The sequence below is a fragment of the Trifolium pratense genome, linkage group LG4 (genome assembly GCF_020283565.1).
Source record: "Trifolium pratense cultivar HEN17-A07 linkage group LG4, ARS_RC_1.1, whole genome shotgun sequence".
Lineage (NCBI taxonomy): Eukaryota > Viridiplantae > Streptophyta > Magnoliopsida > Fabales > Fabaceae > Trifolium > Trifolium pratense.
This window is the reverse complement of record NC_060062.1, coordinates 38,027,397-38,078,578: the sequence shown is the minus strand read 5'-3', so window position 1 is coordinate 38,078,578 and position 51,182 is coordinate 38,027,397. Positions and strand designations below refer to the sequence as shown.

Here is a 51,182-nt window from a genome sequence, read left to right as displayed (position 1 = left end):
GTCATTTTCTCTAATAACTCAGATTAATTCCTAAGTTGTAAAAATATCCTAAATAATTTTCTTGAGAGTTTGATCTAGATATTTTCATCTTCACAACAAAGCAAATATAATATTTGAGATTGTTGGTCTATTATAGTGTTGATGCGGTCCGATGTGATTTTGTGCAATCATCGTCACTGATTTCACTTCACACTGTAATTGCAGTCTAATGCAATTGTGGTGTTATCCACAATTTGGAAAGCAATTTTTTTCATATTTATTCTTTTAATCAACCAATATTGATAATTAGTTGTTAGGTTTGCATTTTTTTCCTTATGTCCGAGTTTGAAACCAGAACCTTCAACTCATTTTAGCTTTTAAGCTCAAACTATTTAAGCTACTCAACCTCCCAATAAAAGACAAAATTTAGGATCAATATATGTAAATAAGAAAAAACCATATATATGTAAACAAGAAAAAACCATTTAAGTATTTTTTTTTCTTTCTTTTTTTGTAATTTTAACACATTTAGGAACTATTGCCACAACACCTAGACTCTTTGCTGGATTATATTTAAATGTGGACAAGGACAGCCCTTAAATCATTTAAATTCACTTCACTCTCTCTAACTTTTTTCAAACATATATTACATCTTATTTCCACATTACATATAGTCCTATACTTGCTCTTAAATAATATTCTCTCTTCTCAACTTTAGCTAAATTTAATATTTTTCTTTGCATGGAGGGATTTCACTCTAATCAATACTGGTTATGGATGAAGAGAAGACAAGTTGAAACACCAATAGAATCTTGGGAAGAAAAAGCTTTTGCGGAAGATGCAGCTAGGAATATACTTAATGGTAGCATATGGCCACCAAGATTTTATTCATGTAACTTTTGTAAAAGAGAGTTTAGGTCTGCTCAAGCTCTTGGTGGTCACATGAATATCCATAGGAGAGATAGAGCTAGACTCAAACAAAATCTTAGCCCTCATAATGAAATTCAAAAGAATGATGATTTCAAGTTTTCAACAAACTCATCACTAGGTAATAATTATTTTTCTGCAAAAGTGTCATCTCAATTTAAACCTTGTTCTAGAAGAAGATCACTTTCACCTTCTAGAATGATTTCAACTATAGTTAATGGAAGAGAAGAAAATTTTAAGGATTGTGTTGAAACAAGTTTGTCTTTGGGTTTGGGATTGACTTCGATGTTTGGACAAAAATCATCGACCATTCTGTTGGGGAGTCTGGGGGAGCGTCAGAAGCAACATCATATTTCTTGTGAGGAAAAAGGTATGATTAGTTGTAAGAGATTGAAGACTAATAATATTTCTTCATTGCCTTCTGTTTTTCTCAAGACATGTTCAAATGATCATCATAGGTTCATGGATTTTCAACCTACAGAAATTGTTCTTGGAGTTAATCATGGAATGGAAGATTTAGATCTTGAACTTAGGTTAGGGAAACAACAAAAGGTTATTAAGTAGTTTATTTATTATATTTTGTACACAAATTGTGATGATTTGTGAAGTTGTATTAATTAATGGAGTTGCTTCTCCTTGCTCCTTTTTTTTTTTTTTTAATTAGGTTGATTAAAAATGGTAAGAAAACCTTTTCTTTGCCTAAGTAAACATTTGAATATAATGATTATCTTCAAAATGTTTTAATACTAATTGTAATTTTATATCTCCTTGCAAGTTAATTAAAATAATTAATATTTGTCCTCACCATATATATTATGGAATTGTGTGTTTTCATTTTTCTGTTTTATTTTAGATATTAGCATAGCAAAGGTTAATGCAGTTCAGTGAAAGAAAAATATTGATAAAGGAAAAGATACAATTTAATGAATTTTTTTAAAGATTTTTTAGGGTTTCTTTGAAGAGTGTCTACATTCAAAATTAATATATATATATTTTTTTATAAAGAATTAAGCTAGTATTTTATTGAAATGATAGATTAATTAATCTGATGCACAAGTTGTTCAGAAAGGATTAGAAGAAACAATACATATTGGAATTTTCCTGCAGAATATATAAACAGCCGCCTTAACAACCAAAAATAGATCCAAAAATTGCAAAAATAAAATAAGAGTGCAAGTAGAAGCCAAAACATATATAAAACTGAAAGCAAAATTACAAGAACAAAAAATTACTTGTTAAGGGAAAATGAAACATATGAACTAGGGTTTCTTTGAAGGGTGAGGCAAAAAAAATGATCAAGTGGAATAGCTCCAGAATAAACTAAAACTTGGATTTTTCATTTTTTTTGAAAAAAAAAAAGAAAATTTAGTGGTGATGAATCGTCTTAAATTCGGTCATCAACTTCATTCGAAAAAATTAAGTGAAAATATAGCCTATATTTAATATCATGATGGATACGTCAAAATCACAATAGTCTATCGTAATTTTTCAAAAACTGCACTTTGTAGTTTCTTTGAAATCACGTTGGGTCAACGTGATCCCAAAGATAGTCTAATGATTATGTTTTTTTTATTATTATATTTAGAGATAGAAAAGATGATGCATCCTAGTAAACTGAAAGTTTAGATAGGAAGCAGAGAGATGAGAGAATGTAAAGTTAAAACTGGAAGGTACATTGAAGTGGTGAAAGAGACTGACGACAGTGTGTAACTGACATTATAAGTCACTTCTCAGCTACATACATTCCACAGAACTAACAGTACAAGTCCCCCACATGGCCACATCCACATGTAACCTCGATAAAATATTCAATAATCTTCTTACTACCTGATTATCTTTAACTAGGTAGGGAAATATTTTTGTATAAATCTATTAACTAATTCTATTATACTTAACAAACTTATAAAATATTAATTGTAAAATATAAAATAAAATTCACCATATTAATATATACGTTGATATTTTATGAAATATCTCTCTGTTCCATACTATGATGTACGAGTATTTCAGGTATGTACAGTACCGAATACATACCCGTACTTTAATTTATGTTTATACACATACGTTAGTTTTTTTTAAATGTCGTACTCCGTACCGATACCCCTATCGGGTACCGGTATCGTAGCAATGCATGTTCCATATAATACATGTCATTCTAGCTTAAGTTATTTGTCTCCTTTTATAGGTTTTTTTTTTTATAATATTAATAAAACATTTATATTTTTTACTAATTATTTTTTTTAATTATTTTAAGGGCCATGCATTGTCCTTCAGACATTTGTTAAGCATGTTCAAAATGAAAATCAATGATAAAAATTGATGATACAAAGTTAATTTTTTACATTTTTAAAATATTAAATACGTAAGTTTTAAAATATTTTTTTTATTAATACTATTAATTTGAAGGTTGGGACCACTTTAACATTTTCCTTATTTTAATTTCCCCTTTCCATACATTAATAAAAAGTAAATTTATAACTAAATCGTGTAATTTCTCTTTATCATAAAATATTTGGGTGGTCTATCCGGTACCATATTTCTAAGTAGTCAGGGAACGAGTTCATGTCACCTATCTAATTAATAGAATTATGCAACTTTTTGAGAGGGGCTGAAGCGTCGGGGGCAGTTAGGACTATCTTGTACAAAAATTTTGTGTATTTTTTATATTATATTTGTCATTAAAAAAAAAAAACAAAATTAATCATATTTTTTAATTTCTATGAAATTGACAAAGTAACTTAGGATGGAGATAGTTTATTAAAATCATATATCTACATTATACGTTATTATAAAATATTTATTAAAATTATATAATTTTTTTTTGAAGAAGCTTAATCAACTCACTTAAATTGACACAAAAAATAATCGAATCTGAAAGACTGAAACCTTAAGGAGGAGCACACTCTCAAGTCTCAAGTCAATATGACCAAACCAACCCAAGTGGGTTTATAATTTTAATTATATTCTAAAATTGATATAACAAAAATGTTTGCATTGTTAATCATTTTATGTTAGGGTGAAGTTTGAATTCTCGACCAAACAATCTTTTGTGTATGTCTCTCATCTTATACACAAAGAAAATAAGAGAAAAGGTATACACACAAATGATGATTCCTTTAACTCCCTTATTTCCACTTTCAACTACCGAACCATCCTTTGTGTATGTATGTCTCAACCCTTATCACTGTATAACTTTTTGTGTTGCAAAGGCTGTTAATAATTTAATTTATCTCATTGGAGTCAAGTGTACTTATCCAATATGCGACAAGTATGAAATCACGTATTCAGTGTTCTTAATTTCTTGCATTAAAATTGTTCTAAGAAGTTTTAAAGAAGAAATCATGGTCATAACCTCTTCATGTTAAATTATAATATGAAAAGATCCAAATTCATTGTTGGAGACTCGAAAAACAAAATCCATTTTCGGACTTTGATCGCACTTTGAAAAAATCACACAGACCAAGAAAACATATTGTAAATAGTTATTTTCATTTAATACTCCTATAACTTTAAACTTATTCCATATTATACTTTTATTTAATTGTTTTTGATTCAACTAACTTACTTAATTTTAATATTATCTCTCATAATGAATAAGGGCATAATGAAATTACACATTTAAAATATTTGAAAATTGGTCAAAATTTCTTATAAAAATGACTAATTTTTTTTTCCCAAAGTATTCCTTATAAAAAGGACCAGAGAGAGAATATATGATCAAATTCGCTAGTGCATAGTTATCAATTAATAGTGAAGTGAACATCAAGATAAATCACACTAATTCTAAAAAAACCTACATTTTACTGATTTTAGAGTTTCATAAAATCACGGTAATTTTATCAAACACTTCATGTATAGTTTCACCTATATATTCACCTCATTTCATCCTTAATAAATTCCAAACCCTTGAGTTTCTACAAAACATTTCCTCCTAACACATCCAAAACCCAACTAACCACAAGGAATCAAATTAAATTGAATATTATTATAGGCAAAAAAAATACAGTACAATGAGTTAATATATTATTTGACAAAGAAAGAGAAATGACAAAAAAACATCACATCAATTAGCCTATTGTAAATTAAACGCGTCATTTTGTTTTTAGTCTTGGAAAGGAAATATATTACATTAACATTATTCATAGCTGTTACACTTAAAAAACCAACCACCTAGGAACCTAAAAATGTTCAAATTTTTCCTTATGTTTCGAATCCCAAGATTGTTATTCTTATAGTAAAGCAAAATAAAAACAGTGATAGCCACCTTAATGTACATAATATTGTGACATAGACCGTTCCTCCATAATATAAGGTGACATCACACCCTTTGATTTTTCAATGTAAGGAAAGTAATTTAATTGATGAAATATCACAATTTGACTTGTTTTATGTTGTTTACAATGTAGATAGAATGCTATAGTGGTAGATAGTAGATGGATGCATTGGAGTATATGAGGGGAATTCAGGTAAACTTTCACAATAATTTTTCTATTTTTAGGATGTACTTATATTTGATTCATTTGTTTCTATATGTTTTCACATAGTAACAGGAAATTGATTGGTATAGAGAATGTGGGGGGAGGAGGAGGCTTAGTTACTTTGGTTGCGAGGAAGCATCTAACTTTATGCATCTCATTAAATGTTGGATATCAAAGAGGTAAAGTAAATTACTATTACACGTAAATAAATTATTAAATATTCACAAGTCCTTAAGTAAAAAATATATATATATATATATATAGGGGTTTTCTAACTTAGACCCTAGTTAGGTCTAAGTTAGCAAGGTGCACCTTTTCAATTGGACCAAAATACCCATTCTTTTTAATTAATTAACCAAAATACCCATTAATAGACGCGGGTCCAGTGTCGCGCGCGTACCGAAGGACCATGGTTACAGACCGTTGATTTCCATCAGACAGCCAAGATCTGATCTCATCAAGACTGTCTGATCAATCAGACAGCCCAGATCATCCTGATCCATCAGATTCCAGCGCGTGCGCCACACTGGATTACAACCTGGAGAGAGAAAAATTTGCTTTTTAAAAGTAGGACACGTGTCACACAATGGTTGGCTGGACGTGATTTTTGTTCATTTAATACTTTGAACTCAATTATTTCGTTGTAAATTAATTTTTTATTTTTTTATTTTTATACCAAAATTCATAATTTTTTTTTTCTACAAATAGAGACTTGGTTCGTTTGATTTGGACACCGAAAAAAAAATGCAATTTTTCACTACCTTAATCTCATTTTTTGTCTACTAAATACGTTACTTGTGTGTTGTAATTTAACACGCACCACTCAACCAACTCACTGAAACCATTATACCAGGAAAATAGTAGATAATATTCTGGAACTTTTGGTATATTTTATGAAATTTTTGGAGACCTGAAACTATTTTTAGTTAATTAAATGAGATAAAACGGTAATTAAAAACTAATGTTTGCTTCTGAAACCATTTTACTGGTAGAAATGGTTTCAATGAGTAATTTATTAATTGTGTTTGCTTCTGAAACCATTTATCTGGTACAATGGTTTCAGAGAGTTGTAATCTGAAACCATTTTGCTGGTAGAATGGTTTCAGTAAGTTGATTATTAGTTATTTGCTTCTGAAACCATTTAGCTTGTAGAATGGTTGCACATAGTTGTACTCTGAAACTATTTTACTGGTAGAATGGTTTCAGTGAGTAATTTATTAATTGTGTTTGCTTCTGAAACCATTTTGCTGGTAGAATGGTTTCAGTAAGTTGATTCTTAGTTATTTGCTTCTGAAACCATTTAGCTGGTAGAATGGTTTCAGAGATTTGTACTCTGAAATCATTTTCCTGGTAGAATGGTTTCAGTGAGTTGATGTAAGATAGTGAAAAATGAGATTAAGGTAGTGAAAAATTGGGTTTTTTTTTCTGTGTCCAAATCAAATGAACCAAGTCTCTATTTGTAGAGAAAAAAAAATTATGAATTTTGGTATAAAAATAAAAAATTAATTTACAACGAAATAATTGAGTTCAAAGTATTAAATGGAAAAAAATCACGCCCAGCCAATCAGACAGCGACACGTGTCCTGCTTTTAAAAAGTAGATTCTTCTCTCTCCAGGGTGTAATCCAGTGTGGTGCACTCGCTGGAATCTGATGGATTCGGATGATCTGGGCTGTCTGATTGATCAGACAGTCTTGATGAGATCAGAGCTTGGCTGTCTGATGGAAATCAACGGCCTGTTACCATGGTCCTGCGGTACGCGCGCGACACTGGATCCGCGTCCATTGATGGTAATTTGGTTAATTAATTAAAAAGAATGGGTATTTTGGTCCAATTGAAAAGGTGCACTTTGCTAATTTAGACCCAACTGGGTCTAAGTTAGCAGCCCCCATATATATATATATATATATATATATATATATATATATATATATATATATATATATATATATATATATATATATATATATATATATATATATATATTCACAAGTCCTAATTCAACTGACAAAAAATGTCAAAATTGTTAGATCGAACGTTATGATTGATGTTCGAACTCTGATTCCCTCACAATTAGGTACGAGTTTTATGATATGGTAATTGTAACTAGAGGTGGGAACAGGCCAGGCCGGCCTACCGGGCCTTAAGGCCCAGCCTACACAGGCTCATGCCAGGCCAGCCTATTTCTTTAAATAGAGCAGGCCAAGGCTTTTTTATAAGCCTATTTAGCTAAAAAGGCCAGGCCGCAGGCCATTAAAAAAGCCTTTGAGGCCTATTAGGCCGGCCTATTTAACTTAATATGAATGATATTTTTACTAAGATTATAATTTATATATTAAAATTTGTACTTTGGTTAAATTATAAATCTATTAACTTTTTAAGTAGTTTAAATTTATTAATCTACATTCGTTTTTAACATATATAAATGTATTATTATAAACTAGAATTAAAATATGATGACATATATAGTCAAAATTTCTAAAATATCATGTTAAATATCAAAAGGAACATTGGTTTATTCGTTCATAAGTATATTTAAAAAAAATATAATTATTTATTTAAATATGTTCATATGAAATAGGCTTTTAAACAGGCCAACGGGCCACATCAGGCTTTCAAAAGACCAGGCTCAGGCCTAAAAATTAGGCCTATGATAGGCCACAGGCCAGGCTCAGGCCTTAGATTTTTTGACAGGCCAGGCCCAGGCTTGGCAAAGCCTAGCTCGGCCTAGCCTATTCCCACCTCTAATTGTAACTTCATCTAACTTAGACCCTAGTTAGGTCTAAGTTAGCAAGGTGCACCTTTTCAATTGGACCAAAATACCCATTCTTTTTAATTAATTAACCAAAATACCCATTAATAGACGCGGATCCAGTGTCGCGCGCGTACCGAAGGACCATGGTTACAGACCGTTGATTTCCATCAGACAGCCAATATCTGATCTCATCAAGACTGTCTGATCAATCCGACAGCCCAGATCATTCTGATCCATCAGATTCCAGCGCGTGCGCCACACTGGATTACACCCTGGAGAGAGAAAAATTTGCTTTTTAAAAGTAGGACACGTGTCACACAATGGTTGGCTGGACGTGATTTTTGTTCATTTAATACTTTGAACTCAATTATTTCGTTGTAAATTAATTTTTTTTTTTTTTTTATACCAAAATTCATAATTTTTTTTTCTACAAATAGAGACTTGGTTCGTTTGATTTGGACACCGAAAAAAAAATGCAATTTTTCACTACCTTAATCTCATTTTTTGTCTACTAAATACGTTACTTGTGTGTTGTAATTTAACACGCACCACTCAACCAACTCACTGAAACCATTATACCAGGAAAATAGTAGATAATATTCTGGAACTTTTGGTATATTTTATGAAATTTTTGGAGACCTGAAACTATTTTTAGTTAATTAAATGAGATAAAACGGTAATTAAAAACTAATGTTTGCTTCTGAAACCATTTTACTGGTAGAATGGTTGCACATAGTTGTATTCTGAAACCATTTTACTGGTAGAATGGTTTCAATGAGTAATTTATTAATTGTGTTTGCTTCTGAAACCATTTATCTGGTACAATGGTTTCAGAGAGTTGTAATCTGAAACCATTTTGCTGGTAGAATGGTTTCAGTAAGTTGATTATTAGTTATTTGCTTCTGAAACCATTTAGCTTGTAGAATGGTTGCACATAGTTGTACTCTGAAATTATTTTACTGGTAGAATGGTTTCAGTGAATAATTTATTAATTGTGTTTGCTTCTGAAACCATTTATCTGGTACAATGGTTTCAGAGAGTTGTAATCTGAAACCATTTTCCTGGTAGAATGGTTTCAGTGAGTTGATGTAAGGTAGTGGAAAATGAGATTAAGGTAGTGAAAAATTGGGTTTTTTTTTCTGTGTCCAAATCAAACGAACCAAGTCTCTATTTGTAGAGAAAAAAAAATTATGAATTTTGGTATAAAAAAAAAATAAAAAATTAATTTACAACGAAATAATTGAGTTCAAAGTATTAAATGGAAAAAAATCACGCCCAGCCAATCAGACAGCGACACGTGTCCTGCTTTTAAAAAGTAGATTCTTCTCTCCAGGGTGTAATCCAGTGTGGTGCACGCGCTGGAATCTGATGGATTCGGATGATCTGGGATGTCTGATTGATCAGACAGTCTTGATGAGATCAGATCTTGGCTGTCTGATGGAAATCAACGGCCTGTAACCGTGGTCCTGCGGTACGCGCGCGACACTGGATCCGCGTCCATTGATGGTAATTTGGTTAATTAATTAAAAAGAATGGGTATTTTGGTCCAATTGAAAAGGTGCACTTTGCTAATTTAGACCCAACTGGGTCTAAGTTAGCAGCCCCCATATATATATATATATATATATATATATATATATATATATATATATATATATATATATATATATATATTCACAAGTCCTAATTCAACTGACAAAAAATGTCAAAATTGTTAGATCGAACGTTATGATTGATGTTCGAACTCTGATTCCCTCACAATTAGGTACGAGTTTTATGATATGGTAATTGTAACTTCATCTACAAACAACAAAATTGAGAAGTTGAAAATTTGGAATTACAACTCCCTCCAACAATTACCCTAGAATAGACCACCGGCTGAACTACCTTACGGGATCCTCTTATATTTGATTTCAATAGAAGAGGATTATGTTGCCTATCTCTCAACCCAAAAACTATGCAAGTGCAACCTAATAAATCATCGATATAACTCTAATTTTGAAAGCGAAGAATTCAAAATTGTTTATAGTTGACAGTCTCCCCCGCCTTCACCCAATTAATATATTAATAATCATTTGATTGAGATCAAACAGTTTAAATAATACAAAGATATTTAGATTGTATGATCTTTATTCAACGATTACTGATGTGTCGACTTCACAAATGCAGGATTAGTCGTAAACCATCCGAATTCGAAATCCAACATGAGAGATCAAATATTCAGAATGTCCTAATAGATTTATTGTTAGATATTCATATACAGTACTAGTATGTTTTTAGCAATATGACAACTCTTTTAGTATATTTATTACATGAAGAATGTGAAGAAGTTTAATGCATTTCAGATCATGAGAGTACTTGATCAGAAACTAGAGGTTAATCTGACAATAGAAGGTACCTAGCACGTGTGTACATGTCTATATACTAGGAGCTATTTGTCATTGAAAACAACTTAACAGACATTTCATCCTATAATTAATCTACTCATTTGTTGTGATAGAAACTTTTGATAAATGACACTTCACAAGCTTATTCTTCTTCCCTCTTTCCTAGATAGAAACACTAGTACTCAAATAAGCTGCTATACAACGTTCCAAACAGAGTAATTTTGGATGGATCTCTTTATTATTTTGCAATTCTTTCAAACCAAGGTAGATGCACTTACATGCACGTGATGCAATTTTTTAATACTATATAATATAGGAAATATGTATAATAAACTAACAAGTGATTATTTGATACAAAAAAAAAAAAAAAGTGATTTTGTAGAAAATTTAATATGTTAATTTTGGGAGTGTATTATAACAATATCAATGCACAAATTCTTTAGTATTAATTCCTTTTTAAAAGTAATTTTTTTGTCTTGTTAATTTTGTTAACGAGAAAAAAAAAGTAATTCTTTGAAAACTTTGTTCATGGTTAACTCTAAAAAATCTAAATGGAAGGTAGGGAAAGCAGGTCCATCCAATCCAACGAAAGAAACAAAAAAATTTGCTTAGATCGTTCACACGTGTGAGTTCTCAAAATAGTTTTCAGAACTTGGTGTTTCATATATAAAATATTCAGTGATTGTGTGTACAAACAAATCTCTTAGTAATAGTACAAATCATGTAGACTCTTCTTGGCACTAAGTTCTTGTTAGTATTTTATTTTAGTGTGGATGGACTTTAATTTCTTGGAAGGAATATTATTGCAAACAAATTAAGTGTTTAGTTAATAATATCACTTCAATATATTAGTTTAGTTTGACTAAATCAGTTTGACTTGATGAGTCAATTATATTATTCCTCTCAATCTTTGTACTTAAATAGCAAGAACAAGTGACAAAGAGATAAATGATATGGCTCTAATTTGTCATTTGTGTTGACATCAAGTGATATTGGAGCAACCTAATGTATTTATGTTCATGACTTCATGTGCCTACACATTTGGAACAAGAAGCCATTTACAATAGGACAAAGTGTGGCTTAACATTAATATTAGCTTAAACTAGGGTGAGCAATGAACTGATTAAGACAAATTATAATCAACCCTGAATTTGTCTCAAATTTTGATCGGATCTTTTTGAAGACATTAACTCGTCCATAAATTCAAACAAATTCAATAACCTACGATTTTGAGAAAATAAATAAATTTAGTGTATATTTATATCACGGTGAATATATTTGAATCACAATACGATTTTGCAGAAGTTACAACTTTGTTATGCATATTAAATTTCCAACAATTGGACAATTAAATCACATAAGCATAAATTATTGCAAAGTAAAATTGTATAGGCACGTCTCTATGAGCATAGCTCAATCAGTAGGGATCAACCATAACCTGATGTCGGGTTATTATTTAAGGGTGGAGATCTTCCACTACATAAACATGAGAAAAAAAAATCCACTGAAGACAATCCTAATCCTTCAGCCTGGATCAGCCATAACCTGGTGTCGGGTTATTATTTGAACAATTCTTTTGTCAAAAATAATTGCATAGGACAAAGTTGGGACCAACTTGAAATCATCGAATTGAAACGAGTCATCGGGTTGGATTGAATCAAGCTCAAAAAATGTTTTTTGGGATGCACAAAGTATGAAAATGGTTTTTGAGAAAGACCCTATTGTAAAGGTTTCATTAGCTTTCTTATGGACTACGGTTAGCTTAGCTACAACTACAACTACGGTTATTTTGTCTCATTCTTTTGAGTTTGATTTTGTTTATATATTGGGTTGAAGTACCTCTTGTACTCTTTTTGGTGTTCAAAAATCAATGAACTTATCTAAATCCCTGCTACTAAAGATTTCCCAGAGGTGTATGTATGCTAGGGGTGGCAAAACGAGCTGGGCCCGCCGGGCCAACCCATTTGACCCACCATTTTTGGCAGACCGGGCGGAGGTTTTCGGCTCGCTACCTTAAGGTGGCCCGTTCCCGCCTAAAAAACGGGGCGGGGTGGGGCAGGGCGGGTTAGCCCGCGAGCTTTTAAATTTTTTATATTTTTTTACTTTTACTGAAAATTGGGCTTGGAATGAGGAGCTCAAATCTCAATCCAGTAATATTTTTCTCTCATATAAAACTTCACGTTTCTTTTTTTGCCAAAATTAGGGTTGTTTGTTTCATTCATTCATTTCATCTGTCGTCGTGCTCCCTTTATGCTAGTATTTATCCTTTTATCTTATATTGTAATGAATTACTTATTAACTTAGTTGATGTTTCTGTTAGTTTAATTAAGGGTAATTGTAAGTGTTAGTTTAATTAAGGGTAATTGTAAGGAATTACTTATTAACTTAATCAATGTTTCTGTTAGTTTAATTATCTTTATTCTCTGCTGCAATCTTCTCTCAACTCTTAATTATCCCTATTTTCTGTTAGTTTAAAAATAGGAGGTAAGAATTTTTAAAAATTGTGAAGTTATAATTCAACCTGCTTAACTTCACAATTTTCTCTCAATGCAATCTGCTAGTATTTTTTTTAACATCAACTAGGAGGTAAGAATTGTGAAGTTATAATTCAAACTATTAAAAAAAAAAGAAAAGTATTTGGCGGGCCGGCCCGCCAACCCGCCAACTCGCCAATAAACGGACGGGCTTGAGTTGTTGAACCCGGACACCTAAGTTGCCCCGTCCCGCCCCGCTTTTGGGCGGGCTTAAACGGGGCGGGCCTAAACAGGGCGGGCATGCCCACTTTGCCACCCTTAAATGTATGCATATATGCTCCAAGTACTAATAAATCACATGACCAAACCAACCAAACAACTTTTCCTCAGGTATATCAAATGAATGCATAACCATGGACATTCAGATACACATTTATGACAATTCCAAAAAATTTGTTGTTTGCATCATACCTCACATCTCACAGCTAAGAGATAACAATATCAAGTTCTGTACAATTTAGTATGAAAAAACCTCCGAATAAATTTGCAGTTAATCGGCTGAAGCCTAAACTCAACTCAAGGAGATGGAAGAATCTCTATGACTATAAGGACCATCAATACTACAAAGTGAAGCATTCTAAATGTTTCTCAAGCTATAACATATCTTCAACCAAAAATCTTACCAGCATCAAGCAAGCATCCCATTGAAGATGTGAATGACATCTCTGGTATACATTCTGCATAATCAGTTTCTGAGAACCCAGACAACCTCCAAAGTGAAAAAACCATTGAAGGACTGAGAATATGGGTTCATAGGGACGCACCAAAACTGAATCAGGTAGCCGGAGCAGCACTACAAGTATATATATGATTAACCAATACCATTACCAGTACCATCTTCGCCTGCTGTTTCATTTGAAGGCACAGAAACATTCTCAGCAGGCCCTCTATCTCCAACTTGTTCAGTCTGTTTCTGCTCCAATTGCTTAGAATCTTGCTCAGGGAAAACCTCAGATTGTAACGATGGGGCGATATTATTTATATGCAGCCATGTCTGTTCCCATAAACTGTTTTCATCTCCACTACTACTGCTTCGTTCCAGTACACGACCTGCTTTCATAACAAGCAAAGTGTTCTTGAGAAGCTCAGGTACAAGCTCTTGAAACTTCTCACTTTTCCTTCCCCTAATTTTCACCTTCATAAATATTTCGAAACGACTTAACACCCCCAACCATAATTTGCTGAAGTCTGTAGATTGTGATAAGTCTTGGAGTAACAACAGGAAAACTTTGGACAAGAGCTTCACGGCAAGAACAAGTGTTCCTTCCATGTTTCGGTAGTCCTTTGGAGAGTGTGTCTGAGAAATTTCAAGTAGGTCATCAAGCACGGTGAAGATCACTTGATCAAAACATTGTAACCACAACTCATGTGGGATATGAATTCCAACTGATCCTGTTAAGCAATTCTGCAACAATAACAACGCATGGTTTCGAACCTCTTCTCTTTGGTCCAAACATAGTTTTTTTAGTCCCTGTACAAGCCTCAACCACATGTCCCCAATATCCTGCAACATCTTTGCCACTTCCTCTTCTTCCATTACTTGCTTAGCATCATTAGTCCACTTCTCAAGACAATTGACAGACCCTGCCAATAGATCAAGTGCCACTACAGACCGCTCGACCTGTCCAACACGAGACTCGGCAAATTGCTTTGCAGCATCTACACAAAGAACAAAATTAGCTGGAAGTATGTGGGCTCCATCTGACATAATGAAAAACAAAGCATCAAATCCAGCCTCGGATGATTCCAAGTGTCTAGCAGTGATGGAAAGCAGTGATGTTATCGTCCGCCATCCTAACTGAGATCTAATGTGAGAAGCATTTGCCTTCACAAGGTTACTAACTTCCTGTGTAATCTGTTCATAGTATGTATCAGCAACCCTTGCATCAAGCTTCAGGACAAGTTGAAGTGACTTCAAAAGCTCATCGGTAATGTTCTCTTTGTAGGGAAGTAAGCGATGGCAAATCCTTAAGAGTCCAAAAACAGCCTTCTCTACCTGTGCACAAGGCATCACAGTTGATTGCACAATATTGGAAATATGCTCATAAACATCTGGCCAAAGAAGTTCAATTCTATCTCTGTTATTCAGAGTGATTGCTACCAGCAACTCCAGGCAGAAAACTGAAGTATCTTCATCCTCAGACCCTTTCTTAGGCTTCACTCCTGCGCTTTTGAGTGCTTTAGCAAGGTGCAATAGAGAATCAGCTTGCAAAAACTTACTCTCAGTAAATATGCTCCCAATGTGACACTTCTGAATTGTTTGAAGAGAACTCTGCTGAGCAGCAAGTTGTTCTTCAGTTGGTTCTGATTTTGTCTCTTCGGCGCCAAGATATAAGAGTTGACTAAACCTGCTGATCAATCCTGAGGATCTCTTTGGAGTATTAACAGAGACAAGCTGAGATGAAGCTAAAGAATTAGCATAACGTTTCCCATTCTCTGTTTCTGTAGAAGGCTCTGACTCTTCGGCTGCATCATTGGCCATTTGAGAAGGAAGAAGACCTAACTTGTGAAATTTCAAGATACAATCGAGAATATCCCTCCACCCTGTGCGGATGTAATCACCATACCGATTCGCAATGGTGAAAACAGTCTCAGTTGCCATTCTTGCTTTTATGTCCTCTCCAAAGGCTAAAATTGACTCCTCGGGAGATAACGGATCCAAAATAGTAACAAACTTACAAAGTGACACAACCAAATCATCTAGTATACTGTCAAGATGATAATAAGCTGATACCTTTGCAACAGCTAAGAATCCATCCATACATGTTTGGTACACCACTTCAGTTTCAGCATTGTCAAATACAACAGAAACGGCAGCAACTGTCGGACCAGACAATATGGCAAACATATCATAATCAAGGTGTGCTTTGCAATCAGAAACAATGAAGGGAGCTGTGCTTTTTGACTTGTGTATGAGATATATCCACCGACTTGGGGTCATTTCAGGAAAAGTAGAACCTTGCTCAGGAGTTGTCCGGATCTCATTTTTACAAATCGAATGAAATAGTCCAGACAGGACTTCTCGGGGTAGATCATTGCCACCATTTATTCGCCTATTATTTCGGACAAAATCTTCTTCTGTCATCTTCTTTTTGACCTGTGAGTTGTGCTGATCTGTATTAAGCATTATAATTGAATATGATAACAAGAGAGCCGCATCCTTGTTAGCTAGGATATGTGGTGACTGCTCATAATATCTCTCTGAGAAAGCTTCAAGCACCCTCTGGATCTTCTGTGATTCTCCGGGCAATCTGAAAGTTTCCAAAAAAATACGCAGGGCTGTATCCAATGCCATGTCATTGAAATCAAATGTTCTAGCAAATTCATGAAGAACCTCAACACAGAATTCATCATGGTTTCCAAGGTAATCACCAATGAGATTCTTATCCAACCCAGTAGTGTATCTGAAAAAGAAGGCAACACTTTGGGGATCAAGTTTCTCGGGCAAAAGATGTGTTCCTTGGAGAAACTGAAGACCTTTCTTAGTATCACGATTAAAATGATCGGCTCCAATCATCAATCTTTTCTTGAATTGCTTTCTTCGACCAACAAAAGGAACCCAATTATTTGGCTCGGTGAAATTTTCACACTTTTCAAGCCAGAATGGAGTATACTCTTCAAGATTCACAATAGAATGTTCTGAACTCAAAGATCCGTTACCTATCCTTTCGGCCATTCCTTGTATGACAGCAATAAGACCGTCCAAAGCAAGAATATTCATGGTAGATAATGGACTGTTCACAGGAAATGCACTCTTGGACAACAAATTAACAATGTCTTCAAAGATATTACTGCAAGTTATGTCACAGTCAAAGTTAGCATACATCTCCACCACAAATGCTTTTTGCCTGCAGAAGTCAACAAGTGCCTCCATGGCTACTTCCTGTTGTTGATATGAAGCCCCGTATTTGCTTTGTGCAAGCCTCAAAATTACACAAGAAAAAAATGCTTCTAGTTGTAACTTGAGTTCTGTACGAAGATGGTGATACAAATTTAAAACAATGCTACTTACCATGGAAAGTACAAGGGGACTCATTGACAAACCAAATTGCATAAGATTGCCGAATAATTCATCCTGAATTAAGCTCAACAACTTAGGGTGTCGGTGAAAGGAAGACCCTCCCAACTCTATGGCCGAATTAATCAAAGTTAAGGCAAAAAGAGGAACGTCTTCATCAAATGCAATTGTGTTTAATCGAGGACTCATTCCCATATGCTCAACAACATTCAAAAGTGAACACATGAAATGAAATATTTCCACCATGCAAGGAATTCCATACGGTTCATTCATGAGCTGTTCATTCGGATCAGTCTCCTTGCCACTGCTTGCAGCAGCGTTTACATCCACTATTATTGCTGCCACATCACTCAAAGTACTGGAAGCAACGCCTGTGGATACAGATTGACTGTCACTTGCAGAAATCAGACTACCATTTTCCAATTGACTGTTTGCAGAATTATGCTCATTTTTTTGCCCATCAATCTGTTCCCAAATTAAAAAACTATCAGTTATTAGATACATATGTTTATGCATATTCTCAGTTGTCAAATTTTGCACATTAGATCAGTTTGCTTCATATATGAAAATTAAAAGATTCCCTTTCAAAATTTGCAGCATTGACTGTAAAAATATCAGTATTTGCATACATCAAGATAACTCTACCTCTAAAAATTACTCTTTAATTTTTTTTTTCCTGTTTATGGAGGTGCAACAGCCAACAAGAAAGTGATGCAGTAAAGGACGGAGTCAATTATATTTATATACAAGTCTCTTAGCATTTTCATGAAATTTCCCTAGATATTTAGGGATTTAATTGAGTGGTTTAGATAGTTTTGGGGTAATTGCAATGAAGTTTAAGTCCTACAGCATACTACATGCAAGGGTGGCACTACCTTATAGGTGAGGAGGCTTTAGCCCCATTGATTTTGCTAAAGAAATTCTTTTTCCTTTCTGCAAGAATGAAGAAATATTAATTTAGCCCTCCTCATCATTAAATCTTTCACAACAGTCCCCCTTGCTAATTTACTCAAAATGTGTCCGACTATGTAAACTAGGGAAGTTGTAGAAATTTCCTCATTTAGGTTTAATATGATGCCTTTAAAAGGGGTTTGATAATTCTAAAAACATGCCCAATAATAAGGGTTGTATTTATTTATTAAAAACGATGCCATAATACCCTCCTTTCATGTTGTAGAATGTCCAAAATAGACCATTTACTTCTAAATATCTTTTAATGATTTGTTTACAGTATTTTGGGTCTACTTTTCCCACTAACTATTGGATTATACTTCATCTAATCAACCCTGCTGATGATTCTACCAGTCTTCTACACACTGTAGTTATCAATCTCAGATAGCAGTCAAACTTGAAAATACTATAGCAGGAATGGTGGATTGCAGGATGACTGTTTTGAATTTTTTAAGGTGTGTATTAAATAATCGATACTATACCCATACAAATTCCGAAGAATAAAAAAAATTACTCAAATCTCATGAAATATTCATAGTTTGACGATAAAGGGTTTTACGTCTTAAGGAAAACATAGAAGTAGTAAATGCCAACATAAGTCAAGGAAACAAACAAGTTTAAGACTGTAATGCGTTTGATCTGCTAAAAAACAGGAGACTGGACTGGACAACTTTTGTTGTACCCTGTTTGATTTGAAACTGGTTATGGGACTTGACAAATTAGGTAGCAAGGGACAGGACAAAAACAAGATTTTTTGTCCCCCCTAAACCACAGGACAACTTTTTGTCCACAGTACAACTATAAAAAATACGAAAATTCGCATTTTATTTTCAAATATAAAAATATTGTCGCCCTATATCTCTCCGGTACAGTTTTGTCCTGTCCCGTATTATCTTGTTCTGTCCTGTGTTGTTCTGTCCAGTTCTTGCTGTTTTACGAATCAAACGCAAGGCTTAAATTAAAATAACTAAACATTAAAAATTAAAATACAAATTTTACTTAAAGAGCATAAAAACACAGCTAATTGAACTTTGAAAAGCAGCTTTTACAACAAAAAATAAATATAAGTAGAAAAACATCGGAGAGGAGGTTTGGGCTGCTGGAAAGGAGGCTAGGATAACCTGGGACATGGCTGCTACAGAGACTTAAGAAATAACAAAGGTTGTTTACACATACTATATACTTTCAAGCCCTTATACTACCATATAGCCCACCTCTAAACCACTCTACTAAACCACCTAGGACAAGACTCCTCTTTAACGATGGAAGCTACCACAATATGCTCTCTGATTATTGCATTTCTGATTCTATTTTGGCCAGTGCAGCCACTAATCCATCATACCTTGCTATCTCTACATCACTGAGGTTACTTTCATGAAACCCTTTACTGCCAAACATCTACTCTCGTATAACAATGCAGGTGTTCTAGTTGTGTGATAAAAATTCTCTGAGCTAGAGCCGTACGCTTCAATCACACATCACACCTAAAGCAATTTTTTTATTTTAGCCATCTTTGGCATGATCCTATGGTTTGGTATCTCCCTCTATCATGATGGACCCAAGGGACTTGATGATAGTATTATATGTTCCCCGATATTTTTCCTCCAAGCGAGTAACGAGTCCCCTGCTAAACTTGCATTTAAAATACTCTGAGTTACCCGGAATCATGTTTTCCAAGGCTTGTCTCCACATCTTTAACTTCTCATTTACTTTTTCTCTTGATTTCCAACTAAAACTATATTATCTGCAGAAAGAAGGCATCATGACACCATCTTTTTTATGTGTTCAGTAATCAAATCTAAAACTATCTTAAATAAGATACAACTTATGTTTACACTTATTAATATACTCCAAAAAAATTCCTTGTTTCCTGGTACATTCTAGAGGATCTACCTAAAAGATTTCTAGGTCTTGATCTAAAACTATAAGTCAATAATTAGCCCCATTCCTACATTTGAAGGGAAATCAGTAAGGCAGGTCTTAGTTCATTTTAGGTCAAACTAAAGACTTAGAAGCTATGCTTTAATCAGCTGATCGAACATTGCATGATATTCTAAACTCCAAAAATATCACCATACAATTTGCAGGGGAATAATAAATTAATGGAAATTAGACAGTTGAATGTCATTAACAATAATGTAAGAAGAGAAAATAAGTTAAGTATAAATGATTTCAGATTTGAAAGCTGAGAATAAGTGAATCAAAACATCATCGAAACAAAACAAAAATATTAGCATAAATTTGAATTGTACACCTAAGGTCCCTATATTTTCTTACAATCATGTTCCTCGCTAACAAGTAGAAACTGATGGAATAGTCACATAAAATTAAAAGACGATTGCAAGCAACAAGACAAAGGTATCACAATATTTATACCTCTTCTTTTAAAGCAGCGCTCCCATTTTCCAATGCATGCTCTGTGACATCTATGTCTTGAAGGTGAGAGAAAATAGACCGAACAAGTTCATGCATTGTGTACCGAGCTATTCTCTGAAGCAACTCACTTTTGGTTCCTGCTTGATGAACTATACGGAAACAAGTGTTTACTATGGTGCAAATATGTTGGTTACTCAGCATTACGGATGCTTTACTTTTCACACATGCCAGAAGAACTTGTAATATTTTCATTAATACCACTTCTTCGGATCCTGGATCGGTCACCTCGAATCTGCAACTTGTGACAGCATCAACTACCAAGTGCATGGCATCCCCAATATTGACAGTGTTTTGATCAATTACATCGAGAGTTAAGATCTTGTAAACAGACGACAGAGCAACACCAGTAATTGGTGCACCAGTTTCATCTGATTGAATCACATCCAGAAAAGGCTGGAGATACAAGACAGGGTTTATGACATGCCACTGACTGTGCCATGAAAAAATTTGCCGCCTTAATGCCTTTAAAGACTGAACAAGGGAGTGCTCCAATTGATCATCATCTGACATATAATGAACACCCCATCTAACATTTCTTCGCATGACTGCCAAAACAGCACCGATTTCTGCATTAATCATGCATGCCACAGTAGTCCTGCTAGGATATCCAGCACCACTCTGCCCAGCTTCCTCTTCCATTGCATTGATACCAGTTTGCATTTGCAATTTCACATTTCCCATTTTGCTAAGCAAACCTGCTTGACAATCACCAATAGAATTTCCCGAAATGAAACACAGCCCAAAGGAAAAAAGCAATTTTGAAACAGACAATCAATACACAGCGATATGGATATCCACATGTCAGAGTAAAGCATACGGAACACACAAAAAATCCAATCTCAACAAAGTTCAAATATGAAACATAGCTTGAGGGTCAACCAAAACTCCAGAGAAATTTGTCAAGGCAGCATATATAAGTTCAAATATGCATACATACGTAGAGATGAAGCAGTGTTGTCAAATAGCAGCTATAGCATAGTGGAGTTTTAACAAACCGCCATTGTTATGCGATATGCGATTTAGAACAAAATACTGTCAAATAGCAGCGAAGAAGTGTAGTGGAATTTGAAAAAAAAGATGTTATTTTCCACAATCTGGCAAAGCTGTTCAAAATTTTAATATGCACAAATAAATCCAACTTCATAATCCATTGAAAACGCGCAAAGATAAACAATCAAAATGAAACCAACACTTCATCCTCTTTCCCAATTGCCATACCATTATTTGACTAACCCAAAATTCACCTTAAATAAGCTACTCTAACCAGCAACTATAACTCACTGATTCCTCCTCCAAAATTCAACCTCAGGTTAAAATTTCTCAAATTAACTTCAACCCCAAAATTAAAATTGCATACAAAAACCCTTAGATCTAGAATAAAAAAGACCACTTTTTGATTAAATCATTTTCATTGCACAGTAACAACCAATCTAATGATCCATTTGAACACGACCCAATTGAAATCAAACTCAAAATTCAATATAAATGGGTCCTAAACAGTATCTTAAACCTTTGATTTCGACACTAACACGAAAAAAAAAAAACGAATATTAAAATTGAAAAATTAAATCTTTATTAAAAAAAAATGGAAATGAAAACAGTAGCAGATGAAGAAGAAGAAGAGGGAAGATTACCGAGATCGTGAGAGTTAGGTCAGAAATCGGAGCTGGTATGTTACATTGAAATCGTGATTTCTGCTACTTCAAATCTAAATCTTCACAACAATGAGTTCTTTTTTCTCACTCTTTTCTAAACACACGACAAATTATGATAAAAATGTCACAAATTTTTTTTCATTGAATTTTGGTTTTTTTTTCCATTTTTTATTAATTATTGTGATCATCACTCCAATAGTCCAATGACATACGATTAGTTTATTTTTGATATTTTCGATAAAAAGTTTATTATTACTTTTTTAACGAAAAAAAGTTTATTATAATTAGGGTAAATAGGGTTTTACGCCCTGCAAAATAAGCCAATTTTGCATTACCCCTGCAAAAAAAACTTGGGATTACCCCTGCAATATGAAAATTCTCTCTTTTTACCCCCTGCTTGACAACTTGACATAGAATCTTTATTTTTTATGAGGTGGCATGCATATGTGGCATTTATTTCATTTTTATTTTTTTAATTTGCACATGTCATTTTTATTATTAAATAAATTGGCGACAAATATTTAAAAAATTTCACTTAATTAGTTTTTAAAAAAATAAAAAATATTGTGTCAAAAAAAAATTATTAAAAATAAAATATGTTAATTCAAAAAGATATGTTAATCCATTGTTTCTAACGCAAAAAAAAAAAAAAAAAAAAACTCACAATCTTTTCCTGTAACATAACACAAATCTTTCTCCTTCTCATTCTTCTCTCAAAACCCAAAATTATTTTTTCTCTAACACAAACTCAGAATCTCAGAATCCTTTTTCTCTAAAATAAAACCTAGAAATCCGCCGAATCACTCCGCCGAATTCGTCGAAACAAATGATTGATGAAGAACAAAGGCAGGAACTAGGAACCGGATTTCCTATAAAGGCAGAAACTGAGTTTTTTAATTTATGGGTTAGGGATTGAATTGATGGGATGAAGAATTGGGAAGAAGAATTATGTTTTTGGGTTAGGAAGAAATTAGGTTGTTGCAAAGGGATGAAGAATAGAAGAACAAAAGAAATTTATGATTATGTTTCTGGGTTTACCGAGATTGATTTTTGGAAGAAAAAAAATTGGGTTCTTTTTGGATTGTTGTTCTTGGTGGTGTTGATGATTTTGTTGATGTTGTTGTTGTTCTTGGTGGTGTTGATGTTGTTGTTCTTGTTGAATGATGAAAGTTATCGTGGTAGGGATGAAGGAGAAATTAGAAAAGAATTTATTATTTTTTTTTTAATTTTTAGTTTATTTAATAATAAAAATGACATGTGCAAATTTAAAAAAAATAAAAAATAAATAAATGCCACATATGCATGCCACCTCATAAAAAATAAAGATTCTATGCCAAGTTGTTAAGCAGGGGGGTAAAAAGAGAGAATCTTCATATTGCAGGGGGTAATCCCAAGTTTTTTTTGCAAGCGGTAATGCAAAATTGGCTTATTTTGCAGGGGGTAAAACCCTATTTACCCTTATTATTATTAGGTGGCGTCTAGGGTGAGGGTTCAATTAAATCTCACATCGGTGCACCACTCCATGAAGGTGGCGTCTAAGGTGAGGGTTCAATTAAATCCCTCACCAGTGTACCACTCCATGAAGGTGTACCACTTCTATCCTCTCTATTTCTCTTTCCACTTTGCCGACCCATCTCAAAAATTCATTCTTTCTCAAAAATTCATCCATTCTCACAAATTTATTCATTCATTTCAAATTCAATGACTTATTTCACTAACAATCCATCCTTCCTGGTTGGTCTCAAAGTTCTTGCAGTTGATCACGACATCGGTGCTCTCTGCACTATACGGGACATATGCAATGGCTTGTGCTATCAAGGTTAATTATTTATCCACACTTTATTGATTCAATTTCTAGTCTAAAGTTTCCATTTTTATTATTTTTTGGTTAAAAGTTTTCAACTTTTTGTTATTATAAAATAAAATTTCTAACTTTACATATTTCTTTCAGTGATCACTTGTTGCACTATTTCTGATGCAAGGAATTACTTGTTCAACCAAAACTTTGATATCATTCTTATTGAAGCTAATATGCCAAGCAATGATACTTTTGATTTTGTTGGACAAATTACTTCACATTTTCCTGTCATCAGTAAGTATTTCTTCTTCATATTTACATTCATTAATTCATTCCTATACATGTGCTTAACAAAGAATGATTCTTTTTCGCAGTGATGTCTCTTGATCCCACGCCTTCTTCCGTTATGGATTCTATTACCCAAGGGGCTTGCGCATTCTGGTCCAAGCCCTTGGATGAGAACCAATTTAAGATCATGTGGCAACATCTTGTACGGAAGGCTTTGAGCGAAACTCCTGAACTTCCTCAAACCTTGGAGGTTAAAGGTGGAAAAAAACGAGGAAGAGAAGATGTTGATTTACCAAAACAACCGCTTCCAAAGAAAAGCCGTTTGTCATGGACACCCGACTTGGACAAACAATTCTTATCGGCTGTGAATCAACTCGGGGTTAATAGTATTAGTATGAATCTTTCCTCAGTCTTTTCTTTTTCATCGCTATTTGTTTGTATTCTCCAAAAACTCAATAATGATAATCAACTTATGTGAATGTTTCTCTCTGTTATTTTTCAGATGCAACACCCAAAAAAATTCTTAAGCTGATGAACTTTCCAGATTTGACAGCAGGGCAAGTAGCTAGCCATTTACAGGTTTGCCTTAGTTTTAATTTCTTTGTTTTTCCTTAAGTGGATGAACTTATGTGTTTTAATGTTTGTTAGTGTTTTGCTTGACTTGAAATTAACATTGTTATTCCCAAGGTTGTCAGAACCGGACCGGTCATCGAACCGGTAAGCTTACCGGTTCAAGGTTCAATTGGTTGGACCGGGGTTCAACCGGGTCGGACCGTTTTTAATTAAATATATATTTTATATTTTTAAATAATATATAAATATGTGATAAATAAAAATTACACAATATTTATATTTTCACACTATTAAAATATCATATACTAAACATTATAAATAATATATAATAATTAAAGTTAAATATCTTTTTAGTCTTACAAAATCATAAATATTCAAGTTTAATTCCTCAATTAGTCAAAAAACAAAAAGTTTAGTCCCTAAAAAAATTTTATGCACTTTTAGTCCTTAAATAATTATATATGAATTAATATTGGTTAGTATGAAAATTTAAAATGTGGGAGCAATATTCTTATATAGATCTTATTAATTAAATTAAAAAACTAAAGATCTTGTAGAACATATAAGTTTTTTTCTATATATATATATATATATATATATATATATATATATATATATATATATACGGAGGCCCAAGCCCATTTATAGTACCGTAACCCTAATATCATTGCAAATGATGAAACCAAGAGGCAGAAACTAAACAAACAGCCGCCATTGCATATTCATCTTCTTTTTTATTAACAATCCTCTAATTTCTCTCATCAATTTGTATATATTCTTATTCTTCTTGAATCAAAAAATTTTCCCTTCATCTTCTTGAAGTCCTACCTAAATAATGTGACTGTTTCTCTATTCCTGTATATGAAAAAACGCAGATATGGATGAAACTGCAGATCTGGTTTTTTTTTTTTATTTTTTACTTTTGTGAAGAAATCATCTTGTTATTATGAATTGATGGATTTTATCTTTCCTTCATTCTTCTTTCTTCTGATTTTTTTTTTCTTCCATATATCTGGTAGTTTGAAACTTATAATCTGGAAACCAAAGGAACGAATTTTGTTGTTAAATGTTGCTGTTGTTTTCAGATTTTTTTTAAAAAAATTAAAAAAAAAATTAAAAAATTAAGAACCGCTAAACCGCCCTGGCCGGTTCACTGGTTTGGCCCGGTTCAGATCCGGTTCGAACGTTTTTTTACCGGTTCTTTTGCTGTCCGTTTTTCACGCCTAACCGAACCGCTGCAACCTCCGGTTCACGGTCCGACCGGTCCGACCGGCCGGTCCGGTCCGGTTCTGAAAACCTTGGTTATTCCAATGTTGTTTGTTTTGCATAAATATAGGAAGTATTTAAAAGGGGAAATAAAAAAATCAAAGTTCAGTAGGCTATCTGCTTTTCAAGGTCATGATGAAATTCCTACACAAGAACAACATTTGACGGAAATTGGTGAATGCGACATTTTTTTTGACCTGTCTGAATTGTTCCCAGATCTTGTCGATAACTTGTAAAATGTTATGTCGTGACTATTTCTGCCTGAAGTAGAAATGAAGGCAGAGAAGGACAAGAATAGAAGTCCACATTAGCAACCTATGTTCTTATCTTTATCATTTGTTTTACATTGTCTTAATGTAATGTACTGTTAGACTGTAGTTAAGCTTTAGGTATTTTAGCCTTTTAGACCTTTGTTTTGAAACAATGTCATATTGTAAAAGGTCGATTTCTATTTTCACTTTTATTGTTCATATTGAATCCATCAATGAAATCTTCTTTTTTACTTGCCTTCCATTAGGATTATAGTGATGTCTTCCATTCTGCATAATTGTGATTCTTACCCAAACTGTTCTGGAAAATCACCGCTCAAGAATGAGAAAATAACATAAGAGCAAGAGAACCAGTTGAGACCATAGAAACCAGCTGCACAAGTAGTGTACACTGTACAATCTCTAAAGTCCATTACATAGATGAAAGATGACTCTCCATTTTGAGACACAATTTGAAAACCATGTTAGTTTTCTGTTATTTAGCACATTGCCACATTTGTAATTATTTGTGTTTTTCACGGTATGAACTTGCTGAAGTGTATGTAGAATAATAATGCAAATTAAGATTCACCTGAAATGTGAAATTTTATTTTTAGGACACAGACAGGAAGAGGAAAAGAAAAACCAAAAATTATGGAAATCCATTTCCGATACATTACCAATAAACAATATCAAGGCCCTACTGACTGAATATTACATAATTTCGGGAAAATGAAAAGAACCTATACAAATAAAACAAGACATAACAATACACAATGGTCATAGACAATACATCAATGCAGATTAGTCTGGCAAGTGTGAATGTTAGAAAACACTTGCCAACCAGAACGTAGATAAGTCAGGAATGTGCGAATTAGTTTGTTAGCAAACACTTAGCAACCACGGGGAGCTCAGCACATATCATCAAATGTGCAGCTCAAAGTAGATGCAATGTCAATGCTTATGCAAGATTGCTGTAGGCTACTTTAATATATATTATGTGCGTGCATGATTTCAAATAGATAAGTCAATCATCAAATATATGCCCTGTATGTAAACAAATAAACATATAGACTCCAAAAGAGCACAAGCTACAACCATATATTCAATTGTGATGAACACAGCTAGGTAAATGAAAAATAATTAAGTCAATGTTAAGTCCCTTCACCTTTCCACAACTAATTGCATGTTTGGTTCTAGTGGTATATAATATTGATTTTTACACTCAAATTTATTTTTCTGGATTTTTTATATTATCCAAATTACCCTTCATTTTAAATTCAAATTTTAAATTCAAATAACACAATGGTTCTTTTTTATTAAGGTCTTCCAACAATCACAATTCTTGCAGAAATTTAAATAAGGTACATTTTTTAATTGCAAAACTTTATTGTCTATAATAGTATATAAAAAGAATATGTGAGTTTGAGCTAGATTTTTTATATTGTCCAAATTACTCTTCATTTTAAATTCAAATTTTAAATTCAAATAACACAATGGTTCTTTTTTATTAAGGTTTCCAACTATCACAATTCTTGCAGAAATTTAAATAAGGTAAATTTTTTAATTGCAAAACTTTATTATCTATAATAGTATATAAAAAGAATATGTGAGTTTGAGCTGAATTTTTTATATTGTCCAAATTACTCTTCATTTTAAATTCAAATTTTAAATTCAAATAACACAATGATTCTTTTTTATTAAGGTTTCCAACTATCACAATTCTTGCAGAAATTTAAATAAGGTACATTTTTTAATTGCAAAACTTTATTAATCTCTGATTTTTAATTAATTTCATAACATAAGAGTTTTTTTTTTTTTTTAATATAAGTTAGACACAAATAAAATGGAATATACCAAAACGTGGGATCACAGTAACCTCTTGAATTTTTGCAACGTGACCATCATTTCTTCTGAATATTTATAAAGCCCGGTACTATTTCTTTGGTATATATCTAATTTTTTTTGTACATTTGTAAGTCTCGTACTATTTTGTTACTTTCTTTTTGTGATTTTTTTTTTCACTGAATCTTTTTGTGAGTTATACAAAACGTGCATAAGTTTCTTCATTAAAACAATAAAATAATCTACATAAAAACGTGCATAATTTCTTCATTAATGTTTTTTTATGCACTAGTTCTGTTTTTTAATTAATTAATTAAAATCTACTACATTGACTTTGTTTCATATTTTCGTATATAAAAAAAAACTTACTACATAGTCATATACTATTATTATGTACTAAGATATTCTTACACGGTCACGTGACCAACGAAATTACATTCTATTACACTTGTAAAAAATATTATATTATTTATTTTTTAAAATATTTATTTTACTTTTCGTGAATATGTCTTAATATATTTTTTTGGTCACGTGACCATTTAAAATATTTCACTATAATTTAGGTGAAGGTTAATATGCACAAGTGTTTTAAGTGATATACGGTACACCACTTATCAATAACCTATAACGAATACGAATTTTACAAAACTCATCGTTTGATTGGAAGTTTATATCATATAGATTATGCATACAAATTTTTTAAAAACTTGAAAATTATTTGATAAGTTATTGAGATCCACCAAAATTAATAGTATTCAATAAAAATTTATAAACAATTAATTTATATGAATAATCTAGAGGATATAAAATCCCACTAGCCATATTACTCCTATTTGCAAATGGGCAATAGTGCTTTACTTGTTGTCACAGAAAGAACGACAGCAACTTTGCATGCATTAAAAACGAGACACTGTTATCACTGTCCTATGCTATGACAGTAAAGAGAGAGGGAGTAACACACAAGAACAAATTCTACCATGTTCAGACAGATCCTTCCATTCATCTCATCACAATTATTTTAGATCCATCTGGTTAAAGTCTTCAAGTCAACTTTCCATTTAAGTGTGCAAATACAACTTCCTTATAATGGAATTAAATGTTTCATTATATATGGGTTTGTCTAATATCAATCGGTTGGTTAATTGGTGCACGATCTACAAGTCGTTAATAATATTATAATAAATATGAATTTTATAAATTTTATCGTTAAAATTAAAAGTTTATATCATATAGATTATTTTTATCAAATTTTAAAGAAATTAAAAATTATTTGATACTCCCTCCGTCCCAAAAAGAATGACCCATTTTGAATATATGCACTATTCATATATATTGTTTTGACCATATTTTTCTACTAATAAATAAAATAAATATTAACATATAAGATGTTGTTAGATTCGTCTCGATGAGTATTTTCAAAATATCAATTTTTTATAATTTTTACTATTATACAATTAAAGATATTAGTCGCCAAAGTTATGCATTGGCATGCGTGTTTCGGTCAACTGGGTCATTCTTTTTGGGACGGAGGGAGTATGTTATTGAGATCCATTAAAATGAATGGTATTTAATAAAAATTCATATACTATTAATCTTGATAGGTCTTAATAACATATCAAATAATTTTCAATTTCTATAAAATTTGACATAGATGATCTATATGTTATATAAACTTTCAATCCAATGATAAATTTTATAAATTTTGTATTCATTATAGTGTTATTCACAAGTTGTACACCGAGCACCGGTTAACTGTTTCACCATATACTTGGCCTCCATTATGTCCTACTTTTCTTTTGAGAAACTAATTTATAACTTTTTGGGAGAACTCTATTATTGTTTTCTCCCAACTAAACTAACAAAGAAACAACAAAAAAAAAAGTTGTTTTAAAAATTGTCACAATATACATGGATGTCAATATGTACCATTTACTCTTTTCTTTTATGTTAACCTTCATTTTTTTTTAATGTTAACCTCTGTTTTTTTATAAGAAGTCAAAGAAATTAAAATAGGTACAAAGAATGCCTAAACATAAAGTACAAACTCGAGTCATATGAAAATAAAGAACAAAGATCAATCTGCCACAATCCCTATACAAACCTTTGGATTGGACAATCAAAAATTTAAATCGAAACAAAATCCTTTTTTTCGCTTTCAACCATCACCAAATATTAATTTTGATATTGTAAATCAATCTATCAGCTGAAATATATTTGTGTTTAAAAACTCTATTATTATGCTATTTTCAAATAAACGAAAGAGTCGCTAACTAGATTGCTTGAAGACATCATCCTAGAAGATTTGCGGAAATCGTGCGCCCCATAAAACTAAGATACCAAATCTATAGCATTATCAGGAAGAATACAAGGAATCTCTTACCAAGAGATAATACCATAACAAGTCGCACCAGAAACATGACAACTCAAGAATAAATAGTTAATATTCTTCACTTCATTACACTCGACCAAGCACAAAATAGAATCATTACGAAGACACGCACAAGCAAATAAGGTAGACTTCGTAGGTAGCCTATCACACAGAAGACTCCATGCAAAAGTAAAACTTTCTTCATAACAAGCTTATTCCAAATGAGATCGCAATGAGTGTTCATCTCTATCAGAGTCAGACTAGTTAAAGCTAGGTATGCACCATGAATTGAATATCATACATCAGGATCTGGCAACCATCACTCATCAGGGATATCCACTCCAACAAAACTTTAGCCAAAACAAAACAACATTCTCCCCACAACTCTTCCTCCTAAGCGAATAAACATCTATGCTACTAATGGTGGTTCTGCAAGTGCACAGAATTGCAACCAAGTAATAAAGTGATAAGTTATCGTTCTTAACAGGGATTGTGACAAAATTACTAGTTTCGCTTAGGAATTTAGAAAGCAAGAGTGCTTTGCATTCGCTTTGTTTGTTTGAAAGAGTTTTGCATTCAAAAGTAAATAATAATAAAGTAAATAAAAGACAGAGAAGTAAAGAGAAATAATGATAAAAAGGTGTGCGAGTAGACACACGGGGTGGTTAAGTGTTTCGAATCTCTCCCTTACTTTTGCTTGGTAACTGGCGTTATACTTTTCTTCATTACTAGTTATAGTCTACCGGATTAATTTCCATTAAAACAAGCTTAGTATTACTATACTTATTTCTATTGCAATCTGACTTAGGTCTAATCAATAAAGCTTCCATAGGTTTAACCTTCGTTATCTCATATCATTACCTTTAACGGGTTCAGCCTCTTAGAGTGCGTCATAACCTTTAGAAGTTTAGTATTTAACAAGTTCTCTACGCCCGCTCGATTTCCTAATATCATTGCAGAATTTAACTACGTGTGATTCTTAATCCTGCCTGAAATTCTGGTACACAGTAGACAAGTGTTGTCCACGATGTTCAGACACTTGTCGTAACACTTGTCTTAGCATTAAGAACAATAAAGCAGAGCATTAAAAACAGATACTGAAAAGCATAAACAACACACATAATTGTTAACCCAGTTCAGCCTAACAGCCTAATCTGGGGGATACCAATCCAGGAGGAAATTCACTATCAGCAGTATTAATTCAGAGCTAAACTCCCCCGTTTACAACTCCTCACTTAATCCCTACCCAATGCAACTTCTACCTAGGATTTCAATAACAACAGAATGGAGACACTCTCCTTGACAAAGATGAAGACACACTTCAATAACATCACCACCTAGGTTCACAATTTGGAGTTGCTTAAAAGCTTCCTCCAATTACAATACTCAACTCATTACCTATAGGTTTCTGAGTGAGGACACGGTGACCATCTCATAACCCGAGTGGTTCACTTTACACCAACTCTACTAGAGAGTGGCTTAAAGACACGAAACCCTTAAAAGACTACATCTTTGATATTCTATTTTAGCTTCAAGTTTCGGTGTATAAAACAGGGTTAGCAGCACCCTTTAAATAGCAGAGCCTCGTGGGCTTTTCACAATGATCCAGCTCCAAGAAATCTTCTAGATGCAAAATATATATTTTTACCAAATCTTTCTTTGCATCAAATATTCCTCCCATAAATATATTTGTTGTAAATATATTTTAAAATTAAATCTTCTAATCTTCTTGAAGCACAAAGATTTATTTGAAATAAATCTTTTATATTTTCTGCAGCAATCTTCACAAGATATATTTTTGAAACAAATATTATATTTTCTAAAAGTTATTTTATTTCTTTAGAAAATAGAACTAGGGTTCAGCTGCCTTCTGAAACACATTGATCACGTGCGCCTTGTTGAGTAAGAAACCACGAAACAATTCTTCAATCAAATCTTCGAAAGATTGAGTAGAAAATAAAAACGCCAGCTGGCGCGAACAATCAGACATACAAGTGTTGTTACATCTGTCTCAACACTTGGTGTACGCACATATAATAGCTCTAGTTCAAAGCTCTCGACCAACACCCGGTACTTGACTTATCACCTAGACACTACCCGTGCAATCCTACCTAAGAACCTCTTAGATAATGAGACCCCGTCCCAAATTCCCTCTAACAACACGTACCATGTTGCTGTCAATAATAACGATCAAGATGGAGACACTCTCCTAGAAACTAGACCACACTCTTGCTTAAAAGCTTTTGAGTGAATCACACACGCAAACTCCGTGCTTCAAAGCTTAGGAGTAGCTTACAATTAACAACCAAAACACAGTCCTAAACTTGCATCAAATTTACACAAGAAAGGCTGACAAAAGACACAAACTCTAAACCTTAAAAACTCACACTTTGTAAACAACACGGTTTAGAATACATGAGTTGTAAAGGCTTGAGGCTTCACATATTTATAGTCTTCAATTGTCTTGATGTCCAAGTTAGGTCTTCAGACATGTACAGCTGTAGGAATTGCGGCCCAACCCTAAATTAATTTCAAAAATATAATTTGTTTGTTTCATGTTGTACCAAACAAAAAAAAACGCCAAAAATATAATATAATTATATTTTTGTTTTAAATAACATTCCTTCAGCCGACTTCAATAAAACTTGATGAGCAAGGCTCGTTTTGCCCAGACGCACGTGCCTGAATATATAATTGAAGCAAATCTTGACTCAGATTTGAAATAAAAATTCTGCACGAAAAACAGAGCATCAGGATGCTGTACTATAATGCTACAGCACCTCAGTCCAGCATCTGGCTGGTTGGCTTTTGCAAAATGTAGCCAATCAAAACACCAACATCATATTATGAAAAAACAATTCCGGAGTTAACTCTATCTCCCCCACAACATAAAATTTCTGGCTCCGTCACTGCCTTCACCAACCGACTATTAGCATTAAATTTTAACAAGAATCTCATAAAATCTCCCTTGCCTACATCCATCCATAATTCTTTTGATAAAACCAAAATTAACCTCATCAGGACCAGAACTCTTAAAATTATCACACTCCCACACAACATGTTTAACCACTTCTTCATCAAAAGACCCCTCCAAATGATAAGCATCATCTTCACCGATAGAATTACAATGGGGATTAGTAATACTTGACCTAGCCACATTCGCCGAAATAGAAACACGTACAAAGATGAATATTTAGAAACATTGCTAGACAAAATTAATTAATTTGTACACATGCTCGGTTTTGGGCTAGGGCAACCAGGCCCCCAGCCCAGGGCCTCAATTTTATTTTCAAGCCCATCATTAAAAATATTTAAGTAGATTTTCGGACAAAGGGGTGGTGACATTTATTTTATTTTATTTTATTTTAAGAGCATCTTTATTTAATTTTTTTTTTTTGACAATTAAGAGCCTCTTTATTAAAAAAGCAATTAAAAAAATGTTATGGGAAATTCAATCCAATGAACAGTTACGTATCTTAAAATTATTTATTTTATTTGTTGGGTAAATGTTAATTTTATATTTGTCAAAAGAAAATGATCGCATAATTTTTATTTATCTGTTCAATTTCAACGTTGCGGAATATGACCATTTTTTTTATGTTAGTTATACGAATAAAGTACTATTTTTGATGTTGATACTATTTACAATTTAAATAGATGATATTTTTTTTTTTTTAAAAAAATTATATTTTTTCTTAGGGGACCATTTTTATTATTTGCCAAGAACCTCCAAAATCTCGGAACCAGCCATATTTGTACACAACGTTGTTATATTTTTCTTTTTCCTTATCTTGTCGTTAATGTGTCGAAAATAGAAACACGTACAAATTAATGCATATTTAGACTAAAGATGAATTTAGCATAATCACAATGCATCATTATGATTTGAGCAAAAACAATACTTATCATCGACAAAATTACAGTGCCATATCATAATTACGTCATAACTTGTCGTGATTCCAAACAAGTATTTGATTTTATTGAATACTAACCCGTCCCGCCAAAATATAAGATAAAATTGATAAAAATCACATGATGTATTTGTTCAAAATTTAGATCAAATACATATAAGTTTTCTTTGAACAAACTAAGTTTATATTTTTGGAATAGAGTAAGTACATTTTAGGTTAAATGCATTCAAAGGTTCTTTAAACTTCACGTTTGTAACAGTCAGGTCATTTAAGTTTCTAACTCGTTGCATCATTACTCTTGCAAATAATTTCCTTCAATATATGTGTCTTTTTCATCAAATATTCACCACAATATAAGTCAATGTTAACAGGCACAATGCAACAAGGTAACTGAAAGGATAACGGTGCAACAAATTTTTGTAACGGAGAATAAATGAAATGGTAACGGTGCAACAAGTTAAAAACTTAAGGGACCTATTTGTTACCTAAAAAGTTTAAAGGACCTAATTATTACAAATGCGAAACTTAAAGGACCCCTAAGTCCATTTGGCCTACATTTTAGTAAAACTAAGTTTATATTGGATAGACTTGAAAAAAAACAAGGTTGCTTAAAAATACCGATAAATTAATAGACAAATAATTAAAATTAAATTATGTAAATTTAATACACTAAAATTTAACGGTGTGACATTTAGCGGTATGCCGTTAGATGATAATGTATTCAACGCTAAGTTATGAATTCGCCGTATCTAAATTGGTAAAAAATAATTAAATATTTTATTAATAAAGTGGACACAAATATTAATGCTAAACGAATTCAATTAATTTGTACACTAAATAGCTATATTTTTATTTTTCTTAGCTTGTAAGTAAAATATCAAAAATAGAAACGCGTACAAATAAATGAATAATTGGACCTAGGATGAATTAGCAAAATCACAATGTACCACTATAATTTGTGTAAAAGACTATACCTAAACATCAACAAAATTACGGTGCTATATCGTAATTTTTGTGATTTCAAACAAGTGTTTGGATGTAAGCATATATAATCTTAATTTTATTGAATAATATTCTATCCCAAAATTACATAAGAAAAGTTTGATAAAAGTTAGTTGATGTATTGAATCAAAATATAGATCAAATAAAACTAAGTTTATATTGGATAGTTTTGCAAAAAACATAACGTTGATTAAAAATACCGTTAAATAAATTAACAAATACTTAAAATTAAACTATATATGTAAAATTTTATCAATCAAAACTTAACGGTATGCCGTTCAACGGTAATATATTTAACGGCAATGTATTCAACGCCGAGTTCTGAATTCGCCTTATCTAAATTGGTAAAATCTATTTTTATTTATTAAAAAATCAAAATTGGCAAAAGTTATTTTTATTTATTAAAAAAGGGAATCCAAATTTTAATGCTTAACGAATTCAATTAATTTGTACGCTAAATAGTTATTTTTTATTTTTTATTAGCTTGTCAGTAAAATATCAAAAATAGAAACGCGTACAAATAAATGCATGTTTGGACCAAAACATGTATAAGCATAATCACAATTTTATTTTTTTGACGAGGCAGCATAATCACATATCATCAAAATTACAGTACCATATTGTATATATAAACAAACTTAATTTTATAGAATAATACTCTATCCCAAAATTACATAAGAAAAGTTTGAAAAAAATTAGTTGATGTATTGAATCAAAATATATATCAAATAAAGCTAAGTTTATAGTGGATAGTTTTGCAAAAAACATAACGTTGATTAGAAATACCGTTAAATAACTTAACAAATACTTAAAATTAAACAATATATGTAAACTTTTATCAATCAAAACTTAACGGTATGTTGTTCAACGGTAATATATTTAACGGCAATGTATTCAACGCTGAGTTCTGAATTCGCCTTATCTAAATTGGTAAAATCTACTTTTATTTATTAAAAAATCAAAATTGGCAAAAGTTATTTTTATTTATTAAAAAAGTGAATAAAAATTTTAATGCTTAACGAATTCAATTAATTTATATGCTAAATAGTAATTTTTTTATTTTTTATTAGCTTGTCAGTAAAATATCAAAAATAGAAACGCGTACAAATAAATGCATGTTTGGACCAAAACATGGATAAGCATAATCACAATTTTATTTTCTTGACGAGCCAGCATACTCACATATCATCAAAATTACAGTACCATATTGTATATATAAACAAACTTAATTTTATTGAATAATACTCTATCCCAAAACTACATAAGAAAAGTTTGATAAAAATTAGTTGATGTATTGAATCAAAATATAGATCAAATAAAATTAAGTTTATAGTGGATAGTTTTGCAAAAAACATAACGTTGATTAGAAATACCGTTAAATAAATTAACAAATACTTAAAATTAAACTATAGATGTAAACTTTTATCAATCAAAACTTAACGGTATGCCGTTCAACGGTAATATATTTAACGGCAATGTATTCAACGCTGTGTTCTGAATTCGCCTTATCTAAATTGGTAAAATCTACTTTTATTTATTAAAAAATCAAAATTGGCAAAAGTTATTTTTATTTATTAAAAAAGTGAATCCAAATTTTAATGCTTAACGAATTCAATTAATTTATATGCTAAACAGTAATTTTTTTATTTTTTATTAGCTTGTTAGTAAAATATCAAAAATAGAAACGCGTACAAATAAATGCATGTTTGGACCAAAACATGGATAAGCATAATCACAATTTTATTTTTTTGACGAGGCAACATAATCACAATGTATTCCAATAATTTGAGCAAAGACTATAGTTAACTATCAACAAAATTACGGTATCATATTATAATTTTGTTTTAACTTATTTGTAATTCCAAACAAGTATTTAGATATATATGTATATATTTATTTTTAAACAAATTTGAATTTATCGATACGAGGTAAATTTTTATAAAACCAAGTTTAAATCGGATAGCCTTTAAAAAAAAGATTAATTAAAAATCTCTTTAAATAAATACATACTTAAAATAAAATTATGTAAGCTTTAGAATACTTTATTATAAATAGACTAAATACACCAATTGTTAAAATTGTTAAATATTTATTATTTGATTGAAATAAAAAATTATTTATTGACTTTGAATAATGTCAATATTAGAAAAAATTAAATAAAAAAATGCCTAAATTTTGTCAATGTAACATTTTGTTCTCTATATAAACCAAGGTCATGCAATCAAACATTCATCATCAATCATCAATAATAAACACTCTTCTCTTGGCCTCCCACGAGGTACTCGAGACATTGTTTTGGTCTTTTGGATTCCATTATTTACAAAAGTCCAAACCACAAAACAAACACTGCCACACATCAACTCATATCCACTCTTTAACCCATCCCTTATCATGGCTTACTTTTTTCCTCCATCATAATCATTCCATTTTATGCAACTAGCTCTAAAATTCTTTATTTTGAATAGTTCCAAAGTTTTATTTTGTTAGGTGACATATTAATACTTTGGCTATCTATTTCAAAATCTTGAATTTATCACACACCCACATATACCAAAAAAACACTATTTTTGCTTTGTGAGTCAAAGAAAACCGCACACTATACACACAAAAAACACAAACATTATCACCCTCAAATCTCATTAGCTTCATTTTCTTACCCTTTACACACAACTCCCAAAAACAACCCTTCACAAGTTTTTCAAGGTGAGCTACAACAAGGTTTCTTCCTATTTAAGTTTTTTTTTTTATAATAATTTTTCTATAATTTATTTATTTTTTGCATAATTAATTTTTTTTCAAAAAGAGAGGAGTAGCAAAGTGCTACTACCTCAATTTTTTTATAATTATATTTTGCACAAATTTGGATAATGTTTTTTATTCGGTTACATCAATTTAATACATGGTGTTAAGAGAAAGAGATCTAGTGGAATAAAATAATAATTTTATTTTCTGTATTTTTGTTTTTTATTTTTTTATGTATTTATTTTCTGGGTTTGTGAAAAACTGATTTCTTTTTTTCCTTTTTTGTACAGAAAGATGGCGAATTGGTTGAACCGGGTCGGGTTACGAAGAGACCAAGACTTCGAAAACAACAGCGGTATCGTTACTCCAACGTTGAGTAACAACAGCAACAGCAACACCGTTAACATTAACGGTAACGTTAACGGAGAAGGTGAAAACAGCACCGGCCGTGTCAGCAGTGGACAGAACACCGGAAGTGGCGGACGCCGTCCACGTGGACGTCCGCCTGGTTCAAGGAACAAGGCAAAACCGCCGGTGGTGATAACCAGAGAAACTCCAAACGCGCTGCGCAGCCATATCTTGGAAATCGCCGACGGAAACGACATCGTTGCGTGTATTTCCAACTTTGCTAATGTCCGCCACCGTGGAGTTTCGATTCATTGCGGTTCCGGCGCTGTTAGCAATGTCACTCTCCGGCAACGGTCTGATCCTACCGGAAATATGCTTGTTCTTGCTGGGAGATATGAGCTTGTTTCACTCAGCGGTGCTTTTTTGCCTCCGCCGTCGCCTCCGTCGGCTACCGGACTGTCGGTTTATATCACCGGAGCTCACGGACAGCTGATCGGAGGAATTGTCGTCGGGGGTTTGGTTGCTTGTGGACCTGTCATGATCGTTGCTTCTACTTTTGCTAATGCTACTTATGAAAGATTACCATTAGCTATAGAAGAGGAACAAGAAGCAAATATGCAAGAGATTAATAACATTAATCATGTTATTAATAATAACATTGGTATTAATGGTATTATTAATAATCACAACAATGATGGTGGTTCTGGTTCTGGTTCTGGTGCTTCTGGCTCAGCAAGTGGTAGTGGTGGCGGCGGCGGCGCAACTTCTCATGGATTAGCTGAATACAATTTGAATCCAAATTTGCTGCACAATGGTGTTGGACATCCTAGGGCACATGATGTGTTCTGGCGTCCACCTCCAGGGTTCTGAGATTACGTGCTTGTTTGGTATTACGGTGAGTTTGAACAAAATTACATCGACACATTGGTTGATTTCACTGTAATTTTATCAAATTTACCATGTTATCAAACAGGCACGATGCACATTATTACATTATGCTATTTGCTTGTGAACTTTATGTGATCAAGTTGATTGTATTTTGTTGTAATGTGTCCTGGCTAGCTAGTAAGCTAGGTTAGGTTTGTTTTGTTTTGTTTTGTTTCTTTAGTCTTTTCCTTATTCCCATATTTTGTTTGTAAACTTTGTGGTTATGCCACAATGTTTATTTGGGACCGATAATAATACATATGGTTTTTGTACCATAAAATGGTTTTTGTACCTCTCAAAATAATACTACAAATGAATGGATTTCATTTTTGGAAGGTTCTTTGTGAATGTCAAGTTCTGAATTTTCTAAAATTATATTTTGTGCACACAAAAGTTCTGATGCTAAAAATATAGTTCTCATATTTCCATAGAAGTCTTCCTGGCCAAAATTATATGATGCTAAAAATTACAATATCGTTGAATTAAAGAGAGGCGCATGAAAAAATCCAAAAAAGAATTATCTTTGAAAAATTCTTATTTTTTTTCTGGATAAAAAAAGGGGACAGAGCCCATATAAATTCTTATATTGGTGCACATGAAAAACTAGACGTGTAGATTCACTCATGCTGAATATAGTGTTCGTCCTATTAATATCAGAAAATCTAATTTAAACTTTTGTATTTCAAAGTACTCTCTTCGTATTAAATTATAAGTCGTTTTCAGAAGAAAAAAAAATTATAAGTGGTTTTAGAATATTAATAATGTCTTTAATGTGTTTTTTTTGTCTAGTAGCCTAGCGGTTTGAAATTTCACCTTAAAGGTGTGGAGTGCCCGAGATTCGAACTTCGGCTCTTACATATATATAATGTGACGTCAACTATTAACTGAGTTAAACTCAATGAGGCTTAATGTTATTTTTTTTATACCCTTAATATTTGTTATTGTCTCTTCTTTCAATGCTTTAATTTATCTTTTTCATATCATTAATAAAAGACAATTTTATAAACTAATTCATATTTTTTTATATAAAATTAATTATATTTCTTAATGTATAATAGGGTCAAATTGACTTATATAGTAGAGTAATATGGATAAAATTATATGTAAACTAAAATTTAATGACCACCAATAAAACAAAATTAAATAATAAGCCGTAGTTATAAGTGATAGATATACAATTTTTTTGACAAAAAAAAAATTAAAATATTTCATTGATCAAAATAATAACTCAAAATAATAGCGACTAACCCAAAAAATAGCCGCTATAAGTCTATAATAAGTAATGTTTGAGCGATCACATTCTTCCCCTATTATTACATTTGACTCAAAATTCAACTGAACAAAGCACTACTGTTGAATATTTTTGTTGAACGTGAAGAATGAAGATTAAACTTTTATATGCTTTTGGCCGTAAGTTTGTATCACGTGTTCTTCAAAGACTAATGTAAACAACTATATTTTAATCACTTTTTCTTTTGACCAAATTTTAATCTACTTATTTAATGAGAGATGATTTGGTTTTGGCAGGTATGAGAAGGATAAGGGGACAGCAAAATGATTGTGTCCGTATCTTTTGGAATTTGATCACAAGTGTTTTTTTATCTTTTGGGGGACGGGTAAATAATCTCAATTCTCAAGTGCCTTTACCAACATAAGATAAGATACATTTTTCAAGTTATTACTTCATGCGAATTAAAAATATAAGCAAAATTGATTTTTAGATAAAAGTGAATTTTGTTTATATTTTTTAATGAGAAAAATAATCCTTCATAATGGTAGGTCATTTTTTCCTTCATAAATCTAACTAGTTTCAATGGATGGTTGATAAATATTTAAGCATTTTTTATTTTAATAATTAAAATTAAAACCTTATTTTCGAAAGCCTTAGGGGCTCAATGAGGGAAAACCTAAGGTCTCTTTTTGTCATGGTTGATTCGCCCCTTCTCTATTTGGATTCTCTTCTATTTTTCCTCATGTTTTCTCTCCTTTTGTTTAATCTAATGGTTGGTATATGAAGGAAGAGAGATAATCAATCAATATCAACCATTGGATTAAACAAAAGGTGAGAAAACATAAGGGAAAATTGGAGAGGATCCAAATCCGTCTCTTCTATGGTTCATTGCAATTCAATAGCTATATTATTCAATCCATAAAAATTGAGAAATCAATTGTGAACATCGGTAACGTGTGGTCTTTCATAGATTTGCGAATCATGAATTGAGAAATCAATTGTTATTGCCTTTGCTACATCGACCATAATTTGTTGGTGTGTGATGACAGTCAATTATATGATGTTTTTAGTAGTAATTTAGGGTAGTTTTAATAGCAATTGAAGCCCAAAAGCAAGCAAATACCTGAAAAGGTGAAGTTACTTGGCCCAAAAGCAAGAAAAGTGGAAAAAACAGCAAAAAAGGGCAAAAACGTAACAAACAGCGCAACCATCGTACCTACGATGAGATCCCAACGTGGCGCGATGAGAAGACGGTTTAAATTGAAGAAAATCTGCAACAAATCTTTACCATCGTACCACGATAACTTGTCATCGTGGCACGATGAAAGGCGCGCGGTTGAAGAAAACAGAAAATCTGGAGAAGATCTTCCATCGTACCATGATATGATCCATCGTGGCCACAATGAGACAAAATTACACGCCATTGTGCCCACGATGGGTGTGATGGACGCGTAGAAAAAGTCCAAACCCAGCTGAAAAACTATAAATAGAGCATTCATCCTGCACTATTATTCATTCCAAAATATTCAGAGACATTGAATATTCACTCTAGAGTTGGAAGAACTCTAAGGAGGAGGCAATGAGGGCCAAGGAACACCAAGGCCAATAAGGTTCTTTTTTTTTATTGTCTTTATAATTTATTTTTCCTAGGTGGAGTCGATAAACTCCCTTACGAATGCTTGGTTTTGTATAATTTGGGTATAAATTCAGTTGTTCCTATTAAAACTCTTTTATTGGCTGGTTTTTATATTTATTTAATATTGGTCACATTAGAATAAAATTTAAGGAGATAATGGATACCGGATAGGAAACGAAGTTAGTTATCCCGAACGAAGGACGGTGTGCTAAGGTCCAACACGAGACCATTAAATTCAGTATCTGAGGTCTTAGTATAGGATTAAAAGCTTAGTCTAGAACGATAAATTCTGCTTGAAGTCAGAGTTAGGACTAGTTTGAGGAACACGTGACAACTTGTGACACATTGGGCCTTAAGGGTAATGGTACCAAAGTTTAAACGAGTAAGTGGAACCGACTGGGGCGAGGATATTTAAGCATAGTAAAGGAAACCCTAACTAGGCTCTGACCAATTTGTAAAAGAAATAGGGAACGAGTGATTCCGAACCTATTTTAGAAGACTAATCCAGATAGAAGGGAACAAGGAATTAACCACCAAGCAGAAGTAAGGGAGGGATTCGAAAATACTTAACCACCCCGCGTGGACACACACACACACCTTTATTTACTTTTCAATCATTTATTTTCCTGCAATTTATTTTATCAGCACTGAAGGAAAATAGTGATTAAAAAGGCAGCGGAATTTAAAATTTTCCTTTGTTGATCCTTACGAATGAGCATGATTCGTGTTAAGAACTTTTACCTCTTGTGAAGGATGAGATTTGATTCACAATCAAAATTGACCACGAGCGTTGAAGATGAACGGCAACGCCTCTAGCTAGTCCACACGAACAACAACCTTCAAGAAGAGTGCTAGCTCCAAGGATGAAGGTTTTAGTGAGAGATGGGAGGAATTAGGATTTAGGGTTTAGCAAGAGAATTTGCTTCAAGTCATTTTCTCACTATCACAAGGGTTGTATTTATAGAATTCCTTGTCTTGTGCACCAAGACAAAAACACTTGTCATTGGGCCCAAATTACACTAAAGCCCTTTTCATTAAATAACCAAAGGGGAGCTTGCCCCATGTGTCATGTACACATGGACGCTCCCTCACCATACCATATGGTGTACCGCTTATTTAATTACCGTGATACCCTTATCACATCTCCATATTCCTCTGAGGTACACTGTACCTTACGGTGTTCCTTATCTCACACTAGGCTGTCCTTATGTGTGTGACCCTTGTAGGTTTCCGTAACGTTGGCAGTTATACATTTAATTATAACAAACAGTGAGCGGTATCTAGCAACACATCACTGCTACCCAAGTCACAGAAATGTCTTGTGATCTGACAAACCTTATCCGTGATAATGCTTATGTGCATAATTACCCTTTTGCCCCTATGTCTATATTGAACACAAGACATACACTGTGTCACCCTTGTTCGATTCAATATTGGGCCCTTAGACATTTATCCTGTTATGCAGGACGGGCAAATTCCATCTAGGTCACTCATGTCCCTCAGCATGCTTTGTGAAGTACCCATTAACTGTCTTTATGGTTATCCTGTTACGGACAACGTTTGATCAGCAACAAAGTACCTGACTCTACATTTAGGGTCCATAGTGGTTTCAGGTCGGAGGGTGGTATACACCACTATCACCATGAGAGCAACTTATGACATCTTGCATAACATTATATGTAGTACTCTCATAGCGGCTCAATCCAGTATAAATATTACTCCTAATATTTATACCTATGTCAAGACTTGATAACTCCTTATCCTATGATCCATGAGATGTGATCATCAGTCTATCTTCATAATAGTCTCTATGTTTTATTATTATCCCAATTCATAATAAAACTCGACTACGGATACTTTAAGAATAGTTAAATGGATTCAACTATTCTAGGGACTTTATCATTTTGGATATACAAACATAATAAAGAAATGTCTTTTATTTATTAATAATAGATTGATACAAGCATCAAAAGTATTGGCCTCTAGGGTTTACACCAACAATCTCCCACTAGCACTAGAGCCAATCAGGCATTCCTCTAATACCCATAGATCTAGTATGTCCATCATGCTTCTGCTGAGCAAGAGGCTTTGTCAGTGGGTCTGCAATATTGTCAAGTGTAGGTACTTTGCATATTTTCACATCTCCGCGATCAACGATCTCTCGGATGAGATGATAACGCCTGAGTATGTGTTTGGATTGTTGGTGAGATCTAGGCTCCTTAGCTTGTGCGATAGCTCCATTGTTATCACAGTAGAGATCAATGGGATCCACAATGCTAGGGACTATGCCAAGTTCACTTATGAACTTCTTGATCCAAACAGCTTCCTTTGCTGCACTTGATGCGGCAATATACTCGGCCTCGGTCATAGAATCAGCAACTGTTTCTTGCTTCGAACTTTTCCAGCTTACAGCGCCACCATTTAAGCAGAACACATAACCAGATTGCGATCTGAAGTCATCCTTATCTGTCTGGAAACTAGCGTCGGTATATCCAACTACCGCAAGCTCTTCCATGTTTCCAAATATCAAGAATGAATCTTTAGTCCTTCTCAAGTACTTAAGGATATTCTTGACAGCTATCCAGTGACTCTCACCGGGATCAGATTGGTACCTGCTCGTTGAACTTAAAGCATACGAGACATCTGGACGAGTACATAACATGGCATACATGATAGATCCAATTGCAGACGCATATGGAATCTCATTCATGCGATCCCTTTCTTCTTTTGTTGAAGGGGATTGTGTTTTTGACAGACACAACCCATGCTGCATAGGTATGAATCCTTTCTTGGAATCATGCATATTAAAGCGCCTTAGCACTTTATCTATATATGTACTTTGACTTAGGCCAAGCAGTCTTTGTGATCTATCTCTATAGATTCTTATTCCTAATATATAGGCTGCTTCGCCAAGGTCCTTCATAGAAAAGCATTTCCCTAACCAAGTTTTAACTTGTTGTAAGGTAGGGACATCGTTTCCAATGAGTAATATGTCATCTACATATAAGACCAAGAAAACGATCACGCTCCCACTAACCTTCTTGTAGATACAAGGTTCATCTTCATTTTTGATGAATCCATATTGTTTTACAGTTTCATCAAAACGGAGATTCCAGCTTCTGGAAGCTTGCTTTAATCCATAGATTGATCGCTGCAACTTGCATATCTTATGGTCTTCCTTTGGTATGCCAAATCCTTCAGGTTGTGTCATGTACACATCCTCAAGGAGGTTTCCATTAAGGAAAGCTGTTTTGACATCCATCTGCCATATTTCATAATCATGATATGCAGCGATAGCAAGTAAAATCCGAACAGACTTAATCATGGCAACTGGTGAAAAGGTTTCATCATAGTCAACTCCTTGAATTTGTTTGTAACCTTTAACAACCAGTCTTGCCTTATAGGTATGTACTTTATCATCCATGTCAGTCTTCTTTTTAAAGACTCACTTGCATCCTATAGGATTAACTCCCACATGAGGTTCCACCAAGTTCCAAACTTGGTTTGTGTACATGGAGTCCATTTCAGATTTCATGGAGTCCTTTCATCTTGATCCATGAGCAATACGTCACCTTGATCAGTTATGAGATATCCATATCTCTCTGGTTGGTTACGTATCCAGTTTGACCTCCGCTATTCTTGTTCTACTTGAGCAGGCTGTTCTTCCACAACTACTTGTAGTTCCTGCTCATGTTCCTCCATAGGTTCTTCAATGCTTTGTGGTTCTTGAATTTCTTCAAGTTCTACTTTCCTCCCACTGATTCCTTTGGAAATAAACTCCTTTTCCAAGAAGACTCCGGTTCGAGCGACAAACACTTTGCCCTCTGAAGGATTGTAGAAGTAGTACCCTTTTGTCTCTTTAGGATACCCCACAAATAGGCATTTGTCAGATCTGGGCTCAAGCTTTGTTGAGAGTTGTCGTTTCACATAAACTTCACAACCCCAAATCTTCATGTAAGACATGTGTGGTTTCTTGCCACTCCATATCTCATATGGTGTCTTCTCAACCGTTTTAGAAGGAACGCAGTTAAGTGTATAAGCTGCTGTTAATAAAGCGTGTCCCCAAAAAGAGTTTGGAAGATCAGCATGACTCATCACAGACCGCACCATGTCCAAAAGGGTTCGGTTTCTCCTCTCAGATACACCATTCCATTGTGGTGTTCCAGGAGGAGTGAGTTGGGATAGGATCCCACACTCTTTTAGATGGTCATCAAATTCTAGGCTTAAATACTCACCTCCCCGATCTGATCGAAGGGTTTTGATTTTCTTTCCTAGTTGGTTTTGTACTTCATTTTTAAATTCTTTGAACTTTTCAAAGGATTCGGATTTGTGCTTCATTAAATACACATATCCATATCTACTGTAGTCATCAGTAAATGTGATGAAGTATTGAAAACCTCCTCTGGCAAGTGTGTTCAGTGGTCCACATACATCAGTATGTATGAGACCCAAGAGATCACTAACCCTTTCACCTTTACCAGTGAATGGGACCTTTGTCATCTTTCCCAATAAGCAAGATCTGCATGTTTCAAAAGATTCATAATCAAATGAATCCAAGAGTCCATCTTTATGGAGCTTGGAAATGCGTTTCTCATTTATATGGCCTAAACGACAGTGCCAAAGGTATGTAGGATTTAACTCATTACGTTTCATCCTTTTTGTATCAATGTTATAAATTGGCATTTCAAGGTCAAGAATATATAATCCATTACTCATTTGTGCATTGGCATAAAAGATATCATTCAAATAAATGGAGCAACAATTGTTCTTTATTATAAATGAAAAACCAAGTTTATCCAAACAAGAAATAGAAATGATATTCCTGCTAATGGCAGGTACATAAAAACAGTTTTCTAACTGTATTATTAATCCACTAGGTAAAGTCAAAACATAAACTCCTACGGCTAATGCGGCAACTCTTGCTCCATTTCCCACTCGTAGGTCGACTTCTCCTCTAGTCAATCCTCTACTCCTTTGCAGCCCCTGCACATTAGTACAAATGTGAGAACCACATCCGGTATCTAATACCCATGTAGAAGAAGTAGATAAATTAATTTCAATAACAAAGATACCTGCTGAATTGGAACTCTCTATTCCATTCTTCTTATCTTCTAGGTACTTTGGGCAGTTCCTCTTCCAATGTCCAGTTTTGTTACAATGGAAGCACTTACCCTCCTTTGCAATGCCACCAGTAGGCTTCAAAGCTTGAGGGGCAGATTTGGGTTTGACAACTTCTTTGCCCTTCCCTTTGTTGCCCTTCACTTTGTTGCCCCTTTTGTGATTTCCTTTGCCGATCATCAGGACATGATTCGACTTCCCTTTTGACTTCAAATTCTGTTCAGCCTGTCTCAACATGCTTAACAATTGTGGCAGAGTTTTCTCCATGTCAGACATGGTGAAATTCAGCACAAACTGATTGAAACTTTCCGGCAATGATTACAGGATAAGATCAGTCGCAAGCTCATCTCCGAGCGGAAATCTCAATCTTGTCAAGTTCCCCACGTACCCAATCATCTTGAGCACATGTGGACTTACAGGAGATCCCTCAGATAACTTAGCTTGAAAAAGGCTTTGGAAACCTCAAACCTCTCAATTCTAGCTTGCTCTTGGTAGAGCGTTTTCAAGTGTTCGATCATATCGAACGCATTCATTTCCTCATGTTTCTTCTGAAGCTCAGAGGTCATGGTAGCCAGCATGAGACACTTTGCATCCAAGGCATCATCAAGACGCTTCTGATAAGCATCCCTTTGGGCCTTAGGAGCATTTGGGGCAGGTTCCTCCTCAGGATCAGGGTGGGTTCCTCAATAGCATACAGCTTTTTCTCGTGCATGAGGACTATCCTCAAGTTACGGTGCCAATCAAGAAAATTTGTCCTAGACAATTTCTCTTTATCAAGGATTGATCGCAAAATGTTGTTAGAAGTGTTGGTTGTCATGGTAATCTACATTTAAAGAAGTGAAAAATATAAGTATCATTAACATATTCAATTAGGCCTTTAATTAAATACGCTCCCACTATTTTATTCAAAACAAATGACCCTCATCATTTGATTCGGAAAATCCCGTTGGAAGATCTTCTAGTGGATCGAGATCCATATTTCACTATGTCTTGAGTCAGCGTTGGCTGATCACCCAAAACATAACTATTTAGGTAGGAACTCCTTCCAATTGTATCTTATACAATTCTCGAATATTTCAATTGGGTGAATAACTCCTTATTCTAATCCATCTTATGGATCATTCCCAATTCTTGCTTCTAAACATATATAATCTCATTATATTTTAGCTTAGTTAAGTTCGACCCGATATTTTAGAAATTGGATATTATGTTTATCCCATCGCGCCTTACTAATGTAAAATATGCACTTCGCGTTGGACGAACCCACAATATTTGACACTAGTCTTGACGAGTTCTAAAATACGGAAAGCATAAACTTAATATTAACCTTGAGGGAATTTTAATTAGTTTGATCTCACCGGCTTATTTATCATACAAATCGTCTCTCACATGCATCAACATACATACATATACATGCATCAACATACATAAATAAATGAAACAGTTATGGCCCCTAGCGCAATTGTTCTCTCAAGCCAATGAGAGAACCTAAGCTAACCAAATAACGATCTATACTTCTCCAAGCATGATCTCCAAGGTCATCCTCCTTTGTTCTTGAATTCTTCTTCAAAATATTTACATTACATAAAGAATACTCGCTTTACATACGAGGGAATAAGATGAGAAGAGAATTACATCAAGAGATTGAGAGATAAGGCACGACACGCATGTCGTATTTAAAATCCAAAATAAAACAAAAGAAAAACTAAGGCCATAACGATCATTGCAAAAGCATAATAACAAACACGTATTTTATTATTATAATCCATTTAAGTCCTGTTAAGTAAATTAAAATCAAAATTTTGGCAAACGAACGCGACCCTAGCTTCTGCCAATCGCGCCCAGCGCGGCATGTCCGGCGCCAGAACACACTTAGAATTGTTCCTGACCTCTGCTAGTCGCGCCCAGCGCGGCGTGTTCGGCGCCCAGCGCCAGCACGCAAATGATCAAGGTTTTTCGCTTTTGACAGCACAACCCTTGTGTTGTCGCGAACCCTAATTTCATGCCGTCAAAACCCATCATGACCGAAACTCAACATGTCATTGCTTCCAAAGCAAGTGAACATGGATCGCTTTAATTGGGTATCTTTCACAATTTGTTTTAATGAACGAAATTATGAACGGTATATCACATACACCGCTTTGCATCACGATCACTTATATCACATATAAGTCTTGGTCATTCTTGTTTGTGTAAACTTAGGACGATTAACATATCGCTGCTTCACCATACAAAAGTCGGATTTCGAAGCCGTTTCAATGTCAATCATCCAAATCAAACACAAATAGATGCCAAATTTTAATTACTCGATTTTAATCTTTAATAAGTGTTTTAATCGAATTAAAACAAAATACAGGAATTAAACAAACATCAAATCATGGATTCGTAAGTGGCTCTGATACCACTGAAGGAAAATAGTGATTAAAAAGGCAGCGGAATTTAAAATTTTCCTTTGTTGATCCTTACGAATGAGCATGATTCGTGTTAAGAACTTTTACCTCTTGTGAAGGATGAGATTTGATTCACAATCAAAATTGATCACGAGCGTTGAAGATGAACGGCAACGCCTCTAGCTAGTCCACACGAACAACAACCTTCAAGAAGAGTGCTAGCTCCAAGGATGAAGGTTTTAGTGAGAGATGGGAGGAATTAAGATTTAGCAAGAGAATTTGCTTCAAGTCATTTTCTCACTATCACAAGGGTTGTATTTATAGAATTCCTTGTCTTGTGCACCAAGACAAAAACACTTGTCATTGGGCCCAAATTACACTAAAGCCCTTTTCATTAAATAACCAAAGGGGCGCTTGCCCCATGTGTCATGTACACATGGACGCTCCCTCACCATACCATATGGTGTACCGCTTATTTAATTACCGTGATACCCTTATCACATCTCTATATTCCTCTGAGGTACACTGTACCTTACGGTGTTCCTTATCTCACACTAGGCTGTCCTTATGTGTGTGACCCTTGTAGGTTTCCGTAACGTTGGCAGTTATACATTTAATTATAACAAACAGTGAGCGGTATCTAGCAACACATCACTGCTACCCAAGTCACGGAAATGTCTTGTGATCTGACAAACCTTATCCGTGATAATGCTTATGTGCATAATTACCCTTTTGCCCCTATGTCTATATTGAACACAAGGCATACACTGTGTCACCCTTGTTCGATTCAATATTGGGCCCTTAGACATTTATCCTGTTATGCAGGACGGGCAAATTCCATCTAGGTCACTCATGTCCCTCAGCATGCTTTGTGAAGTACCCATTAAATGTCTTTATGGTTATCCTGTTACGGACAACGTTTGATCAGCAACAAAGTACCTGACTCTACATTTATGGTCCATAGTGGTTTCAGGTCGGAGGGTGGTATACACCACTGTCACCATGAGAGCAACTTATGACATCTTGCATAACATTATATGTAGTACTCTCATAGCGGGTCAATCCAGTATAAATATTACTCCTAATATTTATACCTATGTCAAGACTTGATAACTCCTTATCCTATGATCCATGAGATGTGATCATCAGTCTATCTTCATAATAGTCTCTATGTTTTATTATTATCCCAATTCATAATAAAACTCGACTACGGATACTTTAAGAATAGTTAAATGGATTCAACTATTCTAGGGACTTTATCATTTTGGATATACAAACATAATAAAGAAATGCCTTTTATTTATTAATAATAGATTGATACAAGCATCAAAAGTATTGGCCTCTAGGGCTTACACCAACAAGCACAACTACC

The 51,182-nt window shown here is 33.5% G+C and overlaps 6 protein-coding genes across 8 annotated transcripts; 3 read left to right on the top strand and 3 right to left on the bottom strand.

Annotated features, from left to right (window-relative positions):
- The first annotated feature begins 666 nt into the window (after positions 1 to 666).
- On the top strand, positions 667 to 1,470 carry LOC123922631 (transcriptional regulator SUPERMAN-like). Its single transcript, XM_045975329.1, has one exon. The coding sequence runs from the start codon at positions 721 to 723 to the stop codon at positions 1,468 to 1,470; it is 750 nt and encodes a 249-aa protein (XP_045831285.1). The 5' UTR covers positions 667 to 720.
- Positions 1,471 to 13,385: 11,915 nt separating this feature from the next.
- On the bottom strand, positions 13,386 to 22,379 carry LOC123882165 (ARF guanine-nucleotide exchange factor GNOM-like). Its single transcript, XM_045930976.1, has 3 exons — positions 22,099 to 22,379; positions 20,405 to 21,159; positions 13,386 to 17,542 (listed from the first exon to the last, which is right to left on the bottom strand). The coding sequence occupies exons 2-3, from the start codon at positions 21,143 to 21,145 to the stop codon at positions 13,871 to 13,873; spliced, it is 4,413 nt and encodes a 1,470-aa protein (XP_045786932.1). The 5' UTR covers positions 21,146 to 21,159; positions 22,099 to 22,379; the 3' UTR covers positions 13,386 to 13,870.
- A 1,343-nt stretch (positions 22,380 to 23,722) lies between these two features.
- LOC123882164 (two-component response regulator ARR14-like) lies at positions 23,723 to 26,404 on the top strand. Of its 2 annotated transcripts, none has more exons than XM_045930975.1 (5): positions 23,723 to 23,938; positions 24,071 to 24,211; positions 24,292 to 24,597; positions 24,708 to 24,784; positions 26,107 to 26,404. In XM_045930975.1, the coding sequence occupies exons 1-5, from the start codon at positions 23,821 to 23,823 to the stop codon at positions 26,278 to 26,280; spliced, it is 816 nt and encodes a 271-aa protein (XP_045786931.1). In that variant the 5' UTR covers positions 23,723 to 23,820; the 3' UTR covers positions 26,281 to 26,404. The 2 variants fall into 2 exon arrangements, 1 of the variants encoding a protein (XP_045786931.1); XR_006799710.1 differs by having other exon boundaries at positions 23,725 to 23,938; positions 24,708 to 24,880; positions 26,080 to 26,404.
- An 11,245-nt stretch (positions 26,405 to 37,649) lies between these two features.
- Positions 37,650 to 39,770, top strand: LOC123882163 (AT-hook motif nuclear-localized protein 20-like). 2 transcript variants are annotated; one of them, XM_045930974.1, is made up of 2 exons: positions 37,650 to 38,121; positions 38,455 to 39,770. In XM_045930974.1, the coding sequence occupies exon 2, from the start codon at positions 38,455 to 38,457 to the stop codon at positions 39,376 to 39,378; it is 924 nt and encodes a 307-aa protein (XP_045786930.1). In that variant the 5' UTR covers positions 37,650 to 38,121; the 3' UTR covers positions 39,379 to 39,770. The 2 variants fall into 2 exon arrangements, with proteins under 2 accessions (XP_045786930.1, XP_045786929.1); XM_045930973.1 differs by having other exon boundaries at positions 38,451 to 39,770.
- Positions 39,771 to 44,316: 4,546 nt separating this feature from the next.
- On the bottom strand, positions 44,317 to 45,012 carry LOC123922630 (secreted RxLR effector protein 161-like). The gene is made up of 2 exons (XM_045975328.1): positions 44,553 to 45,012; positions 44,317 to 44,402 (listed from the first exon to the last, which is right to left on the bottom strand). The coding sequence occupies exons 1-2, from the start codon at positions 45,010 to 45,012 to the stop codon at positions 44,317 to 44,319; spliced, it is 546 nt and encodes a 181-aa protein (XP_045831284.1).
- Positions 45,013 to 47,268: 2,256 nt separating this feature from the next.
- Positions 47,269 to 47,696, bottom strand: LOC123922629. Its single transcript, XM_045975327.1, has 2 exons — positions 47,375 to 47,696; positions 47,269 to 47,285 (listed from the first exon to the last, which is right to left on the bottom strand). The coding sequence occupies exons 1-2, from the start codon at positions 47,694 to 47,696 to the stop codon at positions 47,269 to 47,271; spliced, it is 339 nt and encodes a 112-aa protein (XP_045831283.1).
- Between the last annotated feature and the right edge of the window lie 3,486 nt (positions 47,697 to 51,182).

Bases quoted from the DNA above. Each gene is read 5' to 3' on its own strand.
- LOC123922630 (XM_045975328.1), bottom strand. From the start codon at position 45,012: ATGAATGAGATTCCATATGCGTCTGCAATTGGATCTATCATGTATGCC. The intron at 44,403-44,552 runs GTGATAACAATG...ACAATATTGCAG, and splicing joins GGATCCCATTGATCTCTACT to ACCCACTGACAAAGCCTCTT.
- LOC123882165 (XM_045930976.1), bottom strand. From the start codon at position 21,145: ATGGGAAATGTGAAATTGCAAATGCAAACTGGTATCAATGCAATGGAA. The intron at 17,543-20,404 runs GTATAAATATTG...ATTTGGGAACAG, and splicing joins GCGCTGCTTTAAAAGAAGAG to ATTGATGGGCAAAAAAATGA.
- LOC123882164 (XM_045930975.1), top strand. From the start codon at position 23,821: ATGACTTATTTCACTAACAATCCATCCTTCCTGGTTGGTCTCAAAGTT. The intron at 23,939-24,070 runs GTTAATTATTTA...TATTTCTTTCAG, and splicing joins CAATGGCTTGTGCTATCAAG to TGATCACTTGTTGCACTATT. The intron at 24,598-24,707 runs GTATGAATCTTT...GTTATTTTTCAG, and splicing joins ACTCGGGGTTAATAGTATTA to ATGCAACACCCAAAAAAATT.
- LOC123922629 (XM_045975327.1), bottom strand. From the start codon at position 47,696: ATGTCTGACATGGAGAAAACTCTGCCACAATTGTTAAGCATGTTGAGA.
- LOC123922631 (XM_045975329.1), top strand. From the start codon at position 721: ATGGAGGGATTTCACTCTAATCAATACTGGTTATGGATGAAGAGAAGA.
- LOC123882163 (XM_045930974.1), top strand. From the start codon at position 38,455: ATGGCGAATTGGTTGAACCGGGTCGGGTTACGAAGAGACCAAGACTTC.